The 72,089-nt window shown below is 31.9% G+C and overlaps 1 protein-coding gene and 5 long non-coding RNA genes across 8 annotated transcripts; 5 read left to right on the top strand and 1 right to left on the bottom strand.

The window, feature by feature from the left end:
* Nucleotides 1-1,753: 1,753 nt before the first annotated feature.
* On the bottom strand, nucleotides 1,754-6,348 carry LOC143059042 (uncharacterized). The gene is made up of 2 exons (XR_012973353.1): nucleotides 6,153-6,348; nucleotides 1,754-2,215 (listed from the first exon to the last, which is right to left on the bottom strand). It is a non-coding gene; the product is annotated as an uncharacterized LOC143059042 (long non-coding RNA).
* Nucleotides 6,349-20,575: 14,227 nt separating this feature from the next.
* On the top strand, nucleotides 20,576-23,483 carry LOC143059722 (uncharacterized). Of its 2 annotated transcripts, none has more exons than XR_012973575.1 (4): nucleotides 20,576-20,653; nucleotides 21,395-21,831; nucleotides 22,537-22,609; nucleotides 23,266-23,483. It is a non-coding gene; the product is annotated as an uncharacterized LOC143059722 (long non-coding RNA). The 2 variants fall into 2 exon arrangements; XR_012973576.1 differs by having other exon boundaries at nucleotides 20,588-20,641.
* Nucleotides 23,484-30,973: 7,490 nt separating this feature from the next.
* Nucleotides 30,974-34,006, top strand: LOC143059721 (uncharacterized). 2 transcript variants are annotated; one of them, XR_012973573.1, is made up of 4 exons: nucleotides 30,974-31,070; nucleotides 31,985-32,457; nucleotides 33,058-33,130; nucleotides 33,790-34,006. It is a non-coding gene; the product is annotated as an uncharacterized LOC143059721 (long non-coding RNA). The 2 variants fall into 2 exon arrangements; XR_012973574.1 differs by having other exon boundaries at nucleotides 31,006-31,058.
* Nucleotides 34,007-47,003: 12,997 nt separating this feature from the next.
* On the top strand, nucleotides 47,004-49,666 carry LOC143059723 (uncharacterized). Its single transcript, XR_012973577.1, has 3 exons — nucleotides 47,004-47,062; nucleotides 48,632-49,044; nucleotides 49,612-49,666. It is a non-coding gene; the product is annotated as an uncharacterized LOC143059723 (long non-coding RNA).
* A 12-nt stretch (nucleotides 49,667-49,678) lies between these two features.
* LOC143059724 (uncharacterized) lies at nucleotides 49,679-50,618 on the top strand. The gene is made up of 2 exons (XR_012973578.1): nucleotides 49,679-49,711; nucleotides 50,362-50,618. It is a non-coding gene; the product is annotated as an uncharacterized LOC143059724 (long non-coding RNA).
* Nucleotides 50,619-57,895: 7,277 nt separating this feature from the next.
* LOC143058037 (uncharacterized) lies at nucleotides 57,896-65,333 on the top strand. The gene is made up of 3 exons (XM_076231500.1): nucleotides 57,896-57,974; nucleotides 63,922-64,355; nucleotides 64,920-65,333. Exons 2-3 carry the CDS (start codon nucleotides 63,923-63,925, stop codon nucleotides 64,964-64,966), a joined length of 480 nt encoding a protein of 159 aa, XP_076087615.1. The 5' UTR covers nucleotides 57,896-57,974; nucleotide 63,922; the 3' UTR covers nucleotides 64,967-65,333.
* The last annotated feature ends 6,756 nt before the right edge of the window (nucleotides 65,334-72,089 follow it).

Genomic DNA, 72,089 nt, shown 5'->3' on the forward strand with positions numbered 1-72,089 from the left:
GACCCCGACGTCCCGAAAAAATCCTGCCTCCCTCTAATCTCTACCCTACTTTCAGTTTGGCCAAATCACTACTTTCACTTTCAACAATATATTTTTATTGCCCATTTATGGCCATTATGTTTTCTAGTCTGTCCGTCCGTCTGTCCCGCTTCAGGTTAAAGTTTTTGTCGAGGTAGTTTTTGATGAAGTTGAAGTCCCATCAACTCGAAACTTATAGTAAATATGTTCCCTATTCTATGATCTTTTTAATTTTAATGTTTAATTAGAGATTTTACCCCATTTCACGGTCCACTGGACATAGAAAATGATAGTGCCGATGTTGCATCCGTATACTATGGACACATTCTTGTTTTCACATGTTTTACTTATTTCAATATATTTGCAACTGGTATGACCCCTTATTATATTACAAATTTCAAAGAAAACAGTATGCAGAATACAGAGAAACAATATCCGGACACCTATTTTATCGTTTTTTTTTCCAAAATAACTGAATCTGAATAATCATAAGAATGGATGACAAATGCGACTATGCATGTTACATATAGAACACAAAGGCATGATGATTAATTTATTGTGGAAGGAAGAGAAGCGACACACAAAATGAGGTCTTCTCGTTTAATAGTATAGATATGATCAGAAATTATAAATAAACATGATAATGGCAAAATCCGAATCAGTGGCTAGTTTATCTCTGCTACGCTTCGCTCATATTTGAAAGTTGTTCCTTTCACGGTTGTTTATCGTCATCATGAATGTATGTTGGAATACAAAGCAGTGACAAAACCAGGTTATAAGAAATGAGATATAGATTAAGGGTTTGTGCCTGCTAATAATATGATCCACAATGAACTGTTACAGTACAAACAGAACGCTTTGTACCACTTGCGTTTGCTTTTTTTTTTACATATTATCGTCAAAAATAATAATAGAAAGATAGAAAGTACAATTAATTAACATGAACAGCACGAGAATCTACAAAGAAGTCAAATGGTCCAAATCGTCAGTCTACTCTTTCCAAGAGTAATTGCCCTTTATTGACGTTTTTTGTGCTTAGTATCATGAAACACCAATACTGTGAATTCATTATTATTCGTTGGATATCAATTTTCGTGGATTTCGTGGGAACAGGTAAACCACGAAATTAAATGTTCAACGAATAGCAAATTTTCCATAGGCTGGTATGCAGATTTCAGCAAAACCACGAAATTAAATATTCACGAACATGTAAGATTTCCTTAATCCACGAAAATTGGTACCCACGAAAATAAATGAATCACCAGTAAATAGATAGAGTACAAAGTTAACGTGATCAACAGGACAAGATCAATCAATGAGTCAAAAGGTAAAAAAGAACAGCTATACATGGTTTTTATATAAATAAGAGTTTTCTCGTTTGAATTGTTTTACATTGTCCTATCGGGCCTTTTATAGCTGACTTTGCGGTCTGGGCTTTGCTCATTGTTGAAGACCGTACGGTGACCTATAGTTGTTAATGTCTGTGTCATTTTGGTCTCTTGTGGACAGTTGTCTCATTGGCAATCATACATGTACCACATCTCCTTTTTCATATCAACAATACAGAGATTTTAGTTTGAAATTGATTTTTAGTATTCAATGTTTGAGGGTGTTCATTGCTGAAGATATCTTAGACCTAGGTGAGCGACAAAGGTTCTTTTGTGTCTCTAATTATTGCTGTTTTTAGTTTCAAAGTGGAAGTAGGCTTCCAAAATAGGACAATAAAACAAATAACTACTTTTCAGCATTCTTTAATTAGTAAATAACAGGGCTCCTGCAAATGCTGAATGCCCATAATCTGTCGAAAGTAACAGACCTCTGCTGCTCTTCAAAATTTGGATGTACGCTCTATCCCCTTGGTTCAATGACAGTATAGATGTTCTTGATGAAGAAGCTTTCAAAAGGGATTGACCACTGCCATCTACTTGGATAATGGTCGTTCTTTGGCCATCAACCATCAAAGTTGCAAAAATGTTTCCAGCTGAGGCTGAATGAATTGTATAGGTAAACAAATAGACCCCTGGAACTGGAGCAATAAATGCTCCAAGGTCCTTGGCGTATGCATTGCCGACATTGGTCAGGATACTATCAAATACGATGGTTGTATCCTCAAAGGACGAATGATCAAGGTTGTGGGTCAATATGGCATCAAAAGCTACCTTGACAGATGCTTCGCCTATATTAGGAAGAAGTAGCCCTAAAAAATAAAACAAATGACTTTCAAGACAAATACAAAAGAAGCGTTCAAATGTTCTTTGCTGATGCACATATTTTATATTTTCTGAAGCAATAACACTACAATATTTTCTTTTGGAACTGTTTCATAAATATCGTAAAATATATAGCCGGAACACAAGAACACAATTTCCATTAGGATCTTTTTCAAAGAAGTATAACTCCTGCAAGAATTAAAAATGGTTGATCGACATTTATTATCGAACCCGTTCAAGACCTAAATGACAAAAATCTTTGATATAAATTTCTTATACAAATCAACAATGAATGTTGGCGTTAGACTGCTGCAATATCGATGCAATCCAAAGGCACATAACTCATGTAAAATTTGATGATTTGCACTCATTTTCGAGTTTTTCCGAGTCATAACTGATTTACATAACTATTAAAGTAACTCAAAGTTACTATAATTATACCGATTGCTTAGGATTAGACAAAAATAGTTAAGTGGGGGTAAATATTTCGATGTGACAAATGCGAAAATAAAAATAAAAAATCATCATTTGCAACGTTTCATTTTTTATTTTTTAAAAGGGCCACAGTTGATGGCAATTTCTGTTCAACTTCAATACTCATCCGAGGAAAATTCTAGACGTAAAGTCTTTCTTGAGCAAATGGCAAAATCAAACGCCTATATTTTGTAAGCACATCACACGAATGGCTAACAACTGTGACAGTCATATTCCTGACTTGGTAAAGGCATTTTCTTATGCAGAATAAGGTGGGTTTAACAGTCGCATGAATTAAGATGGACAACACAATATTAAATATGTTTCTGTGCATGTATACATCCCGTACAGTCAAATGGACGATTGGCTGTGTTGTCGCATTCAGGAAGTCCATGTGGCCATATTATACAACATTTAATCCTTAATGTTTAATAAACTCTTTGTTGAAATAGAAATTATGACGAATAGATGGAAGATAGAAAATGAAGAGTTGTGATCTTACACGCGTGCCAATCTTACATTTAGTCAACAACAAAAATAATTATTCAAAAGAATATGGGGTATGATTGCCAATGAGAAAAATTCTTGCAAGAGACCTAATGAGACAACAAAATTACAAACAACGGTCAGCGTACGGCCTTTAACAATGAGCAAAGCCCATACCGCAAAGTCATCTTTAAAAGACCCCGAAATGACAAAATTATTTTTCACACATACAGCAATTCATTTACACTACATGTATGACACTATGTTAGCCTTATCATCTAATACGCTTAATCAATGCTAATTATTGAATAATGTGATATTTTTCCTTTTTAAAAATACATTTTTGTACATTTACTTGAGAACATGTTTCTTTTAGGTGGTATTTTTTTTATGATAGACTGTGTGTTAAATTTGTACTTTGTTATTTTGTGTTTTAACAATTTTAGAACCGCAGGGGTTTTTAATTTCTTTTCTTTTCAAATTGCATTGAGATTTCGGTATTATCTTTTATTTCTGGTATATAAAATATTCCTGATTAAAAACATATTGGGTGATATTTTGTCACAACATTTGATGTATAAACAATCCTCTACTTCTAAAACCTTTAACCAGACACATTAATTTTGTCTAGCAAGAATTAAGTTATTATTATAGTACATGTAAAATTTCAAAAAGAACACATTCTTAAATTTCTTTACAAGCTTATATACAAGAAACCATGGAAAAAGATCGGCAAAAATAGATGTTATTTCTTTTTTTGTACACATATATTAGTTTATATATACTAGTGTCCCAACTCATCATACTAGATAAAATGCACATACATAATATACATGTAGTACGCTTGTGGAACCTTGAAATTGTGTCACTGTTTTATTATCAGAATGTTCAAGTAAAAGATTTATACCTTAATGTGTAGAACGCTCATCCAGGTACACAAAGGTAATACGTTCCAGTGCAATACTGTTATATCATCGCACTTTCATTTAAGTTTCCTATTTTTTTCAAGTAAAAAATGAAGCACTATAAAAATATTGTATCTTCAGATATAAAACTACAAAGAGGAGGTACAAACTCTTACTTCAAAATTGTGGTACAAATTTGGAAATGTAAAACTATCGTAAAAGATTGCAAAGTTCACGAAATCTTTTTTCCTTTGTGGTCCTTGTAAAAAATCATCTTGTCCCTTATTTTTAATACAAAATACCAAAATTGTGTCAATCAAATAAAAATTTGGGTCAAAACCTTCAGACCACCAATTTTCGAGAGCTTTAAAATTAGTACAAAAGTGGTTCGAAAGTACTTCATCTGTACTATAGTACTAAGGTACATTTTCAGTAAAACTGTTATTAAAATAGTACTAAAACAGTACACTTGCAAAAGTAGATGTTAACATAAGGAGTCACTCTCTCTGTATTCCTTACAATTTTAGCTTTTTGAGAAGTAAGCTATCCATTTATTACTATATTTTATGAAAGATTACGATTTATGACTTTACTTTATGAAAGATTACGAAGATCAGAAATTACCTGATTATTTCATCGTGTTAATGATAAATATTCTAAACCATCTTGTAGTAAGACATGTAAGAGGTATTCACATTCAATGGCTTCATGCTTGTCCAACATATGGTTTATATCGTACTTTTTAAGCTAGAAGCAGTGGAAACTTGACAAATAGACTGCTTCCTTGGGTCAAAATATTTTGAATCTACTTGAACATATTCACGTTTCTAATCTCCAGGCGATTCATATGTGGCGTAATCAATTCCATCTAAGATTTGATGGTCAGTTCTTAATCAGTTTAATGATCTTTCATCTTGTTTAATGTGACACTTTATACGATACATTAGTTGCACAGTTGAACTGCAATAGTTTATCCAAATAATGTAAGACCATTAATCAATGCCTTACATAAATTAAGAACATGTTTATAGCTGAATCTTGTGAGAAACTTTATGTATTGGTCATATATATGAGAGTAGTAGCTTGAAGTACCAAGTTGTATGTACGAACGTTAATTGGAAATTATGATTAAGAATATTTATTATACATGTACTGTTATATAAAGATTATATATATATGATTAAACATGTGAACATTAAATGGACTTCGTTATATAGACAGTACTAATTGAGCTTACGGAGAATCTTTACAATAACTAGTTCCCTATGTAACGGGCAACATGGATTACGATCCCGGACACGTAGATCCGAAATAAATGACAAAGTTCTAAGACATACACACAAGAAAGTCCCGTTATACATACATGTAGATTGGTATATAAAAAAGTTGTCTTATGTAACCGTGTGTTGATCTCTGGATATCTTTTTGTTCTTTGTATGTATATAAATAAGAAGGTGCGGTAGGATGTTATTGGGACAACTATCCACCAGAGTCACAACGGGCGATGATTTGAACTGTTACATGTCATCGTATGATTATAACAGTGAGTAAATCCTAAAGCTATGTAATGCTTCGACGAGACAAGCAAACAACTGTTCAAACTAGAATCGACAACACAAACAAACAACACTTCAAACTAGAAAAACTAACAGCCTGATTGATGTACAGAACAACAAACAACAAATAAGATAAAGTATGCAACAACACTACAAACACTGAACTACAAGCTCCTGACTTGGTACAAACGCATACAAAATGAGGGGGGGATTAAACATATTTGGTGGCACCGAACATGATGTTGATTTTTCTTTTCTGTATACCCAACATCTTCCTTCATTCGAGATTTTGATACTGGTCTGATCGATATGAAATACACCTGATAAATTAAATAAGAAAATGGTCTTCCCTCTTTGGCTGAAAATGTGCAACAATATTTTTTTTTATAAAACACATTTGTCAGATCTACTTAAATGGTATGAATAAAAGTCGGTGTTAAGTTCACGTCAATGACACAACAATCAAATTATAAAAATAACCAAAACGTACTTAAACTACTAACTTTTTAGTGAATCTTTCGTGTGATTATTACATCGATTTATCTCCCCTTTTAATTGATGAATTTCCTCTTGCATACGTTCTACAGTCTGGACTAACCTCTCTATCATTTCATCATCCACTGCCACTGCTACAGCAGCTAGAAATAACGGAATAACAATAACACTTACAACACCGAACTTCATGTCTTCTTCAGAACGAACAATCTTCAAAAGTACAGTAAAATCAAACGCTTTTAGCTACTGATTAACCAGCTGCTTTGTATCATGAAAAGGTTGGTTACAAGTATAACGTGTAATTAAGTTACACTACATGTATTTCAGTTACAAAACTTTAATAAATATTAAATGTTTTTTTTAACAATAGGCCTGAAAAGGTTTTTCTATTTTAAAAAAATTATATTGTATGGCTTTCACTGTAGTGTTCTATGTTATCTATACTTTAGAACTAATCTAGAGGTGTAAGCCACGTCACAATATGTGTCTTAATGCATGAATATATAAAGGACACACGGGAAGCAAACAATTTGATTAAAGTTCAGATCTATAGTAACTCGCTTACTCTTTGAAGCACAACAAAATCAGAGATCAATATTTATATAGATTGAGTAGGGAAGGAAAATAACTGCTTAGAAACATTATACATAATTCATTATTTAAAAAAAAATATGGTCATGATTGAAATTGATTTACCGTGATTTAGTCGGTTTAATGGAACCTGGTTACCCAAACTGCTTAAATTCAACATACATTTTCTGTGAAAATTTGTTTTTGGTAGAAAACACCAATTGAAAATATTAAAGAGTAACTTTTGTTTAAAAAAAATTACAAATTTAAAATGAACTCATCGTTATACTAAAAAAAATGAAGAAATAAATGTATTCCTTTGTACTAACTTACAATACCATTTTCCCGAATATTGTTAACTTTGAAGGTTTGCTGTCTATCTGTTTATTTAGGTCTGAGCTATATGAATAGAAGTTCTTATTTGTTGCTTAAGGAGTGAATGTTATTAAAAATATGGTCATCCTTGGACTTATCCCATTTGGCAATGCAAATCTTAAAAAATGGGGCATCCGTTAGTTTAAACATATTTTATTTGTTAAAGTACAAATTGGATAAGACACAAGTCAAATAGACTTATGAAGTCTTCTCCATTTAACATTTATAGCAATATAATACAAAAATATATGTATGAGCATGCATATATAGAATGGTATATCTATTTAGTAAATATATATATATATAAATATGGATCAAAAGACGGAAAATTGAAGAAAAAGAAAACAATAATACAGAAAAAAATAAAAAATAAAAATAATAATAATCCGTTCCTGCGGGATGTATGAATACACAACCACATCAGATCTGAATTGGGATGTTAATCCTATTGCCTCGTGTACGGAGAGTTCTACGATCTATGATAAATGTCAGTTAATGGAAAATGGGTCAAAAAGACAACATAATGCTTGCAACAACTCTCTATCGGTTTACAAATGGCCTCGGCATAACGAAAAAAATATAATATTGCAAATATAACATAAAACCAATAATTCCTAGGGCAGTTGAAATTTCCTAGCTGCATTTCATTCAGGTCGATCTTCATTGCAGATAAAAAAAAATAAGACTCTTGATTTACTTCTAATCACATATTTGCCACTGGACGTTATTTACCTATCAAATGTCAATCAACACTAACAAACATAACGTAAAATAATTTATATCATAACAAGAAAATGTTGGATGATTACTCAAGTGACAAAATTGCTGATTTTGTTTCCTTGATATGTTGTTTTCCTCGATATACATTTGTAAGAGCATTTGAACAAATAATTACATTGTACATTAAATGTATGTTACATTATAATACGTTATTTTGATTGGCTAACTGCACATCACGTGTTATTCCTTACGCAATTACATTACACAATAAAACTTACCATTCATGGTAACACGAGGTCCCATAATAAAGTGCACAGGTGAATTAAATAAAAAATTGATAAAATTCGTGTTTTCATGACCTTACCTAAAAATGTAATTTTAAGTATTGAATGCTTCTTTTTTGTAACTTCATAGGGTGGTAAAAGCGTTGACCGTGCGCACATTTTTAGAATGAAGCGCTTCCACGCATCATACAAAATGTACTTCGGTCAACGCTTTTACACACGGCGACAGCACAACACCTAGGCCTCTTATTGAAAATGCGTGTTTTATCGAACGGGCTTAATCGTGTATGTTATGTAACAATACGCACGAGTTCTGACATTGTTAGAAGTTAAGAGTTTGAACTTAACGGAATGTATTTTTTTGTTTTGTTATGGAGAGGGTAGAGCAACGTGTATATACCAAAGTGATATGTAAATTATTTTAGTCGATAAATAAATGAAAATTCTATGCTAAAATATTGAGAAAAGAAAAAACTAAGAAAAGACAAATACTGCATTGAAATCTAAAGTCTGTGCAACTAGAAAAATAGCAGATTGAAAGCTTGGTGGTAAAAGTTTTAACCATTCATTTACTTTTTGCGAAGTCAATACTTCCAATGTACCCCCTCTCCCACCCTGGATAAGTAAAACACACTAGAAAAGCGGTTCAAATGAAAGTATTGCGGGTTTTATCTCCCAATTTAAGCTCTAAACCAGAAAGAAAAGAAAATGACAAAAAAATCCCCCCCCCCCCCCCAAAAAAAAAAAAAAAAAAATAAAAAAGAATAGTATTTAATACAAATAGTGTTGCAACAAATTGATATACATAATAAAATATCAGCCGCCATCCAACATCCAAAGCTTTACCCCTTTTTTCCGAATGTTAGGTCTATTTCATTTGGTGTGTATTCTTTAGTCACAAGTCTCTTATTTTTAATTTACATTTTTGCAAATTATTCATAAAAAAAATTACACTTTTCGCGTGTTACAGGAAAAGATTAGTAGACGACGTACAAATTGTTCTTATTCATAATTACTACAGATGTTTCATATATTAGATAACGAATGATCATTTTTGTCTTGTTGCCGACATATGCAATAAAACATAATTTCACTAAACCGGAAGACCCGTCTTGTATAAAACAACTTGAGATTTTTATTTGAATTACTTCTAGTGAAGGAATTACAAGCAATCAGGTAATATATCTCGCTTTAGAAAAATGTATGGCACAAGATTTTGGATAATTTGTTCTATATTCTTTTAATATCGATCATCATTATTTCATTATTTCAAAATCATTTTGTTATTTAACAGTATTTTTTAATATTGAAGCCTTTTTTAATTTTGTATTATTATCTTTAAGTTTTTATAATAATTGTACTCTTTTGTTTTTAATTAATATATTCCATTTTACAATATATATGGCAAGTTTTGGACTAATTTATTTTCAATTTTTGACAAAGAATTACATATTGATATCAAGAATTTATATATAGTTACTATAAAAATCCCTTTTAATATTAAAAAACTCGTTTTTTTATATTGAAAGATAAAAAAAAATGTTTAAAAATGTTAGATATATATTATAAACAATCGAAAATTAATTTCTGATATGAAAAATATATATTAAATATTAAAAAAAATATTTTAAATAATTATTTTAAAATATGTGTAATTATCAAAATTAAATATTAATATGCCGGTTTTGAGCTGAAAAAAGTTAATATAAACAATTTAGAATCAATTCATGAAATATATATCGTTTTTGTTTTTTGAGACAAATATACAAAGTAAAAATCATAATCATGGTATTTAAAATAAAATAAAGTTGTCTCTTATTTTCCCTAAGGACATTTGTTTGTATTAATATCAGTTTGTTTTAACATATCTATTTTTTGTAAAACTAAATAATGACTTGTTTGTATATAATCATTTATTATCGTTGTTAAAAGATTATATTAACAGTTTACAAAAATATCAAGTTGAATAATTCAATTTAAAATAGAAAAGGATATATCGAGCAAACTATATACATTTTCAAAACGTCAAATTCATAAGAGAAATATTATATTTTCTCACGAGTATATTCTTATTACACAAGCTTCAAGTGAAATATATATTCTTCGAGCGATAATGCTCACCAATATACGTATGGTAACACTTTTATTATATTATATAGCAAATATTAAAAACCGATGAAAACAAGGTTCACTGATTTCGTCACTAATTTGAACCTTAACTTGCACATAATATTACATGCTAAGCAACTTTAAGTAATGTTCCGTATACAATAACTTTGTTAAGATACAAGATATTCATGGGTAAAGATATGTTTATCCTTTTAAATTCTTTTTAGAATGAAACTTGTTATATCTACTGTCGCAATTTTGGTTTGCCTTTGTGGCATGAAGGGAATTCTTGCCGACGATTATTATGGCGGAAGTTACGGCGGAGTCGGAGGCGGATACAGTCAAGGCTACGGAAATGGTGGATACGGTCAAAGCTACGGAAAGGGTGGATACAGTAGCTACGGAAGTAGTGGATACGGTAGTAGCTACGGAAATGGCGGATACGGTCAAAGCTACGGAAATGTAGGACACTTGGGAGGTTATTCTGGATATGGTGGATCTACAAAGGGATATTCTAGTTATGGAAATGAAGGTCACCACGGATATGGCAAAAAGGGGGGTTACGTCGATGAAACAATCCATTATTTACCTCAACCAATTCCAGTTATCTCCCCTTCAGCTATGCTAGGAGGCGGAATCGGAGGTGGTATTGGTAGCGGTCTCGGAGGTGGTATTGGTGGTGATGGATTATCGTCAATCCGTAAGTTGATGTCTATCTTTTCTTGTCAATAATTAAAACAAAAACAAAAAAAATACATAGATGCATATACCCTTATACACTAATACAGAATTTCAATACATATGTTTTATTGCTAGCAATTTTGATGAGTTTCGAACATTGTTGTTAACTTTTAAGCCATTTGGTATCGGGTCCAGAGTTATCTTTTTGGTAATTTTAGAATGATATCTTTCTTAATTCATATAAAGAAATGAAATTCAAATTGTTTGAAGTTTAAAGAATCACTTTTAATATGCAATGTTTTTTGATATTTTTCTTTGAAGTATTAACATTTAATACAAGGAAACATGGAAAGTTGAACTATAGGAATACAGTTTTGTAATCCAATCAATCAACGTTTAAAAGCTCCTTTGTTTTAGATTTACAGAAAGAAGATTCAATGTATTTGAAAAGTGATATTGACCCTGTGGTTTTATTAATTCTCATTCGACTAAATACCAACGTATTTAATAATTATACTGACCTGTATAAATCTATTTTCCTATTTGCTGTGTTATGGGGATGCTGTCTAATTGACGTATATTGTATTGTCTGTTTTTCATTTCAGTTCCACTCCTTTTATTGGTACCATTCTTGTTCAATAACAACAACAACAATTAAACAGCTATAACATCATTATGGTAAGTATATTCTGCTTTTCAATATATATACATACATCAACATCAACAATGAAAAAAACACAAGACAGATTCCAAATTGAAAATCAAAACTCATAATGAAGCAATTTTATTTGGTTTTTGTATCACAACCTCGAATAATTTTCTTAATTTTGTTTTTGCTTCCCTTGATACTTGGAATGGCCAATGTTCCTGTTGACGATTAATCTAGAAGATTTTTTTTTGCACATACACATACGCATAGATCTTGCAGATGAATGATAAAGACACGTCAATATGTGAACTAAAACAGATTTCATAAATCCCATGGAATGAGATATGTCAAAATTTAAATTTAGTACGATTAACGTGCGTTTTGTCGAGAAATTACCAGTGACGCTCCAATTAAAAAGATGTTGATTATTAAATTATCGAATGAAAGCAAGAATACGGTTGAATATTTTTTTGTAACCATTTAATGACCTTTGAGATCAGATCAATTCAAGAAAGTAATAAATGAGCCAAATAAGCCGCCGATGTCTGCAGCCTGCATTATATTGGAAAATAAAGATTCTACTATGTCTTGTTTGTAACTTTTAAATTTTCATTTCAGAATTTCAAACCATGTTTTAGTGAAGAGAGATACTACCTGAATAATCGTGTGAAAGCAGTGAATGAAACAGTGTAATAAAGTTTACACGACAATACCACAAGGCAGAATAAATGTGAAGAGATTGCATTGTAATCTGTTGATTGTAATGATAAAAAAATTGCATTGCAATCTATTGACTGTTAATTTATATTTGTTATTAAAAACAATACTCTTATTAGGTGTGCATTGTTTATCACAACGATCCCACTTACAATTGAAATATACAAACTGTTTCAATTTCCAAGGTTGATTTCTAAAACTTCTTGTCGTCTCAGAAATAAACAGCGTTGGCGCAAATCTTTGATTGACCTTTTCACATCCGTTTTTAGATTTGAAAACCGGGCGTATGTGAAGGACGAACGCTACCTAATAATTTACAAAAGCCTTTAAAGACGTTATTTACTCTTTGCAATTGCTCCCGCAATCATGTTCTTCATACTTACTTGTTCGTGAAGAGATCCGATTTTTTTTCTTATAAAGTAATATTCACGAAAACATTAAAAGAAAATCCTACATGTATATATACAAGTCAACAAAAGAAACAATACACGACTTTGGAATAAAATTTATCAAAATGTTTCATATATAAAATAAAATGATATACATTATTTTAAAAAGCTCTCATTTGCGATGTATGCACATATGATACTGAAAATCAAAACCTGTCAGAAAGTAACTACATTTCGTGTAAACGATCATGTGGTTAAATTATTTTTGCGGAAAATTGGATAAAAAATCGACACACAATTTTCAAGGTACTAAATGAATTTTCAAATTTTTTTAAAAATATTCAATATGCTAATCAAGTTATGTTCATGTTGTAAATAATCGGTTGAAGTGTTGTTTTTTGCTTGTTGTTTTTTGCTTGTTTTCTTTTTTTTTTTTGGTAAAAAAAGTTTTTTGAAATCTTGAAAAAATGCAAATATAAAAAAAATGTTTACGTCTCAAATCAATGCTTTAGATATGAAAACAACACACTGTAAATTTGGAACCGTTCGGATTAGTTTTGAAATTATTACCGTTTATTGGATTTCAATTTACACGTACTGTCAATGGTAAATCATTTGGTAATGTATACATTTTAACGATTTCTTGTTGGGGCGGTCTTTGCTTTACAAATAAACAAAGAACTTGTATGAATTTAAGAAAACGAATTGATGTCAAGCAATGTCTTTACATTCAAATGAGAGGTTGGCATCATAAGTTGGAACTTCTGTTTTTAAAATTGTTGTTTTATGAATATTTTGTCAAAAAATTCAAATTTCGCCAAATGACGTCATGAAAGCAAAAATTATTTCTTTTGTAAACTGATTTATATTTCCGTCGTCATTAAGTATTACCACCTTCAATATTGGTGATATAATCGGAAAACTTCATCTTAAATTCTGAAAAAAATCGTGTATCGTTTCTTTTGTTGACTAGTACATAGACTGCCACACTATGCTGGTGATGTTTTGGGCTTATCCCATATTGTTAGCTAAGCCGTTGATTTGTGTAGTTATATCTTGGAAGGTACACATCGCACAACCGACCCTTGTCGATTTTAGCTACTGGTACGGTCTTGTACCGGCGTTTTCATATAGCACAAATAATTCCATCTGAATTCTCAAAAACTTTGCAATTGCTTTTTGCTGTTGATCTCATTTTGTGCTTTTACACTAAAGGTTATGAACAGGGTCAACCGCTCAAAAACTAGTTTGACCCCGCAACATGATGTACGTGCCTGTCGCAATTAAGGAGCCTATAATATAGGAGTTGTCGTTGATTGTTATCTGCAAAATTTGTTTTTCGTCAATTGTTTTTACCCCATATCGGTATTAGGCGGTTGATTTATTTCGTTTATATTGGTTCACATTTTATCATGCCATGACCTTTTATAGCTAACTTTAAATTTGGAATTTTCTGCTTGTTGAAGACCGTATGTAAACTTATAATTGCTTATATCCACGTACTTTGACGAAGCGCGCGTCTGGCGTATTAAATTATAATCCTGGTACCTTTGATAACTATTTGAACTCCAGTGAATAGTTGTCTCATTAGCAATTATACCACTTATCATGATTCTCAAATATTCTTTTAAAAAAATTCCATAAACTAAATATATTTTTTGAAAATCTCTTTAAACAATCAAATTTATTCGTTCATAGTGTGTTAATATACGTTTATTGATAGAGTTAAGCCTTCCAATTGATATTTTGTCGTGTTTCTTTCTATGTTGTGATGTTATGCTATTGTTTCAGAAAAAGGGAGAAGGTTTGGTACCGTGAACACGTTTAATCCCGCTGCAAATGTTTGCACCTGTCCTAAGTCAGGAATGTGATGAACAGTAGTTGATGTTTGTTTATGTAATTTATACATGTTTCTCGTTTCTCGTTTTTTTATATAAATTAGACCGTTGGTTTTCCCGTTTGAATGGTATTACACTAGTAATTTTGGGGCCCTTTATAGCTTTTTGTTCGGTGTGAGCTAATGCTCCGTGTTGAAGGCCGTACATTGACCTATAATGGTTTACTTTTATAAATTGTTATTTGGATGGAGAGTTGTCTCACTGGCACTCACACCACATCTTCCTATATCTATTTAAAGAAAAATTGAGATTGGCGGTATGTTTAAGTCTTGACATGATATTCGTCAATTTCTGATGCAATTGTTATAAGTTGACAACGAGTAAAACCTTTAAAAAAAAACGTATACAGTGCATCGATATCGCAGTACGGATAGTAGAAATGGTAGCTCCCTAACTACAATGATCTACGATGTACCTTCAAATAAAAAATAAAAAATGGAAAACAAAATGAATGTTCGTATTCGTGACACCAAATGAAAATGTCTGGATACAAATCAAACATTAACAAACTGTTAAAAATGAAGATTGATATTAACATTTTAAACGTCTAAGCCAAGATGAAGTAATTGAAGACAAGTCGTGAACATTTGATTTTGAAACAGGCGGAAACCTGGTTGAAATAGAACAAAATAATCGAAGCTCTTTGTTAGAGAAGGCGATAAATGCTTACTGTAATGATTATAGTAACAAACAATTTAAAAGTTAATAGAAACAAATAAAATGACAATTTTCTTCTCAATTACGAAGTGTTTAATCTTACAAACACTATTTGCATAAGTTTCAATTTGTCTATTACATAGTTAAGCAGAACCATAGATATCAAGTCGACGACATGGGTATCTATCAAGTTGGATGTAGAAAATGCATTACCTCCGATTTATTTTTTAAATTACCACGGACGGAGAACATATCAATCTATTAATTTAGTAATTTTCGTGTCTGCCCATCCATTATCTGACTCAAGAAAAAATTCTAAAAAATGGGTAACAATATCGAAAAGAAAAAATCGAGTGCACCTTTTTATGTAAGGGTGTGTTTGAGCTTGTTTCCTTGAAAACGTACAAAGCAAGAGTATTTGATACATCATTTCGCTTCAGATTCTATCATTTTTATATATCAAAGCTACAGGATGACTTTATAACATACAAAAATCATAGTACTACAAGATGAAATATATATGTCAAGTAAAATACCTATCTAATGAATCACAAAAACAGAGAAGGTGTGTTCGAATAGCTATTTTTTTTACTAAGAGTACTTGACGATAGTTATTTAAGTTGGATGATGAAAATACATATCTTCGAAAAAAAATGATTTTTTTGTATGTGATAACTAGGGTTTATAGGGTCTTTAACCAATGAATTTTTTTAGTCTGCCCTTCCACGAAATATTTAATTAGATTTGTTTTTAGATATCCCTTTTTTTTATTAAATGAATTTTATGAATTTTCGAAAATTCCACCTGACAATCGATCAGACAATAGTTTTAAATTGAATCAATGCAGACAAGATAATTAACTGATGCTCATTAGCTAGTAGATATCTTCGTCTTTTAAAATACAAATGACATATAAGGATCGTAATGGTGCTATTCGGATAAATTTATCGGTTTTCAAGAGCAAAATTGGCAGCGCGTCATCCCTACAATGGATTCCATTTCTACGATTGTGAAAATGAACTGGCGTAATGGGGAGATAATTTTGACGAAGTAGAATCCTGAAACGATTGAGATCTAAAATGTACTACTTTTATTTAGTCTTTTCTGGATTCACGGAAATAGCTGTATCTTTGTCAAAAGGGTCAAATATTTGGGTAGTTTCGGTGTCAAATGATAGCTTAAGGACTTAGTACAAACGATAATTAACATTTTTTACCTATAACATCATATCAAACGGACATAGAACTATCCAACTGCACGAGGTTGCTACCTATTTATATTATGTGTATGTGTATATCCGGTTATTTAAAAGTCTGCAGTCTGCAAAGGGCTTCTAAATTGTTGTTATTGACTAAAAAAACCCCAACGAAAATCTGTTCAATATTATCGAGTACACGCGTTGTTGGCTGTTTATTTCAGACTCACTGTAATTTTTGAAACGTTTTAGTATGTTTTAAATCAAATTTGAGATTTTGAGTTCAATCGGTGAACATGATTTTGACATTTGGTGCCCCCTTTTATTTTACCTGATGAAACCATCTTAATTAAATTTTATTCAAAATGAAAACAGAGACTTCATTAACATCTTATCCTATCTTTTTTTACTGAGGGTCAAAGGCATATCACACAAGAAGTGGAGCAAAGTGAAACATGCAAAACGACATTCTCTGTGCTATATGACTACCCCGATACATGACCACAACTTACTCAGTGTTATTTACTCTCGGGAATTTACTCATGGTCAACAAACGGCCTTTGTAACAACTAGAGATAAAAAAAAAAACATTTTTTTAAGTACATGCTAGCGAATATAGCCCCTTATAACACATATCAAACAATCTAGAGGTAAAAATCAACAGCTTGACTTCTGCTCGTATACATATAAAATAATGCCACAAACGTAGCCGTCTTAGAAAAACAGGCATGTCAGGTTTGTGGGTTATGAACCATGTTTTTATGAATATTACTTTATAAGAATTATTCGGATTTGTTTACAAACAAATGTAATGAGTATGAACGGGATCAATTGTAAAGAGAATGAATTGTCATTGATATGGTTATATTTATAAATTTACTGTTTACAAATTTTTGAAATACTAAGGCTTTTCTACCTCAGGCATAGATTACCTTAGCTAAGCTCTTCAACTTTGTACTTTATTTGGCCTTTTTAACTTTTTGGATTCGAGCGTCACTGATGAGTCTTTTGTAGACAAAACACGCGTCTGGCGTATATACTAAATTTAGGCCTGGTATCTATGATGAGTTTATTGTAAAGAGAACCTGATGACACTACACTTTAATGCTCATTATTATTCATCTGTTGTCCTTCGCATAAGCTCGGTATTTAGATCCAAAAAAACGGGCGTGAAAAGGGCAATCGAAGTTTTCGCCAATGCTGTTCATTTTGCAATTGTTTTAGGAATCAACCTTCGAAATTAAAACAGTTTGTATAATTCATTGCTACCTAAGTTAAAACAACGGAACTTGGCTAAAAGTAAGCATATAATAATATATCACATTTTTCTTGTGTAGATAAGGGTTAAAATTAGTGACGAAATACAATAATTGCAACTCCGGGGAAATTAAAAAGCGAAAGCCATTAATCAAATGGCAAAATCAAATGCTCAAAAACATTAAATGATAGGATAACAACTGTCATATTCCTGACTTGGTACAGGTATTTTCTTCAGAAGAAAATGGTGGATTAAACCTGGTTTAAATCTAAACAAACCTCTTAGTTGTATGACAGTTGAATCAAATCTGTTGTATTGAGAACGATGTGTGAACACAACAAACAGACAAAATATGTGTATATGTCATGAAAAGGGTAAAGCAGTCAAAATTGTGCTATAATCACAATAAAAACAACCTAATATATATCAAAGAAGCACAAAAATGGCATATAAACCAAGCCTCTTCGCGAAAATTGAAGACAAGAATACACAAATGTTTTACATTTTAACATGAGGTGCCTCAAATGGTTTGAGTACACACCCGTGGTAAAATATGAATATACTGCATGGGCTGTTCCGATCGTACTCCCACGTCAATATGTTTTTTGATGAACGAGTTACCCGACGTCATAAACGATGACGTAAAAATTTAAGAATTTTACGGGAAAATACACGTTTGTGAAACCGAAATCATCACAAGAAAACGTAAACAAACGATTGTGTTTAAACATATAAAACATATAAATAATTTATCATATAAATTCATTCAAAACTATCTAAATACGTTATTGTAAATAGTTTAACCATGTCACTAATTCGGTTAGCTCCGTTTTTTACGATAATTTAATAGTGCGTTATGGGAATGGCAAATATTTGCCTCCACCTAGAGCGGTTCGATCCATAAGAACTGCCTTCTCTGTCCTATAAGAATCGAAATAGTTCATTGGGGCTTGAATATATCTAGATTTTACCACGAGTTGTTCCTTTATGCCGATATTTTACCCCTCACTATTGCTTAAAGTAATATATTTTGCATAAAGGGCCAACCCGTTGTAAAATCACGATATATTCAAGCCCCGATGAATTATTCCTTAAACATAACAATAACAGGACATATAAGTACAGAGCCACGTCATATGTATGAAAGAAAAATCAAAAAGGCATATAGACAAAACATATAAGCCAAAATGAAAGACAAGAATACAATAACTATCAATCAGCTTGTTCAATGTGCATATATACTCTGGAAAACATTATTTCTATGATTAATTGTACGTTTTGAAAATTACATTTAGTATAATTTTCGTTATAAACTATTATATTTTTACATTGAATTGGTCAACCTAGTTTTTGGTAACTCTAGATATATATCTTTTATCAATTATAATAAATGATTATAAACCAATGTTTTAAACAAATATTTATTTTGTTTTACAAGAAATAGATATGTTCAGATAAACTAATGAAAATACAGATGCCCTTAGGGACAAATAAAAGACATGTTTATACCATGTAAAGGTATTATTTAGAAATTTAAAAAAGGCACTGAATAATGATTATGAGTATATATTAAAAAAATGAACAGAAAAATTTGTATTTCATTACATTTTATCTTTGTTTCATGCCATTATTATAATGGATAAAAAAAAAAGAAGGTTGAAATGAAAAAGAACATTCAATGAATATTTGTTCTAACGAATGAATAATTTACCGTTAACTTCCTAGAATCTGTATTATTACTTGTGCAATCAGTAGATTGACATACATACATACCTTTTTAGATAAAACTCTAATTTGAAAAATATATACGATTTACATTTTTATTATTATGTGCAATTCTGACATAAAAGCTCAATGCTTCGACTTTTCATTCATTTCGGAATTAAATTGAATATTTTTGTCAGTGTCATTTAAAGTTTGGTTAATAATTTGTATTAATTCACTAATTACTTTTTTCAAATCATTAACCTAATTTTGAAATGACACTCATATTTTCCTCTAGTAACATAAATAAACTCATTTTTAATTCTGTCTCGAGGGTTTTGTCGCTGAACCAGGCGCATGTACTGGTATTAACATAGATATATTGTTTTTTGTCTGGAAGGTTTTGTCAATGGATATTTGGGCCTGATTAAAACATGTCCAAAACAGGATGAAAACAAAATTTGCTCCCAGCAAAATGAAAAAAAAAAAAATTGTATAAAATTGAAATAATAACCGACATTAGTTCAGAAAAAAATCCAATCATCATCCCCTTTGCTAGAATATCTAAATTTAAATAAAGGAATAAGACACTAAAACAACTTATCGATTTTTGTTTGCCACAACTGGATATCACACAGGTTCCAGTAAAATTTTGACGTCATAAACAAAATATCTGACGCCACAATGGAAAAGTGATTGTTGTATGCGGCCACAATGGAAAAGTGATTGTTGTATGCGGCCACAATGGAAAAGTGATTGTTGTATGCGACAACAGTTCTAGCGGCCAGGCCAGCTGGGATTAGCGATAAGGTGTATAAAGGAGGGATCAAAGATTATAGCATATGAAACAAACTTTATAATTGCAACAAGAAAACTTGATAAATAAATCGGTTAATCAAAAGGAAAAATAAAGTGGAATTAAAACTTAAGAAATCGGCATTAATTTTGTTAAATTAAAATAGACTTTCTAATGAAAATATAACTAATCGTTTTGTCAAATCATTAACCTAACTTTAAAATGACACTGAATAAATGGTTCAATTTTATTCCGGAAATGAATGAAATGACGATGAATTTAGCTTTTCTGTCTGACTAACTCATAATAATTGTAATATATTTACCTATTATATTTTCATATAAGAATATTATCTAATAAGGTATGTATGTAAGTCTGTCTACTGACAGTACAAGTAATAATACAGAATTTCTACAAATAGGAAGTTAATTTTAGTATAAAATGATTGTCAGGCTTACTGAGAACTACTTATCTTTTGAACCATAGAGTAGTCAGGTAAACTTATAAGTATGTTAATTCTTAAGAACGAATATTACAATAATACAATAAACAATTCAAAGATGTTTTTATGTACAATCATTTTAATGTATTCTCATAATAACTATTCGGTATTTTGATATAAAAAATGTCTTTTTTTATTTTAAGTAACACCTTTAAATAATTTAAAACAAATGTACCTTTTCATAATCAAAAATCAATTAAACAATATAAAAAAGGGTTATTGATGTTAGGAAATGAGAAGAATGAATTCATATAATATTTATCTCTTCTTGTGGACAAACATACATAATGTAAAAAAATCAAGTTATCCCCTAAGGACATTTGTCTTTACGTTAGTCTATTTGAACATACCATTTTTTTGTAAAAGTAAATGATTGTTTTTTAAAATAGGTATATAATCAATTATTGTTCTTTATAACATATAGATATCTAGGGCAACCAAAACCTAAGTGGACCAATTCAATGTAGAAACATAAAATGTTATCAGGCAAATTATATTCCTTTTTAAAACAATTCATTAGATGAATAATATATTTTCCATAGTATATTTTTAAGCTTGCAGTTCTGTTCTGTTTGGAGGGTTTTGTCGCTGAATCAGGCGCATGTACCGCACACAATGCAATTGATAACCACACAGTACAATAGTTATTTTTTTAGTTAAGTTCCATATACAGTCCGCTGCTGATTTACATAAGTATTAATGGGTCAACATACATAGTTCAATAATTCTTTTTTAATTCTTAATAGAATGAAAATTGTTATCTCCACTGTCGCCATCTTGGTTTGCCTTTGTGGCATGAAGGGAATTCTTGCCGACGATTATTATGGCGGAAGTTACGGCGGAGTCGGAGGCGGATACGGTCAAGGTTACGGTAATGCTGGATACGGTCAAAGCTACGGCAGCGGTGGATACAGTAGCTACGGCAATAGCGGACACGGAAGTAGCTACGGAAACGGGGGACACTTAGGAGGTTACTCCGGTTATGGAAAGGGCTATTCTGGTTATGGAAATGAAGGTCACCACGGATATGGCAAAAAGGGGGGTTACGTAGACGAAACAATCCATTATTTACCTCAACCAATTCCAGTTATTGCTCCTTCTACTTTGATGGGAGGCGGAATCGGAGGTGGTATCGGTGGCGGTCTCGGAGGTGGTATTGGTGGTGATGGATTATCGTCAATCCGTAAGTTGATTTCTATCTTTTCTTGTCAATCAATAAAACAAACAAAAAAATACATATATGCATATTCCCTTATACGCTAAAACAGAATTTGAATACATGTATCTTATAGCTAACAATTCGGATGAGTTTCGAACATTGTTGTTAACTTTCATGCCATTTGGTATCTGATCCAAAGTTATCTTTTTGGTAATTTTAGAAATGATATTTTCCTCAGTTTATATAGAGAAATGAAATTCAAATTGTTTGAAAATGTAAAGAATCGCTTTAGATATATTTTGAAATTTTTCTTTTAAATATTCATATTTAATTCAAGGAAACCAGGAAAAAAGTAAAATCACAAAAATACTGAACTCAGAGGAAAATCAATTCGGAAAGTCCACAATCACATGGCAAAATCAATTAACAAAACAAATCAAAAACGAATGGACAAGAACTGTCATATTCCTGACTTGGTACAGGCAGTTTCAAATGTAGAAACTATTTGTATAAGAATACAAATGTTTACCCAATCCGTCAAATTTCGCCCTGTTTTAAATTGAGACAGAGAAGCGCCAATGTACTTAAAAAGTAATATACCTTCTCATTCTACAAAATACCAACGTATACAATAATTATGTTGACCTGTATAAATCTATTTACCGATTCGCTGTGTTATGGGGTTGTTGTCTCATTGACGTATATTGTATTGTATGTTATTCATTTCAGTTCCACTTCTTTTATTGGTACCTATCTTGTTCAATAACAACAACAACAATTAAACAGCTTTAACATCATTATGGTAAGTGTATTCTACTTTTCAATATATATTTACATCAATAGTAAAAAAAAAAAATACAAGACAAATTCGAATTTGAAAATCAAAACTCATAATGAAGCAATAATTTTCGTTTTTTTATATCACAACCTCAGATATTTTCCTTAACTTTGTTTTTGTTTTCCCTTCATACCTGGAATGGCCCATGTGCCTGTTGACGATCAATCAAGAAGACTTTTTCTTACACATACACATACGGATAGATCTAGAGGATGAATGATTAAGACACTTTAAAATGTGAACTAAAAAAGATTTCATAAATTCCATGGAATCGTATATGCCAAAGTTTAATTTTAGTACGATTGATGCGCGTTTTATCGACACAAATTACCCGTGACGCTCCAATAAAAAAGAAGAAAAGTAATATTAATAGAGGGCAATACACGTATGTCTTTTAAAGTTCGATCCAATCGAAGCTTAATATTTTTACTGTTTAAATATTTAAGACAGCAATAAAACGGTTGATTCGATTTTGGTACCATTTCATGATCTTTGAGATCAGATTCATTCAAGAAAGTAAAACGTGTGCCAAATAAGCCACCGATGTCTGAAGCCTGCATTATATTGGAAAAAAGAAAGTCTTCTATATCTTGTCTGTAACTTTTAAATTTTCATTTCAGAATTTCAAACCATATTTTAGAGAGAAGAAAGATAATACCTGAATCATCGTGTGAATACAGTGAATGGAACAGTGTGATAAAGTTTACACGACAGTACCACAATGCAGAATGAATGTGAAGAGATTGCATTGTAATATGTTGATTGTAATAAGAATAGATTGCATTGTAATCTATTGATTGTTAATTTATATTTGTTATTAAAAACAATACTTGTATTATGTTGACATTGTTTATCATAATGATCCAACATACAAATGAAATATACAAACTGTTTCAATTTCTAAAACTTCTTGTCGTCTGAAAAAAAAAACAAGCGGGACGCAAAACTTTGATTGGCCTTTTCACACCAGTTTTTAGATTTATGTGAGCTAACTTATAATTTACAAAAGCCTGAAGAAACGTTATTAACTCTTTGCACTTGTTACTGCGATCATGCTCTATATTTGTTGGTGAAGAGTTCCGATTTTTTTTCTATAAAGTTATATTCATGAAAACATTATAAGAACCCTCATACATGTATAGTCTGTCATATTATGCTGATGACGTGTTTTGCCTAATTTTATATTATTAGCTAAGCCGTTGATTTGTGTCCTAAGATCTTGGAAGCTACACATATTACATCTGACCCTTGTAGATTGTGCTTAATAAGCGACTGGTATGGCCATGTATCAGCGTTTTCATACAGCACAAATACTGTAATTTTGCATTTTTATTTTTACTCAACTTCTCGACGTGTGATATGCCTTTGATCGTCAGTAAAACAAATCAGGATTTGATGGTTCATAAGTCTATGTATTCATTTTAAATGAAATTGTTAGCAATTTTAAAATTCAGATGATTCCAGCACGTAAAATTAAAAGCGGATAAGCTGTGAATATCATGTTCTCCGAATTGACTCTAATTCTCATATTAGATTCATAACATATTAAAACGTTTATCCAAATTACAATAAATCTGAAATAAAAGCTAACAATGCATGTACTTGATAATATTCATCAGATTTTCTTGTGCATTTAAATCTATCTGCCATCTAATAAACAATTGAGAAGATTTCCGACGACTGCTGACGGTAACCTATTCCGACATAAACATAAACATCAATATAGATCGATAGCAACCTCTAGCAATTGGACAGACTTCTATGTCCGATTGATTTCAGGTTCAAACATTAAGTTTATTATCGTTTATACCTGTAAAAGAATGATTTTTTTGTAGAATGAATCAGTCAATAAAAAAATGGGTCACCATTCTTTCACTTTAAATGTTGACAATCATTTCCTTTTAATGGCTGAACACGACTTAAAGTGGCTAGGGCGTCTTCATTAAAATTGATAGAATTTTTTGATAACTTGTCAAAATGAAGTTTTTATCATGCTTTTTTCAAAAATGTATTAAAAAGTATGGTTCACCAGACTTTTTTTTCACGCTACAGGTTGTGCAAAATTGTCAGATTTTGTATAGATTATGCATGGAAAATTAAATTTTGTGTGATAAAAAGAAAACGTTCTATCAGAGCTTTAAGATAAAATGTGAAAATATTGCTCTTATAACATGCTTTCAGATAACTTATTTTCTTGCTACATATCAAAAGAGGTAAATTCATAACACTTTCTATAATAAATATTACTTTATCTGAGTTATCTCCCCTTATTTGGCAAAGTTGAAAAAAATCTAATCAAACACAAACAAGGTGTTTTTGAGAAATTACAGCTGTAACTATGATAATACACACAATTTTCTATATCTATATCAAAAGTATTTACAAAAATTACATACAACTCTCAAAATTTGCACATTTTAACAAATATCTAGACCAAAGTTAGCTGCTTCTTCAAAATCCAAGATGGAGGAAGACACCCAAGCCACCTCAAACGTGTTAACCAATCTCTAGCTAATTGTATAGATAAAAGGTCACATGAATATGGATTCAATGAGGTCGAATTAGTCACTTGTAAGTGAATAATTGATCAGCGATGTTTCTTTGCTAACTTTGAGAAACAGGAATCAAATTGTCTGCTAAAAGCGAATTATTATTTCATTATTTCATTTTTATTATTGATTCAACAAAACCAAATCATATCTATGTAAGCAAACGGTTGTGGATTTTTTTTAAATTGTAGAATACATCTAAAATACACACAGTCTCTCCTCAGACGCTCTTCAAACATACAGTTGTGTGGGAACGTTTCTATCGATTAAGAAAATGTACATATGTAGGTTAGTTGTACGGTATTTGAATCGTTGTCTCATTTAAAATATCCTCATTTGCAATTTAAAAGTATTTTCCTAAGGAACAAATTATTGGAATGAACAAAATAAAAAGTAACAGATTTGTTTTTCTGAATTATCAAGCATTTTGCAATTGATAGTTGCTGTTTGTTCCCATGTTGTGCTTTTACACTAAATGTTATTGACGGGGTTAACCGTTCAAAAACTAGTTTGACCCCGCAACATAATGTTTGTGTCTGTCTCATTTAAGGAGCCTATAATATAGAAGTTGTCTGCAAAATTTGTTTTTCGTCAATTGTTTTACCCCATACCGGTATTAGCCGGTTGATTTCTTTCGTTTTTATTGGTTCACATTTAATCATGCCATAAACTTATATAGCTTACTATGCAGTATGGAATTTGCTGCTTGTTGAAGACCGTATGAAAACTAACAGTTGCTTACATCCACGTACTTTGAAATTTAGTGAATAATTGTCTCATATCGATTTTCAAATGTTCTATAAAAACATAAACTAAATATAGTTTAATCATTTCTATGACTTGAATATCCCTTTCAATATCCTGTGTAAACTCCCAAGTGACCCCTGTTTCCATAGCTACTACCGCAACCACTATTTCCATAGCAACTGTATCCACCGTGTCCATAGCTTTGACCCTATCCACCATTACCGTAACCTTGACCGTATCCGCCTCCGACTCCGCTGTAACATCCGCCATAATAATCGTCGCAAGAATTCCATTCATGCCACAATGGCAAAACAAGATGGCGACGGTATATACAACAAATTATATTCTAAAAAGAATTAAAACAAATGACTAAATACTTATTCGGACCCATTTCTACCTAAGATAAAACAACAACGAATTGTATACGGAACTTGACTAAAAGTTAGCATGTAATAATAATTCATATTTCACTTGTGTAAATAAAGGTTAAAATTAGTGCCAAAATCGGTGAACAATGTTTTAAATAGTTTTTCAATCTTAACTATACAATATCATCAAAGTGTTATTACATGCATATTGATTAGAATTATATCTTTTTATATTACACTCGCAAAAAGTATAATCACAAAAAATACTTTAACTCCGAGGAAAATTAAAAAGGGAAAGTCATAAATCAAATGGAAAAATCAAATGCTCAAACACATTAAATGAATGGATAACTGTCATATTCCTGACTTGGTACCTGCATTTTCTTCATAAGAAAATGGTGGATTAAACTTGGTTTAAACACGGTAGGAATAGTGTCCGATTAGGATCGTGGTTTTTCGAGTGATTTGATCGGGCTTTTTCGAGTGTGACCACTTTTTTCGAGTGAATATGAATAAAAATGTGAAGAAACAAACTTTCTTTCTAAGAGGACGTGATATAGGTGCTTGAGTTTAATATACAAAGTTATTTTTATGTATGATAGTATTTGATATAGAAAGATATTACTAATCCGACATTATTTTTCATTAAAAAAAAATTAAAATAAGCCTCAAAATGCTTTAATTTAAAAATACGGAATAAAGCCATTTTTGTACACATAACACTGATAATGTTTAAGGAAATACAAACATGGAATCTATATATCCTGAGAAATACAGACACTTTACTGAAATTCTTGTCCTTGCAATGAAAACGACATTTGAAGGCTAAATTCATTTCTTCGGGTGATTATACACACCTCCTATAGCTTAAAATGTCAGTGTATTTACGTTTAAAAACAATATACAAAGGTTCAAATTAAATACTTTTCAAGGCATGAGCCAATGCATTTGTCATTTTGATAATGATGCTGTAGCACTTGCATGTTAAAAAAATGCTTCCATTTATATGTCACGATATCTCAGTTGCATAGGTTCGAATACCGGCGAGGGAAGAATTTTATATACAGGATGTACACAGCCATGTATCACCATCACTGCTGGTGATCCGATGGACAAATCTGGTATAGAGTTGTCAATGGTTCAGAAGTACTTTTAAATATAATTATTTCTGTGAATGTATCTTACATTAATTTGTAGGATCCTTAACTATAGATAATTTAGCTAATCTGTAAAAATAACATCTGCATGCCTTATATATCATGTACTGTAGTACGACGCTAGATTAAAATTGACGTGGAAAGGGAACATCCGGCCTCCGAAAGCTTCATTTTTATAAAGCCCAGGTGGTCGAGTGGTCTAGCGCGCCGTCTACAGTGCAGGCGATTTGGTGTCACGATATTTCAGTAGAATGAATTCGAATCCCGGCGAGGAAAGAAAAAAAATATTTGCAAAAGCAAATTTACAGATCTAACATTGTTGGGTTAATGTTTAGACGAGTTATATATATTGCATTGTCATATCTTATAACTCACATGTGTAGTATATATTCGTGATGTCAACAATATCATGTAAGCATAGAAAATTTGGATTGAGACGTACATACAGATAATTTTAGCTATTTATTTCATTGTTGATTATGTATGAATTTTTATTCAAATGTTTTTGTCAATAAGAATAGAAAAGGGCGGATTGAGTGTGTCTGTGTTTTTTTTTTTTTTCATTTTTTCTTCATGGATTTTTGTCTTGGGGCGGGGGCAGGCCTCTATCAGTAGAATGTGTTTAATTACATAGTTTTTTTTCTTATTAGATCACTAGCACACTATGTAAATAATAATGCATTTAGATCAACTGGCTCAAAAGGGTCAAGTGAGATTTTCTCATCACTTGGTGTTCACAAATATCTTCCCCTCTGAAAATTCTTGACCAAGTTCATTATAGATAGAGATAAACAGAAAGAATTTTCAGCCAAGTAAGATCTACAAACAAGTCCCAATCATCAAAAACAAAGACTATGTCATGAATTTTATTTTTACCTTAAATGTTGATGAGTTTCCTTTGTTTAAAATGCACTGCAGCAAATAGACCAAGGCGAGTGACACAGGCTCTATATCTATTCTAGTTTGTTTAATAAAATCCCATAACTCGGTCCGTAAAATTCATTGTTTAAATTCTAGAATACCTTATTTCTTATTCCAATTTTCTGTAAAATAAAACAGGACCATTTGTCTAAAAAAAACCGGTCAATTTCACAGTTTCTCTCGAAAAAGCCCAGACAATAATAAACACTGAATATCTTGGTTAAATACATTGTGCTTCTTTGTTGATGTAAATATGTATAGTATTCAATATAAGATGGGTAGTAATGTAAAAAAACTATTTCAAATTTCAATACGAAATAGCATTTAATTGAACTGATCCTATGTTTTATAAAGCCCGAACTACACTACAAAAAAATGACCAAATCACTCGAAAAACTACGATCCTAGACGGACACTATCCTACCGTGTTAAAACCTAGACAACATCTTAGTTGTATGACAGTTGAATCCAATATGTTGTATTGACAACGATACGTGAACAAAACAAACAGACATAATATGTAAATATGTAAAACCAAAAGGGCACAGCAGTCAAAATTGTGTTATAATCACAATACAAACAATAAATAATATGTACCAAAGAAGCACACAATGGCATATAGACCAAGCCTATTAGCGAAAATTAAAGACAATAATACACAAATGTTCTACAATATAACAATAACAGAAGTACAGAGCCACGTCATATGTATGAAATAAAAAACAAAAGGCATACAGACAAACCACATAAACCAAAATGAAAGACAAGAATACGATAACCATCATTAAGCTTGTGCAATATAAATATAATCTCCGGGGAACATTATTTCTATGATAAATTTTACGTTTTGAATATGAGTATAATTTTCTTTATAAAGTATTATATTTTTACATTGAATTGGACCACCAAGTTTTTGGTTACTAGATATATATCTTTTATAAATCATAATAAATGATTATATATCTATGTTATGGTTATAAACAAATACTTATTTATTTTTACAAGAAATAGATATGTTCAGATAAACTGATGAATATACAGATGCCCTTAGGGACAAACAAAAGACATGTTTTATACAATATAAATGTATTATTTAGAATTAGAAAAAAATAAAAAGGCTGTTTTTTAATATCAAATACCGAATAATAATTATGAGTATACATTAAAAAAATTGAACATAAAAAAACTTCTGAACTGTTAATTGTATTTCATTACCCATATCTTTGTTTCGTGCCATTATTATAATGGATCAAAATAAGGTTGAAATCAAAAAGAACATTCAATAAAAATTCGTTCTAACAAGTTAGCATACGAATAATTTACCTTCCTATTTGTAGGAACTCTGTATCATTTCTTGTGCAGTCAGTAGAGAGACATACATACATACCTTATTAGATAACATACTAATTTGAAAAATATATAAGATTTACATTTCAATTATTATGCGCAAGTCTTATATAAAAGCTCAATGCTTCGACTAAACACTCATTTCCGGAATTAAATTTTATTAAGTGTCATTTTAAAGTTTGGTTAATAATTTGTATTAATTCAATTAAAGTTAAGCTTTCTAATAAAAATATCCCTAATTACTTTTTTCAAATCATTAACCTAATTTTGAAATGACACTCATATTTCCTGCCAGTAACATAAATACACTGATGTTTAGTTCTGTCTGGAGGATTTTGTCGCTGAACCAGGCGCATGAACCGCACACACAATGCAATTGATAACCACACATAAAATAGTATAGTTACTTTTATGAAACCATGTTTCTGGTAGTAACATAAACAGATTTTTTTATTTTGTCTGGAGGGTTTTGTCAATGGATATCTGGGACTGATTAGAACAAGTCCAAAACAGGATGAAAACAAACATTTCTCACAACAAAATGCAAAAAAAATAAATTGTATAAAAGTGAAATAATAACCGACACTTGCAAACATTTGTTCAGAAACAAAAATAATCATCCCCTTCACTAGAATATCAAATTGTCGCCCCCTAAATCTAGATTTAAATAAAGGAATGAGAGACTAATACACCTTATCGCTATTTGTCCATCATGACTGGATATCACACATGTTGAAGTAAAAGTTTGACGTCATAAAACAAAATATCTGACGCCACAATGGAAAAGTGTTCTTGTATGCGACAAAAGTTCAAGCAGCTAGGCCAACTGGGATTAGCGATAAGGTGTATAACTGAGGGATAAAAGATTTTAATATATGAAACAAACTTGATAATAGCAGCAAGCAAACTTAAAAAATAAATCGATTAATCAAAAGGAAAAATAAAGTGGAATTAAAACATAAGAAATCGGCATTAATTTTGTTAAAATAAAATAGACTTTATAATGAAAATATAACTAATCGTTTTGTCAAATCATTAACCGAACTTTAAAATGACACTGAATAAATTATTCAATTTAATTCCGGAAATGAATGAAATGACGATGAATTAAGCTTTTCTGTCTGACTAACACATAATAATTGCAATACATTTGCCTATAATATTAATATATAAGAATATTATCTAATAAGGTATGTATGTAAGTCTGTCTACTGACAGTACAAGTAATAATACAGAATTTCTACAAATAGGAAGTTAATTTTAGTATAAAATGATTGTCAGGCTTACTGAGAACTACTTATCTTTTGAACCATAGAGTAGTCAGGTAAACTTATAAGTATGTTAATTCTTAAGAAGGAATATTTGTTGAATATTCATTTTTCATTTCAAAATTTGTTAGTTTATTATAATAATGGCAAGAAACAAATATAAAACGTAATGAAATACAATTAACAATTCAAAGATTTTTATGTACAATCATTTTAATATATACTCATAATTATTCTTCGGTATTTTAAAATAAAAAAATGACCTTTTTTATTTTAAGGTACACCTTTAATAATTCAAAATAAATGTACCTTTTCATAATCAAAAATCAATTAAACAATATAAAAAAAGGGTTATTGATGTTACGAAATAAGTAGAATAAATTCATGTAATATTTATCTCTTCTTGTGGACAAAAATACATGGTGTAATAAAAATCAAGTTATCTCTTATTCTCCCCTAAACATTTGTCTTTACGCCAGTTTATTTGAACATATCATTTTTTTGTAAAACTAAATTTTTTTTAACATAGGTATATTATCAATTATTATTGTTGATAACATATATATATCTTGGGCTACCAAAAACTAAGTGGACCAATTCAATGTAGAAACATAAAATGTTATCAAGCAAATTATATTCCTTTTCAAAACAATTCATTAGATAAATACTATATTTTCCATAGTATATTTTTATATTACAGACGCTTGCAAATGTAATATATGTTCTACGGGAGATAATGCTCATCTATATTCGTGCAATTACACTTTTATAATATTGTATAGCAAAGATTAAAAAACTGTTGAAAACGTAGTTCACTGTCTGATTTCGTTACTAATTGGAACCTTTATTTGCACAAGTAAAAAATGATATATTGTTAAATGCGAACTTTTAGTTAAGTTCCATATACATTGCGCTGCTGATTTACATACGTATGGATGGGTCAAAATACATAGTTCAATAATTCTTTTTTAATTCATAATAGAATGAAAATTGTTATCTCCACTGTCGCCATCTTGGTTTGCCTTTGTGGCATGAAGGGAATTCTTGCCGACGATTATTATAGCGGAAGTTCCGGTGGAATCGGAGGAGGATATGGCCAAAGTTACGGAAATGGTGGACACGGTCAAAGCTATGGAAATGGCGGATACAGTAGTTATGGAGGTAGTGGATACGACAGTAGCTACGGAAATGGCGGTTACGGTCAAAGCTACGGAAATGTAGGACACTTGGGAGGTTACTCCGGTTATGGTGGATCTGCAAAGGGATATTCTAGTTATGGAAATGAAGGTCACCATGGATATGGCAAAAAGGGGGGATACGTCGACGAAACAATCCATTATTTACCTCAACCAATTCCAGTTATCTCCCCTTCAGCTATGCTAGGAGGCGGAATCGGGGGTGGTATTGGTAGCGGTCTCGGAGGTGGTATTGGTGGTGATGGATTATCGTCAATCCGTAAGTTGATGTCTATCTTTTCTTGTCAATCAATAAAACAAACAAAAAAATACATATATGCCTATACCCTTATACGCTAAAACAGAATTTGAATACATATATATTTCATAGCTAACAATTTTGATGAGTTTCGAACATTGTTGTTAACTTTTATGCCATTTGGTATCTGATCCAGATTTGTTTCTTAGGTAATTTTAGAATGATATCTTCATTAATTTATATAAAGAAATAAAATTCAAATTATTTGAAAATTAAAGAATCGCTTTTCATACATTTGGAAATTTTTCTTATAGATATTCATATTTAATACAAGAAAACCTAAAAAGAACGTCTATTATAGGAATACACATTTTTAACCAATCAGTAAAATTTCCCCTTATATTCTGCAACATATAAGTATTTTATAGTTTGTAAGCTCCCCTGTTTTAAATTGAGACAAAGAAGCGTCAATGTACTTGAAAAGTAATATACCTTCTTATTCTACAAAATATCAACGTATACAATAATTATGCTGACCTATATAAATTTATTTACCAATTTGATGTGTTATGGGGTTGCTGTCTTTTTGACGTATATTGTATTGTCTGTTATTCATTTCAGTTCCACTCCTTTTATTGGTACCATTCTTGTTCAATAATAACAACAACAATTAAACAGCTTTAACATCATTATGGTAAGTGTATTCTACTTTTCAATATATACATACATCAATAATAAAAAAAAAATACAATACAAGACAGATTCCAAATTGAAAATCAAAACTCATAATGAAGCAATTATTTTCGTTTTTTTATATCACAACCTCGGATATTTTCCTTGATTTTATTTTGGCTTTCCCTTGATACCTAGAATGGCCCATGTGCCTGTTGACGATTAATCAAGAGGAGTTTTTCTTACACATACACATACGCACAGATCTAGAGGATGAATTATAAAGACACTTTAAAATGTGAACTAAAAAAGATTTCATAAATTCCATGGAATCGGATATGCCAAAGTTTAAATTTAGTACGATTGATGCGCGTTTTCTCGACACAAATTACCCGTGATGCTCCAATAAAAAGGAAGAAAATTAATATTAATAGAGGGCAATACACGTATGTCTTTTAAAGTTCGATCCAATCGAATCTTAATATTTTTACTGTTAAAACATTTAAGAGAGCAATAACACGGTTGATTCGATTTTGGTACCATTTCATAATCTTTGAGATCAGATTTATTCAAGAAAGTAAAACGTGTGCCAAATAAGCCGCCGATGTCTGCAGCCTGCATTATATTGGAAAATAGAAAGTCTTCTATATCTTGTCTGTAACTTTTAAATTTTCATTTCAGAATTTCAAACCATATTTTAGAGAGAAGAGAGATAATACCTGAATCATCGTGTGAATGCAGTGAATTGAACAGTGTGATAAAGTTTACACGACAGTACCACAATGCAGAATGAATGTGAAGAGATTGCATTGTAATATGTTGATTGTATTAGAATGGATTGCATTGTAATCTATTGATTGTTAATTTATATTTGTTATTAAAAACAATACTTGTATTATGTGGACATTGTTTATCATAATGATCCAATATACAAATGAAATATACAAACTGTTTCAATTTCTTAAACATTTTGTCGTCTGAAAAAAAAACCAGCGTGGACGCAAAACTTTGATTGGCCTTTTCACACCAGTTTTTAGATTTATGTGAGCTAACTTATAATTTACAAAAGCCTGAAGAAACGTTATTAACTCTTTGCAATTGTTCCTGCGATCATGCTCTCTATATTTGTTGGTGAAGAGTTTTTTTCAATAAAGTTATATTCATGAAAACATTATAAGAACCCTCATACATGTATAGTCTGTCATATTATGCTGATGACGTGTTTTGTCTAATTTTATATTATTAGCTAAGCCGTTGATTTGTGTCCTAAGATCTTGCATTTGGAAGCAACACATATTACATCTGACCCTTGTAGATTTTGCTTGATAAGCGGCTGGCATGGCCATGTATCAGCGTTTTCATACAGCAAAAATACTTATAATTTTGCATTTTTATTTTTAGTCAACTTCTCGACGTGTGATATGCCTTTGATCGTTAGTAAAATAAATCAAGATTTGATGGTTCATAAGTCTATGTATTCATTTTAAATGAAATTGTTAGCAATTTTAAAATTCAGATGATTCTAGCACGTAAAATTTAATGCGGAAAAGCTGTGAATATCATGTTCACCGAATTGACTCTAATTCTCATAATAGATTAATAACATATTAAAACGTTTATCGAAATTACAATAAGTCTGAAATAAAAGCTAACAATGCATGTACTCGATAATATTCATCAGATTTTCTTGTGTATTTAAATCTATCTGCCATCTGTTTGCTCCCATATTGTGCTTTTACACTAAATGTTATTGACGGGGTTAACCGTTCAAAAACTAGTTTGACCCCGCAACATAATGTATGTGTCTGTCTCATTTAAGGAGCCTGTAAAATAGAAGTTGTCGTTGCTTGTTGTCTGCAAAATTTGTTTTTCGTCAATTGTTTTACCCCATACCGGTATTAGCCGGTTGATTTCTTAAGTTCACATTTTATCATGCCATGAACTTTTATAGCTTACTATACAGTATGGAATTTGCTGCTTGTTGAAGACCGTTTGAAAACTAACAGTTGCTAACATCCACGTATTTTGAACTCTAGTGATTTTCAAATATTCTATAAAAAAAAACCCATAAACTAAGTATATTTTGGCAAAATCTCTTAAAACAGTCTTAAAAGAAAAATTGAGATTGACTGTATGTTTAAGTCTTGACTTGGTATTCGTCAATTTTTAATACAATTGTTATTAGTTGAAAACAAGTTAAACCTTTTAAAAAAACAACGTATACAGTGCATCGATATCGCAGTACCGATTATAGAAATGGTAGCTCCCTAACTACAATGATCTTCGATGTACCTTCAAAGCCTAAATTATCTGTAAAAAAATAGGAAACAAAATGAAAGCTCGTATTCTTGACACCATTTAAAAATGTCTGGATCAAACATTAAAAAAAAAATTAGAAATAATATCCCAATCGGCATCTGTTAAACAGTAAATGTAAAGAACCACTCATTCGTGCCTGGTCGGAAAGAACATACAAGAACGTTGTACATATTTTAGACTAAATATTTCCTACGCATAATAATAAATAATGAATAATACATGTTATTTTATAATTGTGCCACACATTGACTGATTGTATATATAGTGCGGTGACGGAATATGAAAAAGTCGATTATTAAAAGAGTTTAATTTCACATCAGGGTATACGGCTAAAAATTGGCACAGTCCTAGAAAAATGATTTTACTTGAATTTAAGACTGGTCGTCAAAAAGTCGTATGGTGCAGTTTTTTTTATTTGAGCTTTTAGCCAGCAAATTTGACTTCAAATGCAGATCATTAGTAACATGTAGTTTGGCTTTTTATTCAAACGCTGCCTTCACATATCTTTCTTTTTTGTTTTATTCAATCATCACATAATATTCTATGCATTAGGCGAAAAGGGTAGTTGTAAAAGCCCTTTGATGACATATTATGAAGGTAAACATTTCTGTAAACGAGAAAAAAATTTGTTTCACCTGATTCCAATATCATATAATAAAGCGATGATGAATGGATTACATCGTAAAGACTATAAGGTAATAAAACTGCAATGTTTCTATTCATGTACACAAATATTTATGAGCTACGATTGTAAAAAACGATATTTTTTAAACTTTCAAAAATCTCTTCTTTTCAAACATTAACTTACAACAATTTCGGAAAGTTGTGTCCTGTCCATGATTGGGCTGAATACATAGGTTTCATTAAATATTTTGGACTTGATATTACTTGTTTTTGTAGATGCTTTATTGTTTTGTTGAATCATTTGGGTGTCCGTTATTCCTTTTTGAGGTTGTGTTGATATAGTTTTATTTATATAAGAGGCAAAATGAGTTTTTCAGTTATTTATTTAAGAAATAGGGATCCGACAAAATCCCCAAAAGATGACAAAACTAGAAAGTCCGTTGAAACTTGGTTTTAACATTTCAAAGGAGCAAACAATAAGTTTTACCCCTTAAATTCTGTCATTTTTTTAAATGCAGAAGTGGAAATATTGTTCATCACGTACAGTAAACTGATGTGTTTTGAGACACTTGATAGGTGTAATGATGAAATTTACCTGAAAGTGCGCGAAAGATTGTGACTTTAGGTCGACCGATCATTATATATTTGCTTGGATATTGTTTATTTTAAAAGTGGATACCAATGATGCATAAGTCTAAATAATAAAACAGTGTTTACAGTTTGCACTGCAATTAGAAATGCTGAACCTTTTCACAGACCTATAGAAAACCATTTTGCTTAGTTCTAGATTTCAAATTCAGATGTATACTGGTCCTGAAGATTTCCTGTCTCTTACCAACATATCAGTCGGTCTGCAAATACATTAATGATTTCATATCACCGGATAAAGGATACTACAGAAATTAAAATGTTTGCTTCATATCTTGACATAAATTACTTTGATAATGACACAGATTAACTACAAACAATAACCTTTTGTAAAGGACGATTTTAATTACTAATGATCCAATTGTCAATCTCCCCATATCTCAATAATACTTTATCTTCTGCGTCATCTTATTTCAATTGATACTTTATGCTCGTGCATGACCAGTCAGTACAGACTTCATGAAAAGGGGTGTTCACCTGACTACTTAAAACAGGCCCAGTTTTCAAATGGATACTCAAACTTATTAGTCGGCAACAATACCAAAACGTCATGGCAAAAGTCGAAGAACGACGTAATGACAAACACAATTTTACAAAACTAAAGATCAATACCAATTGAAAACCGGCAGGGATTATTTCATATACCCCCGGAAGGAAGGTTTAGCAGATTCTGTTCCAGTTCTGACACCTGAGTGTCGAACGTAGAAATGTGGCGACATGTACTGAATTATGAGGAAGAAGTGACGATACCCCTGAAAAACAGTAGTTTGCACAAAAGGGCTGCTGCCATTGATATAGACACAAAATAAGTTTTTAAATCACCATATCACGAATAATAAATCTGTTAAGCTCTGGCGTTATCCAACTCACCAACAACATCTTTTCACGGTGTAAGATGTTTTAATACTAAGTACTAGATCAGATCTGAAAAGTTGCCATTTATTTGTCTTTGATTCCTGTTTGTAACATATTGATATTTTTGATTCGCATGGTACATGTTACATATTGTTGATTTTGTTTAAAACATGAACATCGGTAACTACTGTTGCGTCTAATGTTTCTTAGAAACAAAAACATATAATAGCAGCAGGCTCAAGTCTGTAGCTCTGTCGGCTTATGACATTGAATTCCGCTCTGGTATCTTTCGACTCTCTTTCATATGCTCGCATCTATTGTAATAAAATAAAACTGCAACCAAGACAAGGAATAACATTCTCTAGAACAGCATATCCAAGTAAATGCTTTACTTGAATTCAAAATGTATTCATTAATTACAAGGACATTTACAGAAGCAAGTTTTTCAACATCAGCAGTGCGAAATAACTGATAACCTAAGTTCAGATATCAAATCAATCATACAGACCTGACTGTAGGGCAGAATGATCACGACAATGACAACATTCCACAGACTAGTCATGTGATCATGGCAATATGCATACTGTCGATTGGAGATTGCTCTTTTACCTTTGTTTAGAGATATCTAGAGTTGCAATCATCAGAGCAAAAAAACTTTTCTTTCCGGACAGGTATCATTTGACACTTGTCCTATAGGTGCACTTATAGGTGCACTGATCTAGCAGTTGTTATATATTCCCCCATTTATAGATTGATATGGCCAAAGTGCATTTTTGCATTGACAAAATGTTTTGAATTTAATATCTAATGATGCTGGATAAAAATGATGTGCTACACCACAATTTTACCACCACTCTACTCTAAGGCACATAGGTTTACTGTAAGCATTCATATTCGCAATATTATCATAGGATTTGTTGCTTGAGAATACTGTCGGTTTCTTTAAACATTTGGAACCAATACTGACTCGAGATTTGATAAACCTTTCATGTAGGAACATAAGTATTACAACCAAGGGTCAGAACATAACAATAACGTTCCCACATTACAAAAGTAATTAGAGGTACATGTATGAACTACTGATTAAAGCTACGTATATTTAGTGGTATGTTAAACTGTCCTTGATATAAAAAAAAATATTATTTTGCGTCACAAATTTTGGATTGAACTACCAAAACGTTCTCCATTTTTTAAACGAATAAAAGGCGGTTCTGTCATTTAACATGTCTTTTCAAAGTTGTTAGTCTATTTTACAATGATTTATATTCCTATAAATACATTTCATTTCATAGAAATCGTCATGACATTGGTGAAACTCAATTATAACGTTGTTTTGACATAATTGTTGTTGCCAGTTATGCATGTACCGAATTCAATGTATATGGCCAAAACTTAAGTTTCCCCTTTCATTGAGGCATACTAGATGGTTATATTAACAAATACATATTTGTTCATAATTTTCTATAACTTTTGTACAGTTTTGACGGTCGTTGTTCTTATAACTTGAACAAAATACATCGTTTTAAACTGAAAACTATCCCCCTTTTTTATAAAGTCGCATACGTTTAATAACAAATCTCACTTACACCTTTTTGATAAAAAAATGATAAAATGAATTCAAGTTTTCAATCATTCTACTGTAAAAAATGTATTTAAATTAAAATTAAATATTCATTTTTTTCCTAGAAAACGACATGTGACCTTTGATCTTGATTTCTGAAAAAGTGCACCAAATTTTCTTTTGAGGACCAAAATAATCCCAAAGTACACATCTTTTCGAATCGAATGATATATGATACAGCCGTACACCAGTTTTGACGATTAAAATTTCAAAATACCGACGTTGGTCACCGGCCTATATAAGACAATGACATAATAAAAATATACTTTAAAACAATCAATACCCAGTCATTGAGATGGCTTATAAGACACATATTTACTAAACGATTCACATTAATTATATACATACTATAAAAAATTTCAAGGGCCAGCTGAAGGACGTCTACGGTTGCGGGAGTTTCTCGCTACATTGAAGACCCATTGGTGGTCTTCAGCTGTTGTCTGCTCTATGGTCAGGTTGTTGTCCCTTTGACACATTCCCCATTTCCTTTCTCAATTTTATGTACATTAAATTTCCCCCCAAAAAATATTTCTCTACAATTCTTGAAAGATTTATCTTGTCAATAAGTACAAAAGAGGGACGAAAGATACCAGAGGGACAGTCAAACTCATTAATCAAAATTAACTGACAACGCCATGGCTAAAAATGAAAAAGTCAAACAGACAAACAATAGTTCACATAACACAACATAAAAAATTAAAGAATAAGCAATACGAACCCAACCAAAAACTAGGGGTGATCACAGGTGCTTCGGAAGGGTAAGCAGATCCTGCACCACATGTGGCACCCGTCGTGTAAATAACGGATGCACATGACTTTAAAATTATTAAAGTTACTAAAACTATAAAAATAAGTATCTCAAACTAAAAAAAATACTTTTGCTTTGATAAGTTTGAATTTCATGACAATTCATAAGTTCAACTTATTTCTGATCATCGTCTAAAAGGGCAAAATTTTAAATCTAACTTGAACATTCCGAAAATAAAAGCCATCTGAAGTCATAAAAAAGATAACAATTTATAAGAAAATATTTTTCTTCTGATTCAGCACAATTGTTTTTACAAAGCTCACAAAGTCTGTTATGAACTGGATAGGCGGCCTGGCATACCTTACAGTTTCGATGGCTTGCGGTAGTGGTCCGTTGCGAAACATAGCCATAACACGTTTATGTTGTCTAAATATCAACAGTGCGACTAAAGTTTAATATTTCGTTCCTGTTTAAATTGTCTATAAGTGCGTATAAAAAAGAAGATGTGGTAGGATTACCATTGAGACAACTGTCCACAAGAGAACAAAATGACACATAAATTAACAACTATAGGTCACCGTACGGCCTTCAACAATGAGCAAGGCCCATACCGCTTTGTCAGCTATAAAAGGCCCCGAAATGACAATGAAAAACAATTCATACGAGAAAACTAACGGCTTTATTTATATATAAAAAAATGAACGGAAAACTAATATGTAACAAATAAACAACCACTGAATTACATGCTCCTGACTTGGGACAGACACATACATACATATTGTGGCTGGGTTAAACATGTTAGCGGGATCCATACCCTCCCCTAAACTGGGACAGTGGTATAACAGTACAACATAAGAACTAACTATAAAAATCAGTTGAAAATGCCTTAATTCATCAGATGGACAAAAATGCAAGTGGACGTGGCCGGCTACATCCCGACAACAAAAATACACTAGGAACAGATCTGAGAGTACTAGCAGTTATCTGACAGCTAGTGCAAAGCCATTAACAACTAATTATAATAAATACATCATGCATTTAAGCCTTAATTATCAATCCGTACACATCTAACATGCAATGGATTTAGCGTAAAGACGTCATAAACAGTCAGAGAAAAACAGGACCTTGTGTAGTTTATTTCCGTGATGGTGTTCACGGTCATTAAAAGGTTAGGTATATCATTCATGATTGTCAAGAAAATTGATCATCGCAGTCACAGTTTTCATAACGTGTTTAGTATTCAAAGTAACATTATTCATATCTTCATTTACATTTAACATGTTTAATAAATTAACTGTTTTATTCACCTCAAAATTCCATCCTTTTCCCATGTTGATGCCTAACGCCAAACCTTAAATATTTTCCTGTTTTGGTCTATCCGTGTTAACTTACATTAAAGTCTTAAACAAGAAATACTTTGCTTACTGCAACAAGAAAGCCTCTCCATATCACCACGTGTCGAAATGTTTAACGTATTTTTATCAACAGACAAAAATTATTTACACACCTTATTTTGGACAGTGTTAATAACGCTATATGATTTTCCCCCTATATGGCACTCCTGTACACCAATACTGGCTCCACCATGTAATTATATAGTTTTGTAAATACTTGTTAGACATACCGCCTGACGAAGTAAATCTTCCGTTTGGTTTTATCAAATGTTAAGTGATTGTCTAACCATATTTCTAAATATTTATACGAATCCGTCATAAGAATGTCGTTGTTTTTAACATTTGAATTGAAAAGACGTCATGTTAAACAATTGAGATCTAAAATGTACCAGTTAAGTCTTTTCTAGAGTGGAACTGAAATAAATAACAGACAATACAATGTACTTCAATGAGACGGCAACCCCAAAACACAGCGAATCTGTTAATAGATTTATATTAGTCAGTATAGTTATGGTATACGTTGTTTTTAAGTAAGAAAAGAGAAAGAATAAAACTAAATGGTATATATCACTTTTCAAATACATTGGATTTTCTTTGTCTCAATCTAAAGTAGGCGAGCCTTCAAACTATATAATACTAAATAAATGGTGCAGTATTTAAGGCGAAATTTGACGTATTGGTTAAAAACCGTATTTCTATAATTCAACATTCCTGGTTTTCCTGTATTAAATATGAATATTCATATAAAAATTCAAAATATATTAGAATTGAATCTCAAACATGTCTAAGTTTTCCAAGAATTTGAATTTCGTTTCTTTATATAAATCAAGGAAGATATTATTCTAAAATTGCCAGAGAGAAAACTCTCCACTAGAGACCAAATGACAAGTTCGAAACGCATATCGCATAGTAAGCTATAAAATATATGTATTCAAATAAGTTTTTATCGGATAATTGTTTATGCATATGTATTTTTTTTGTGTGTTCTATTAATAGACAAGAAAAGATAGAAATCATCTTACGGAGTCACAATAATCCATCACCACCAGTACCACTTCCTAGACCGCCTCTCATCATAGCGGAGGTTGAGGTAAATAATGGATTGTTTCATCGACGTAACCACCCCCCCCCCCCCTTTTGCCATATCCGTGGTGACCTTCATCTCCATAACTAGAATATCCTCTTCCAGATCCACCATATCATGAGTAACTTCCCAAGTGTCTTACATTTCCTTAGCTTTGACCGTATCCACCATTCTCGTAGCTTTTACCTTATCTTCCATTTTCGTAGCTTTGACCGTATCAACCATTTCCGTAGCTTTGACTGTATCTAACATTTCCATAGCTTTGACTGTATCTAACATTTCCGTAGCTTTGACTGTATCCAACAGTTCCGTAGATTTGACTGTATCCTCCTCCGAATCCGCCATAACTTCCGCCATAATAATCGACGGCAAGAATTCCCTTCATGCCACAAAGGCAAACAAAGATGGCGACGGAAAAAGGTTCATTCTAAAAAGGATATAAAAAAAGCATATTTTGACCCATAAATATCTCATGTAAATCAACAACAGAACATAACTAAAAGTTAGTATGTACAGATTATAACATGCCCTTTTCCATATTGGCCCTGGTATCATCCCGAGACTCCCATATCGGCCTCTAGGCTTTAGCCGTTATCGTTAAGGACGCAATGACGTCACGTCATTTTGAATCAGGGCACAATATCAATATACTCTTGTTTGCCCCAGGAAATTTTGAGGTTATTGCATATGCAAAACCTAAGGTATTCATAACAAATATGTGATAAGTACAGATTATAACATGCCCTTTTCCATATTGGCCCTGGTATCATCCCGAGACTCCCATATCGGCCTCGAGGCTTTACCCGAGGGCCGATATGGGTCGAGGGATAATACCAGGGCCAATATGGAACAGACATGTCATAATCTATTTATCACATATTTAAGTTTTGCAGAGAGGAGAAAAAAGTTCAATTACAACACCGTCATTGTTCGCCGTTGTCGTTAAGGACGCAATGACGTCACGACATTTTGAATCAGGGCACAATATCAATATACTCTCGGTTTTAGTTTGTTATCCCGATTTTGTGTTTTGTCCATGGATTTATGAGTTTTGAACAGCGGTATACTACTGTTGCCTTTATTTGCCCCGGGAAATTTTGAGGTTATTGCATATGCAAAACCTAAGGTATTCATAACAAATATGTGATAAGTAGTATTATATCATCTTTTACTTTTTCAAATTAAGGGTCATATTAGTGACGAAATCAGTGAACTATGTTTTCAACAGATGAGACAACTCGTAGATTTTGAAAACTCTTTATATATTTCTATATCTTTTATCAACAATAATAAATGATTATATACCTATGTTATAGACAAATCATTATTTAGATATACATAAACTCATTTAAATACCGATGCCCTTAGGGACAAATAAAAGACATTTTTTTATACCATGTAAAGGTATTATTTAGAATCAGAAAAAATAAAAGGCTGTTTTTAATATCAAATACCAAATAATAATTATGAATATATATTAAAAACAATTGAACATAAAAACAATTCGGAACTGTTCATTGTATTTCATTACCCATATCTTTGTTTACTGCCATTATTATAATGGATCAAAATAAGGTTGACATGAAAAAGAACATTCAATAAAAATTCGTTCTAACATATTAGCATACGAATAATTTAACTTCCTATTTGTAGAAATTACTTGACTGTGCAGTCAGTAAAGACATACATACCTTATTAGATACTAATTTGAAAAATATATAAGATTTACATTTCAATTATTATCTGCAAGTCTTACATAAATGCTCATTGCTTCGACTAAACACTCATTTCCGGAATTAAATTGAACGTTTTATTCAGTGTCATTTTAAAGTTTGGTTAATAATTTGAATTAATTTATCTACATTGACATCAATTATGTCAAATTAAAGTTAAGCTTTCTAAAAAAATATCACTTATTATTATTTTTCAAATCATTAATCTAATTTTGAAATGACACTCATATTTTATGCCAGTGACATAAATAAACTGATTTGTAATTCTGTTTTGTCGCCGAACCAGGCGCGTGTACCACACATACAATGCAATTAATAACCACGCATAAAGTACTATTATAGTTATTTTTGTGAAACGATGTTTTTGATATTTTTCTGTTATTAACATAAATAGATTGATTTTTTATTTTGTCTGGAGAGTTTTGTCAATGGATATTTGGGCCTCATTAGAACTAGTCCAAAACAGAATGAAATAAAATTGAGAATGGAAATGGGGAATGTGTCAAAGAGACAACAACCCGACCATAGAACAGACAACAGCAACAAACATTTCGCATAACAAAATGCAAAAAATAACCGACACTTGCAACCATTTGCTCAGAAAGGCGATCATCCATCTCTTCCATAGAATAACAAATTTTCGCCCCCTAAATCTAAATTTTGATAAAGGAATAATAAACTTACAATAGACGGATCAAAAATTTTAGCAAATTAAACAAACTTTAGAATTTGCAACAAGTAAACTTGATAAATAAATTGATTAATCAAAAGGAAAATAAAGTAGATTAAAGCCCCAGTCCCACTAGACCACGATCGCACCACGCTCACCGCGATCTAAAATAAATTTAGATCGTGGTGAGGTCGCGGTATGAGCGGCATGCAAATGTTAATTTTCGTTGCTTTCACGATGCTACTACGTCCTTATTACGCTTCTACAACGATCCCGCTACGATTAAACCACGTTCTCATCGCGCTTATTCTGCGACCTCACTACGCTTATAAAGATCTTTCTACGCTCTTCACGTTCTCACTACGACCATACAACGAGTTATCCGATTGCAACACGATCTTACTGCGATTATAGCACGTTCTTACCACGATTATACTACGTTCATACCGCGATCTTACTACGTTCTCAGCAATACCGTCAATATCGTGTTTCATATCAATATAGTTCCATTCCTTCTATTTCTGATTAAAACGGAGATTTCTTGGAAACAATACAGTCATGCCTCCGAAATCTAATAGAACACGTGGGCGTGGTGGTAGGGGTTGATGTAGGGGCAGAGGGAGCAAAGTATGAACGCCATACTAAACTCCAAATAGTACACAAGAAACTAAAATTAAAAATAGTACAAGACTAACAAAGGCCAGGGGCTCCTGACTTGGGACAGGCGCAAAAATAGTGGGGTTTAACATGTTTCTCAACCCTCCTCCTATACCTCTGGCCAATGAAGAAAAGTAAACGCATATCATTAAAATTCAGTTCAAGAGAAGTCCGAGTATGTGACTAAAGAAAATAAATAAAATGACAATAATACATAAATAACAACAGACTACTAGCAGTTAACTGACATGCCAGCTCCAGACTTCAATTAAACTGACACTATACACATAAGTAGTATAATAATACTTGTCATCAAGAGATATCGGAACGACCAATCAAACCTAAATTACAACCTATTGCTGGTCCATAAAGCTCAAATGACGATATTTTAGTGAACGATAGCAGAGATGACACAGATGTGTCAATATATAGGAAGATGTGGTATGGGTGCCAATGAGACAACTCTCCATCAACGTAAAAATCTATAAAAGTAAACCATTATAGGCCAAGGTACGGCCTTCAATACGGAGCCTTGGCTCACACCGAACAGCACGCTATAAAGGGCCCAAAAAATACTAATGTTAAACCATTTAAACGAGAAAAACCAACGGTCTAATCTATATAAAAACGAAAAGCATGGTTGGGCCGTTAGAGCAGATGGATAAATACATTCAGACAAACAAAATCTAGGGATTTTTTTTATATATTTTATGTGAAAATGACAATAACAATGATGGTCGTAGTGTGAACGTAGTAAGGTCGTGAGAAGAGCGTGATGAGAACGGCAAGGGCGTGCTAGAATCGTACTATGATCGTGAACAGCGTGGTAAAGTCGTAGTGGAAGCGTTGTTTAGTCGCGGTGAGAACGTGATGGTCGTAGTAAGGTCGTGATAACGTCGCTGTGAGATCGTAGCGCAATCTCTCCGAATAGAATCACGCTTTCGCTACGCTCTCGCTACGCTCTCGCTACGATTGTACAGCGACCTTTGGGATCTTACTACGATCTTAGTGCGCTCTCACTACGCTTCTACTACGACTTAATTTCGCCACGACCGCACCACGATTGTTTTGAACATGTTCAAAGTTGGCCACGCTCTTCACGATCTTGAAGACCTCACCACGACCGTGGTACGACCTTACTGCGATCTACACGATCGTACCACGATCATCAAAATTTGCATTTTTTTCACAGATCGTAGTGCGATCGTGGCCTAGTGGGACTGGGGTATTAAAACATGAGAAATCGGCATTAATTTAGCCAAATAAAGTAAGGTTTTCTAATAAAAGATATAACTGATCATTTCGTCAAATCATTAAACAACTTTAAAATAACACTAAATAAAAAGTTCAATTTAATTCCAGAAATGAATGAAAAGACGATGAATTCAGCTTTTATGTCTGATTAGCATAAAACAAATGCAATATATATACCTATTTGTTTTTCAAATAAGAATATTATCTAAAAAGTTATGTATGCATGTATGTCTACTGACAGTACAAGTAATAATACAGAATATCTACAAAAAGGAAGTTAATCCTAGTATAAAATGATTGTCAGGCTTACTTGGAATTACTTATCTTTTGAAACACAGAGTAGTCAGGTAAAGTTATTTGTATACTTTCGTGAGAACGAATTTTTATTGAATATCTATTTTTATTTCAACGTTTTATGGTTCATTATACATCTTATATTAATGGTAAGAAACAAAGATAAAACCTTATGAAATACTATTATACTAGTTCCGAATATTTTTTTTTTATGTTCAATCTTTTTAATATAAAACAGATATACTCATAATTATTATTCGGTATTTTAATATTATACAAATATAGCCTTTGTATGAGGTCGATACAAGGATATATTTACCTGAAAGAAGTATATTGACTGAGGACGAAGTCCGAGGTCGATATACTTCTTTGGGTCAAGATATCCTGTATTGACATCATACAAAGGCTAAATTTGTTATATCATCAATTTCCGACCATATTTGTATACAAATCGTAATTTGATTTTGTTGAAATTTTATAGATATTGTATTTTCTCCTTGACAATAACAAAATATTAGATGTTATTTCATTTACTTTTTTTGTTTGTTTGACATCTTATGTATCTAAAGATTTTTTTTTCGTCAAATAATCGATCACAAATATCATTTGTTTTAAAAGGTTAACACTGAGTATCCTTTCATTCATTCCATGTCGTCACAAAGTATATCGGTTATTAGATATTCTAAAAATAACCCTACAATATGCTTTTTGCTATACGCCGTTTTCTCTCTTTCTTCGAAAATTTTGTTTAACATGTGACTATCCCTGAACGAATCAAATTAGTTAAAATATACAAAATAATAATATTTTTAAAATACTAAATAATATCGTTTATCAGTTAAAATAAATGTACTTTTTGAATTATCAAAACCAATTTAGATTATTACAAAAGTATTATTTAAGTTAAAATATAATTAGAATAAAATCATGTTATTTTCATCTTTTCTTGTGGACAAACTACATATATAAAAAATAAAATTGTCTATTATTTTCCCGAAGGGCATTTAATTTGTATTTACAACAGATTATTTGAACATATCTATTTTTTTAACTAAATAATGATTTGTTTATTTAAAGAATGGCTATTATTTATTTCGAATTTATTGAACCATAAAATTAATTTTTGACCCTTTACATTGAATAATCCTCGAAATAGGTTTATTTTTTATAATCAGTTTTTATTGTTGATGAAATATATATATCTAGAGTTACAAAATTCTAGGTGGACCAATTCAATGTAGAAATATAAAATGTTATCAGGCAAATTATTTTCATTATCAACACGTCATTCATTAGCTAAATAGTAAATTTTCCATAGTATATTTTTATATTGCAGAAGCTTGCAGTTGTAATATATATATTTTCTACGGAAGACAATACTCACCTACATTCATGCAATAACACTTTTATTATGTTGTATAGCAAAGATTGAAAAACTGTTGAAAACATAGTTCACTGTCTGATTTCATTACTAATTTGAACCTTGTTTGCACAAGTAAAAGATGATATATTATCAAATGCTATTTTCTAGTTAATTTCCATATACTTTCCACTGCTGATTAAAATAGAATTAAATATCCAAAATACGTAGTTAAGTATTTTTTTTTTTTAATTCTTAATAGAATGAAAATTGTCATCTCCACTGTCGCCATCTTGGTTTGCCTTTGTGGCATGAAGGGAATTCTTGCCGACGATTATTATAGCGGAAGTTACGGTGGAATCGGAGGAGGATACGGCCAAAGCTACGGAAATGGTGGATACGGTCAAAGCTACGGCAGCGGTGGATACAGTAGCTACGGAAATAGCGGATACGGAAGTAGCTACGGAAATGGTGGACACTTAGGAGGTTACTCCGGCTATGGAAAGGGCTATTCTGGTTATGGAAATGAAGGTCACCACGGATATGGCAAAAAGGGGGGTTACGTAGATGAAACAATTCATTATTTACCCCAACCAATTCCAGTTATTGCTCCTTCTACTTTAATGGGAGGTGGAATCGGAGGTGGTATTAATGGTGATGGATTATCGTCAATCCGTAAGTTGATTTCTATCTTTTCTTGTCAATCAATAAAACAAAACAAAAATACATATGCATATACCCGTATACGCTAATGCAGTTGAGTTTCAAAATTGTTGTTAAATTTTATGCAAGTTGGTCTCTGATCCAGAGTTATCTCTTTGGCAATTTTAGAATAATATCTTCCTTTATTTATATAAAGAAATGAAATTCAAATTGTTTGAAAATTTAAAGAATCACTTATAATATATTTTGAAATTTTTCATTTAAATATTTGTATTGAATACTAGGCAAACAGAAAAGTTGAACTATGGGAATACAGTTTTTAACCAACCAATCAAATTTCGCTATATAATTTGCAGCATATAAGTATTATATAAAAAGCTTCCCTGTTTTATATTGAGACAAAGAAGCGCAAATGTATTTGAAAAGTAATATTAACCATGTAGGTTATTCCTTCTGATTGTACTTAATATCAACGTATACAATAATTATGCTGACCTGTATAAATTTATTTACCAATTATCTGTGTTATGGGTTTGCTGTCTTATTAACGTATATTGTATTGTCCATTATTCATTTCAGTTCCACTCCTTTTGTTGGTACCATTCTTGTTCAATAACAACAACAACAACAACAATAACAACAACAACAACATCAATTAAACAGCTTTAAGATCATTATGGTAAGTGTATTCTACTTTTCAATATATATACACATACACCAATAATGAAAAAAAAATGCAAGACAGATTCCAAATTGAAAATCAAAACTCATAATGAAGTAATTATTTTAGTTTTTTGTTTACAACCTCGGATATTTTCCGAAATTTTTTTATATTTTTGTTTTGCTATCCCCTGATACCTGGAATGCCCTATGCACCTGTTGACGAATAATCAAGAAGAATTTTTTTTACACATACACATAAGCATAGATCTAGAAGATAAAAGACAAAGCCACTTTTAAATGTGAACAAAAACAGATTTCATAAATTCCATGGAATGAGATATGCCAAAATTTAAACTTAGTATGATTGACGCGCGCTTTTCGACACAAATTACCAGTGACGCTCATAAAAAAGAAAGAAAAGTAATATTAATAAAGAGAAATACACGTATGTCTTTTAAAGTTAGATCCATTCGATGCTTCATAGTTTTACTGTTATATTATTAATTAATGAAAGCGATAACGAGGGCGATTAGTGTTTGGTCTTTGAGATCAGATTCATTCAAGAAAGTAATGTGCCAAATAAGCCGCCGATGTCTGCAGTCTGCATTGTATTAGAAAAAAGAAATCTTCAATATCTTGTTTGTAACTTTTAAATTTTCATTTCAGAATTTCAAACCATATTTTAGAGAAGAGAGATAATGCCTGAATCATCGTGTGAATGGAGTGAATGGAACAGTGTGATTAAATTTACACGACAGTACTACAATGCAGCATTGATATGAAAAGTTTGCATCGAAATATGTCGATTGTAATAAGAAGAGATGGCATTGCAATCTTTTGGTTTTGATTAGAAAAGATTGCATTGTAATCTATTGATTGTTAATTTATATTTTTTATTAAAACAATACCGTGAGTCTTAAAAAGTGTACATTGTTTATTATAATGATCCCACATATAAATGAAATGCATGAGCTGTTTCAGTTTCGAAGGTTGATTTCTAAAACTTCTTGTCGTCTAAGAAATAAACAGCGTGGGCGCAAAACTTTAATTGGCCTTTGCACACACATTTTTAGATATGAATAGGTACCAGGATTATAATTTAGTACGCCAGACGCGCGTTTCGTCTACATAAGACTCATCAGTGACGCTCATATCAAAATATTTATAAAGCCAAACAAGTACAAAGTTGAAGAGCATTGAGGATCCTGTGAAACCGTGCTTATGTGTAGAACGAAAGCTAACTAATAATTTACAAAAGCCTGTAGTAACGTTATTGACGTTTTTGCAATTGATCCCGCGATCATGCTCGATATTTTTCTATAAAGTAATATTCATGAAAACATTACAATAACCCTCATACATGTATAGCCTGTCACATGTATTTTAGTCATTAGTATGCTGGTGACGTATTGTGCCTTATTTCATATTACATGCTAAGCCGTTGATTTGTGTCCTTATATCTTGGAAGCGAAACATAGTACAACTAACCCTTATCGGGTTTGCTTGATAAGCGACTGGTACGGGCATGTACTAGCGTTTTCATATTGCACAAAGAATAATATAATTTTGCATTTTCATTTTGCTCCACTTCTTGTTAGATATGCCTTTAATCGTCAGCCAAAAAAAAGAGGATTTGATGGTTCATAAGTCTATGTATGCATTTTTAATGAAATCGTTAGCAATTTTAAAATTCAGATGATTCCATCACGTTAAACTAAAGGGGCATTAACTGTCAAACTCATGTTCACCGATTTGACTCAAATTCTCGTGTTAGATTCGTAACATACTAAACGTTTATCCAAATTACAATAAGTCTGAAATAAACAGCTAACAATGCATGTACTCGATAATATTCATCAGAATTTCTTGTGCATTTAAATCACTCTGCCATCTAATAAACAATTGAGAAGTTTTTTACGAAGACTTCTGACGATAACCTATTCCGACATAAACATAAACATCAATATAGATAGATAGCAACATCTAGCAGTTGGACAGATTTCTATGTCTGATTGATTTCACGTTATAGGTTTAAAAATTAAGTTAATTATTGTTTGTTCCTGTATAAGAATGATTTCTTGTAGAATGAATCAGTCAACAAAATGGTTCACCTTTCTTTCACTTTAAACGTTGACAATCCTTTCCTTTTAACATGTTTAATGGCTGAATGCGACTTAAACATGTGTAAGTAATCTCTAGCTAATTGTATAGATTAAAGGTCACACGAATACGGATTCAATAAGGTCGAGTTAGTCACTTGCAAGTGAATCATTTATCAGCGATGTTTTTTTGCTAATTTTTAGAAACATGACATAAATTTGCTGCTAAATTGTTATTTCATTATTTCATTTTTATTATTGATTACAACAAACTAAATCATATTTATGTAAGCATATGATGTAAAAGATAAAGGATTTTGTTTAATGGTAGAATAAATCTAAAATACATGCAGGCTAGAGGTATAGGGGAGGGTTGAGATCTCATAAACATGTACTAGTATACATTTTTTTAGGGGCCAGCTGAAGGACGCCTCCGGGTGCGGGAGTTTCTCGCTATATTGAAGACCAATTAGTGGCCTTCGGCTGTTGTCTGCTCTATGGTCGGGTTGTTGTCGCTTTGACACATTCCCAATTTCCTTTCTCAATTTTATCTCCTCATACTCTCCTCAAACATAAAGTTGTGTGTGATCGTTTCCATCGGTTTTGAAATTGTACATATGTAATTTTTCCTTCTATATTCCCAAGCACTTTGCAATTGTTGCTGTTTGCTCTCATGTTGTGCTTTTACACTAAAGGTTTTGGAACGGGTTAACCGTTCATAAACTAGTTGGACCCTGCAATAAATGTTTATATTGGTTCACATTTTATCATGCCATAAACTTTTATAGCTTATTATACGGTATGGAATTTGCAACTTGTTGAAGACCGTATGAAAACTAATAGTTGCTTATATCCATGTACTTTGGTTTCTAGTGGATATTTGTTTCATTGGTAATATTACCGCACTTCTTAATTTTTAAATATCTATGGAAAAAAAAGACGAAGGAGGTTATATAAGCCTCTCCAACGCGATACTGTTAATTCTAGTAAATTGTTATACTCTCTATAATTAATTTAATCATTTTCGTCAAGTACACTTAAATTTATATCCTCGACTCCAGTATCACCTCAACAACCCAGCGAAAGTAATCCATACTTAACCAATTATACTGTAAAATTGTACAATTAAATGATACTTACCTTAAGTCGAAATTTGTTTGTAATTTTGTTGAATCTATTTATGCTGAGAGTTAACATGAGAGTGCGCATGCCAGTCGTAGAGGTCACTTTTCAGAGAATGTAACAGAGCACATAGTACACAAGATACACCAGAAAAACAAATAAAATTGGGCGGGAATACGAGTTATCAGGTGGGCATGTTTCAGAGATATGTGATCTGTTACACATAACCAGTCTGTTTTATGTCGATATCATCAGGCATAAATAATTACAAAGTAGTAATTAAGTTAAACTTGTATTCTATCAAAGAATAACTAAACAATATATATGTTCCAGACCGTATGAGTATTTGGACCGTACGCGTACGGTCTGGACCGTATGCGTACTTTTTCAAAATACGCATACGGTCATTTTGAATTCTCAAAATTTTGACACTAAAATTATCATTATAATTTTGTTTTGAAACTTGTCTGTAATAAGATTTTCTAAATATTGTATCGTTTGACCATCCTGCAGCTTTTAATATTGTATCAATAGAAGTAGCACATTGAAAAGTTGCTGAGGTACTAACTGATCTAGTACTATGTGATTTATACATTGTAATATCTATACCAACCAGCTGCAGAACAGTTTTCACCCAACGTGCAATAGTGGCTTTCTAAAGGAAGACGTTCTAAGTAAATATTCCTTAACAACAGTAACTAGTCATGTGTGTTTATGTTATGTTATAACTCAGCCTCCTCCTTTTAAAACAGCTTTTTTCCTTGAAATTTATTTAAAGTCATATGAAACGAATTTCATTTAGCTTTAATGTTATCGAAATTATTAAACCAATACATGCATAAAAATTAAACGACAAAGTAATAGAACTCATCAAGAGAAAAATACTCACGGCTTTAAAGACACACAAGACAGCTATGGAGTTCCATAGCTTTCAAGAGGGACGAAAGATACCAGAGGGACAGTCATACTCATAAATCGACAATAAACTGACAACGCCATGGATAAAAATGAAAAGGACAAACAGACAAACAATAGTACACATGACACAACTTAGAAAACTAAAGAATAAACAACACGAACCCCACTAAAACTAGGGGTGATCTCAGGTGCTCCGGAAGGGTAAGCAGATCCTGCTCCACATGTGGCACCCGTTGTGTTTCTTATGATATAACAAATCCGGTAAATAGTTTAATTCGGTAGGTCACATTTATGAAAGGGAAGGAGATTGTAGTTACGATGTGATGAACATATCCGATATTATTTGTGAAATGGAGAAAATCATGATAGGAAATGCAAGCACAGGAATATCGTATCAATTGGGAGATATATACACCGTATGCAGGTGCTGCTGGAAAGTACACAATTGGAAAGTTGAAATCATCTCTTTTGTCGTAAAGTTTTGTTTTCAATCGACCCTCATTGTCAATGTCTACATGTAAGTCAAGATATGAGGCTGACTGTATCTGTTGTATCCTTTATCTCTAGTGCAATGGGATAGATCCGTTCGACATAGTCACCAAATTTTGAATTATTTAGTGAAAGAACGTCATCTGTATAGCGGAAAGTAGAGTTAAAGGATATTGCTAACTTCTAATCTTTCTTCCTAAGAAATTCCTGTATGAAGTCAGCCTTATTATAATAAAGAAACAAGTCGGCAAAAAAGAGGGGCACAATTCGTTCCAATTGGAATGCCGATAGTCTGTTGAAAAACAAGTCCTCCGAACGTAACAAATATGTTGTAAATCTCCGCATAGCGCTGTTTTCCTTTCCATACATTTCGTGTAGGGAAAACGGTACTATTACATTTTCCCAACTTTATGTTGGCCTTTTGTGTACTCAAGGTAGGTGAAGGAAGTCAAATTAGGAGCGCTGTGATTGGATGTAAGGGTACAATATATATTTTTTTTATTTTCTGCAAAATGACGGTGGGCATGGATAACATTAACAAGCTCCATTGGAAATTGGTCATGATACTATTTGACTTCAATTTTTAAGTAGAAGAATAAAGTACTAAAACCACACATAATTGTTTTATCCAGGTTTTTATTATAAAAAGTAACATGTTTAACCCCGCCACATTATTTAAGTATGTGCCTGTCCCAAGTCAGGAGCCTGTAATTCAGTGGTTGTCGTTTGTTTATGTGTTACATATTTGTTTTTCGTTCATTTTTTTTTATATATAAATAGTTAGTTTTCTCGTTTGAATTGTTTTACATTGTCTTATCGGGGCCTTTTATAGCTGACAATGCGGTATGGGCTTTGCTAATTGTTGAAGGCCGTACGGTGACCTATAGTTGTTAATGTCTGTGTCATTTTGGTCTCTTGTGGACAGTTGTCTCATTGGTAATCATACCACATCTTCTCTTTTTATAAATTCAGAAAATGCTGGTAATGTCGCCTATGGCAAAATAAATAGTACCGTTTTCACTGTAGTGATTCGCAGTAAGTACGTAACGAATGTGAGCTCTGCGCCGGAGATTGGTGTGAACATATTATTTATAAGATTGTTAAGATCCAAACAAGCTATTCTGTTGACATCAATTTATTAGATGTAGATTTTTTTATTATCATAAATATTCAATCTTCATTCTAATAGCTACAGTGTAACCAGGAATCTTAACTAGCTACCTTACTAGATTGAAATTTTAAACCCCTTGATTTCTTATCAAATTAAGAATCTTCACCTTTTTTTTATTTCAACAAACGATCATTTCTTGAATATAAATTAAAATTTTAAAATTTTCATTTATAGATATTTATTTTTATTTGACTTTATTGTTAAAAAAAATTTTCTCTTCTCTACTTTGTCACTTTCTGCAAATCCAAATTTTAAAGCTTAGATTTTCAATAAAATTTCCCATACAGTGTATCTATATCTACATGTATTTTCACGTTAAATTTATGTATTTGTTTATACAAAAATCGTTATTAATTTGTGTATAATTGTAATACAAAATGTACAAGTATTAGCTCCATAGGCTTACATGCAAAACAGCTGATCTTTGAAAATAAAAAATAAAAAATTGGTACATAAACATGTTTCATGTTCAAATCATGTATGTACTAATGTGAAATTGTGATTAAATCGAAAAAAAAGTGGGTCATGCCACGAAGAATAAACCCTGAAGTCATAACATTTTTTTCTACTTTCTGTTTGCTGTTTTATTAGACCGCACCACTTCCAGGAAACATGATATCCTTCCACTTTCCTTAATTGATATCTCCCTAAAGTTGCAAGATTTTTTTTAGGCAGTTGCTATTTGTCCGGCTAGCCGGACGAATAGTACCAGGACTATTTGTCCGGCCAATACAATGCGCATGTCACTATAATATTTGTGTGTGCGTGTAATATTATCTTCAGCATCACCAGGGGGTAGCACATCTTTGAAATCTTTAGTGTTAGGGCCTAATCTTGTTACTGGTAATTGAAATTGTTGTTTTCTTCATACTAGTATATAGTCCAATGTGGATAACGAATAATTAGAATAAAATCATATATATCCCATATTTTTTATATAAGAAGAGAGAAGAATTTACTTGTAAAACAAACTTGGGTAGTGTTTGACTCGTGCATTTTAAGTTAACGTAAAGGATTTTGTCTAGCTGAAAAAGGTACAAAATTATTATGTCTGTAGCTGTCAAAGAGAATTATAGACCTCTTGACAGAAAGTTATCCATATTTTGAGTGAAAGGTGAGAGATTTTTCTATAATGCCCCAAAGAGTAAAAACACTGTTTTTTTATTTTATTTACGCGAGGGGATCGGGTGTCATAGTGTGCTCCTTTTCCCAAATTTCTCTTTTCTTTTCTTGTCTTGCAAGACTCATTTTTGGATTATAACTAAGCTAAATTTCATTCAGTTAGACCTGCAATTGTAAAGGCCTTTTTCAACTACACTTGCTTTGAACATCTTTTCCACCTGTACACAGCTGTAACGAATCGAATAATTTTGTAAAACTAATTCTTCAATCAATTATATATAATTATCTTTTACATCCCATTTTCCTTGTGATTTCAATTTTTTATAGTCCTTTTCTTAAAATTAAACCATTCTTGGAAGTTCATAATATCGTGTTCCATTGTCAAATTCCGAAAACTGCAAAATTTATCACAAATATTTCAGCCATTATCTTAAAATTGAAAATCAGTGATCAGATTACACGCGCCCCCCCCCCCCCCCCCCCCCCTGGGTGCTACTGAAGATAATGTTACACGCACTTCCGAACGCACATTATATGACATGCGCATTACAATGGCCGGACAAATAGCCCTGACACTATTCGTCCGGCTAGCCGGACAAATAGCCACTCCGTTTTTTTTAATCTCTAAATATGTTTCAATTCAGCATAAACTTTTAATCAAACAGAAAAAAATTGTTTCCAGAAAAAAAAATCAGAAAAAAGGAACATTTTATTTCCCTCCGTGTTTTGATAGTTAAAATCAAAAAGTTTGTGTTATTTCGCAAAGATTTTTGTTATTTCGAAAAGGTTTGTGTTAATTCGCAAAGGTTTGTGTTGTTAAAGTTTGCTTTATTTATATTTAGCAAAGGCTTGCATTATAACGCAAACATAGAAAAAAATGAAAAAAACAAAAGATCTACATCATAATAACTATTGTTTCGATCTTCGATGTTCTGGATGATAAACTAGCCCCAACATATTCTTATCTTTTAAATTTGAGAAGAATAACAGGACTTTCTAAAACATTCATTTTTCGCATGCACAATCATTATCTTATTGTAAAACTTATTTGGATATTTTAAAATTTAAAGAAATGAAATATTTCAATCCCTTTGATGATTTAAAGTGTTCTTTTAGATATTTCAAAATAAGTAATTAGTGACAAAATATCAATAATAAAACTATTTCTGTTATTTTATCAAAATACTACATGATAATTATCTGCAATAACTAATAAGAGGAGTTAACCGAAAGACAAAGTCTGTAATATAAGTCTACATAATTATACATAATCCCACAAAAAGGAAGTTATTTGTATAGAAAAAGGTGTTGCTCGTGTCCGGAAATCATTTCTTGAACAAAATCAGAGATCATATCAGGTAGGCAAATCGTTTAAGATTTTTGACATTTTTTTACATTTCTACCTATTATTCTGTTTGTTTTGTTCACACATCGTTGTCAATATAATGTAATTTTATACGACTGTCATGAAAGTGAGCGGTTTAGCCAGGCTGAGTTATTAAACCAGGTTTAATCCAACATTTTCTACATAAGAAAATGCCTGTACCAAGTCCAGAATATTACAGTTGTTATCCTTTCGTTTGGTGTGTTTGGACTTTTGATTTTGTCATGTGATTAGGGACTTTCCGTTTTGAATTTTCTTTGGAGTTTAATATTTTTGTGTGTTTTTTTTTCAAGGTTTTTTTTTTAAAGATTTGACCCTTTTTTAAGATACAGTTTGTCAATAATTGTAAACACAGGATAACTAAACATTTCCGAAATCTTAGTAAAAATTATATAGGAAGGTTATTATAATTATTAATAATTTGTATGCAATACAAAAAAAGCAGCTTGTGACTTGTATGGAGAGTTGTCTCAGTGACACTAATACCACATCTTCTTATATCTATTGACCCTTTTGTATTTTATAGATACACTTTGTCAATAACTATGAACGCTAGATAACAAAAAGTTTTCTAGATATTTATGCAATCCAAAAAAATCAGGAAATGTAATATGATTGCAACCTTTCCTACCATGGAAAAGAACATCTTTTACCTGTTTTTCAAGTTCCGTTTTACACTAGTATTTTTGGGGCCCTTTATAGCTTGCTGTTCGGTGTGAGTCAAAGCTCCGTGTTAAAGACCGTACTTTGACCTTTAATGGTTTACTTTTACAAATTGTGACTTGGATGTAGAGTTGTCTCATTGACACTCATACCACATCTTCTTATTTTTATTGACCCTTTTTTTTATTTCATAGATACACTTTGTCAAATAACTATGAAGCAGGATAACGAAAAGGTCCGAGATCTTAGTACAAATTATGTAGAAATGTTGATATTTATGCAATACAAACAAGTTAGGAAAATGTGAAATGGTTGCAACCTTTCCTACTGAAGAAAATACATCTATATTGTTAAGAGATAAATGAGTTCTCAATTAATACTTTTAGGGGCTTCTCTGAAAAAATTTTGCTATTGCTACAAATTTATAAATCCAGTGATATTTTTTTTGACGTGCCATTTCACAGGGATTTAGCAAGTAGCATAACATATGACCTCGGGGCATTGATTTCTATGTTTGTTTAATATTTTTATCTTCAATTTAATAATTTTGATTTCCTTTTTGTTATTTTTACATTCAATATGCCAACAGCATAAATAAAATGTAATAAGAATAAAAAATGAAAATGAAAATTTCTACAGAGAAAACGTTCATGCGTCGCAAATGAAACATAGCGAAGTCATATGTTATAGGATTAGAGATAATATTGATATTGCAAATATAAAGTAGTAATTAGTTATCAAAGGTACCAGGATTCTTTTTTTATACGCCAGACGCGCGTTTCGTCTTCATAAGACTCATCAGTGACGCTCAGTTCAAAATAGTAAATCAATATATGCCAAATTAAAAGACCAAAAAAAACTCGAACAAGGTTAGTTTCTAGAAACATGTAATGGTACATATCATACTATATCATTCGTCTAAACTCGGCCGATTCCGTACCCTCATCTAACGAGAGAAGCGGATTCTACCGAGGATTGCCGAGTGCATACTATAGATCTAGTGACATCAACCACGTCGATTAAGGATTTTCGGTTCCTTTTTTTACTTGTCAGATATTCGGAATCCTTTAGTTTTATTCATGTATTGCCCTTATAAATTTTGCCCGCTAACCCTTATTTACTTTTCATGATTGTATCATATATAGTTTCAAAAGCCTTCTTTTTTTAAATTTTGGAAAATCCTTGTTATTTTTTCAGTTTTTGAAAAAAAATAATTGCTAATGTTATATGTATGAAAAATCTAGAGAGAATGATTTCCTGTCAAATTTTCAGTTGATTATATTCCGAAAAAATGAACTCGGACCTTTCAGTCTTTGTCTGCTTTTTAAGTTCCGTTTTTATATTTTTTAACTTGTTTATCACGTTCTGTGCTGGTGATTTGGTCCTGTCAGGTGCTGTTGGGCCCTGATTCTGTGCTGTTGGGTTTGTTTACATTGTATCAGAACGGCAATAAAACGACTGTGTTGTTGCTTAATTTTTCTCTGATGCGTCATAAATACCATGCAAAGTATATTACAACAATAATATATTGCAAAAGTCGTGCAAGTTGGTTAAACGGAAATGTCCTGACGCTGTGCTGGTGATAAGAAAAACGGTCCTGGTTCTGTGCTCCTATGTCCTGGTTCTGTGCCTTTATATTTTAGTTAAAAGTGGCATATATTCAAGATCATTGATGCTGTACTGTTATTGACTAATTAACTGTTGTCAGCTTTCTTGAAATTGACATTGTTGTGAATCTGTTTACTGTTATTATGAGAGAAAAAAATACCCCTATTTTTTATTTTTTTTAAATTAACTATAATCTTATTTATTGGCCTATTAATGGAACCCTTCTTGCCCCCTTTTGAGATAAGAAAATATGTTTACGATTTTCGGGATATCGATCATTTTGCAAGATCACCAAAATACGTTGTAATTTATACAATACTTATATGAAGTAGATGATGTGGTATGTTTGTTGTCAATGGACAAATTTCCATAAGAAACCAAAGGAAGTATTGTGTTAACAACCATACGTCATCGTACGACCTTCAACAATAACCCATAAAATAAAAATGTAAAAGGTTTTGCATAAAAATGGAGAGCAAAAATATAGAACAAAGGACTTTTTGAGCGTTTGAATCATATGTCTTTAGCAGCTTAAAACACATTTGTTTGTGAACAGTTAAGTGCTGTCTATAAGAATGACAATAGTATCGCGGGTTTGTTTGTTTGGGGTTTTTTTTTGGGGGGGGGGGATGGGGGATAAGTTAGAGCGAGGTTACAGTGAAAGTTTTAAGCTTGGAATAGTTTCCCGTAAGATTTAAAAGTTGTATTTTAAAAGAAAAATGTATCTTATAGCTACTAAGAATCACTTGCTGTATCTGTAAGATTTTTACAACATAATTTTTTTGTCTGAACGGTTATCAGGTATTTTTTTCGAAAGTTCGATAGAACACTAAAAAAAATTTCACTATTTTATGAAAGGGCAGACTAGAATATGTCAATTTCAAAAATTAAAATATCTCGTAGCTTCATACTACTAATTGAGTATAAAACAAGTATATAAGTTTAAAAAATAAATTCTAAGATTAAATACCTAAATTTAACTTTAAAAGGTCATAACAGTTTAAAACAATACAAATCTACACACACAAAAAAACTGGCCTAGTTTCAACTGGTTATCAACCCGAATCGCTATAGGATCATATCTAAGCTCACCTGTGTCGATGGGTCGTGTGAGGTTCATGTATTGTCTTGGCGTCCGCAGTTACTAAAAGATCTTTTCTAAAATTACTTGACCAAATGTTACCAAATGATTTTTCAAGAGTGAATCTATGAAAAACAATATTCATCAACAAATCACTGTCTGTTAAAATATATTAGAGTTTTTAGTGACAGCCGATTCCATTGAGTATGTAGGCAAAGGTACTATTTTTGGATAGCTTGCTTGTTAGCTAAACTGTGAAGTCATTGTTAGGTAAGGTATACTACCCTCCTTTCGAAGTAGCCTGGTCCTACAGACAGAAAGATGTGTCATTTATCGGACTAGTCTACTCTTAAAGTAGGGTAGTTTACAATGACTTTTCTGTTCAGCAAGCAAGATAACCAAAGATATTCCCTTTGTCTACACACTCATTGAAATCGGCTTTAATATTGCAAAAGTTCAAGCAATTAGGGCAAAACTTACCGAGTAAAAAAATCAAAAGGCCAATGTCTATCTACCTTGCACATTTCAAAAAATTCAGATCAGATAACGAAACTGGGTCCAGCAACATTTATAAGCAATTTAAGATTTTTACCCTCACAGTTTCCATTCACCACATCAAAGTTTTTTTTTTACATGCTTTTATAGAAGAGCTGTACAATATAATGCAAAGAAGCGTTTAAGTCTTTCGCCAAAAAACACTATCAATTTCTTTTTGTCCTATGTAAACTTCCGTACCATTTCCTTCCATTCATGATCATTAAATTGAACTGTAAAATATTTCTTGGTACCTTCTTAATTCCTTTATAAGTCTTATGTAAACAGTATCTGCGAGCATTTGTTGTTCAATAATGTGTGTCTTTGTGTTTTTTTATGTGATAAATTGTTGTGTTGGTACACCACTGTAACAATGAAGGAGGAAATGAGGAGGATTGGTTGGGTGGAAGTGGGGAGGGGTATGCGGAGCGCTAACAAACATGTCTATGCGGTATGGCCTTTGATCATTGTTGAAGCATCAATGTAAGGGGCATTTAATATCTTAATAAAACTATTCTTATTTTAGATACTATATATTGTTATCTGATATTGGACGACAGATGTTGCCCTTTTATGTAATTATGTAATACAAGTTACGATCATTTGAAAACACACATTAAACAGCCAAATGGATGCACAAGAGCTAAAATAGGAGTCATAGATCCTATTGACAACAACTATCTGCCCAATTTTATTGATTTTGTAACATTTGTTTCAAATATGACCAACTTCTTATCCGAAATCACCAGCACCGTATCAGGACCCACCAGCACAATGACAGGACCCACCAGCACAGTATCAGGACATGAATAAATTGAGAAAATGCTAAATTTTAATAAATTGCAATGTTTTTTCACAAAATAGTTTTGTCGTGTGGATTGCGGTGTAGAAAGCGGACGCTATGAGCATTTTTGTTTTATTTTTTCAGTTCTAGATTTTCTGAAAATGAGCATTTTTGTGTTACGCTTACTGAAACAGTTTAGAGAGTCAACTTTTTAATGGTTTACATATGAACCCATAAGAAACAAAATTGAAAAATCTCAACTGTTTTCTTCAATTTTTTATGAGTGAAAACGTCAAAAATCAACATTTTCGTCTTTGTTTACATTTTTTCATTGATCACCAGCACCCGTCAGGACCGAATCACCAGCACAGATCGTTCTCTCGCAGGACAACCATACCCACCGTGGTTTATGAGACGAACGTTATTTTTAGTTTGAGATACTAATTTTTATAGTTTTAGTAACCTTTAAACTTTACTATTTTTAAAATCATGTGATATTTGAATGAAATGAATAATAATTTTTATGTATGTATTTTTTTATTTTAATTTATTGAATGATTTTTTAATTGAATTTGTAATTATTTAAACGATAAATCTTTTTGAAATTGAACAAAAACCAAATTTTAGGAAATGTTATATTTACAAATATTTAAATGTAAAATGTTTTTTAGATGTGTGTCTCATAAGCCAATATTATGACTGGGTACTGATTGTTTTAATGTATATTTTTATTATGTCATTGTATAATGTTCAATCAGAATGCCACACAATAATAAAATTTATTTATTATTATATTTATTATTTATTCATACTGTTAATTTATAGAACTTGCCAGTCTTTTAAAACGGTTGTTATTCAGGAACGAACATCCTTAAATGTCATTGAAATAAATAAAATTTAACACTTTTACAGCTGATTTCCTAATGCTTGCAAAGTAAACATTTGGTTGGCTTGCTAGCTTTGTTTGTGTACTTGTTTATACAAGCTTTGTAAATAAGATTGACATCTTTATAAACAATTTATATAGACAGGCATAGTTTAACCTGTATATATCATATTTGAATTTAATTTGGCTTTATCCTAATATCCTAATGATTATACAATATACAAACAATGCAAGCAAGCTAACCAAGGTTTTGTTCTACATGCATTAGAAAATTGGCTGTAAATCTATTTTAAACTTGAAGTGTGAAATTCTAGCTTTAAGCGATGTTTACTACTTGTGAATTGGATTTCAATCTTATATTGTAGCATGAAACTTGCAATCAGCACACTTGCAATTACAATATGTCTTTGTGGCATTACTGGCATTCTCGCTGATAACTATTATGGCGGTGCAGGAAATTATGGACATCCCGGAACATATGGCGGAAGTTATGGAGGGAGTTATCATGGTGGAAATGGAGGATATGGCAAAACAGGATATGGCGGAGGTCATAGTAGCTATGGTGGTTACTCTGGATATGGCAAGAAGGGATACGGTGGCATTAGTGGTTACTCGGGTTATGGCAACAAGGGATATTCTGGATATGGCAAAAAGGGAGGTTACATTGATGAAACTACTATTTACATGCCCCAACCCATTCCATATGGTGTTCCTTCATATGGATATGCTTCCGCTGCTCAGTACAATCCAGCTGGTTCCACTGGTATCTTTGGAGGAGAAGCTACTTCTGTTGCACTCGGTAAGTAATACTACAGAGTGTCGTAAAAAGGGATGTTTGTGTCATAGAAGAACTGGTAATTAAATAGCAATTTCTTGTTTAATCAATAATACAAAATAGCTTAAGCTACGTTTGAATCTATTCGCACGAAACACAATAAATAAAAGCTTCAAGCAAAAAAACACCTACATGTACATGTAAACTATAAATTGCAAAGACGTTTCACGATGATAAACCTTTACCACTACTGCAAATATTTAGTTAATCAATATAGTCAAGACAAGAAAAATACGACAAAATATAAGAAGAATCTCACAGTATACACATATAGCTGCGATATTGTGAATTCTAGTTGATAATACAGTTTTCCTATTAAAACATTTTTTTCAAACTTGTGTTATATTACATGAGCTTAACTACATTGTATGTTGCTGACAAAGCAGGAAGTGTGACCCGAAACAGACGGAAGCCAACTACAAGCGAGGTTTACATTGTTGATAAGGTTTTAAGAAACAAATGCACAATGTTTAACTGACAAGAACATATGATAATAATTAAAACTCTTTCTTCACTTTCTATTTTTAGTTGGAGGTTTGTTCGTTGCCATTGCATTGCTTAACAGAAACAACTAATCAGGCATCTTATGATAGTTAGTATTGAACTTTGCTGAATACACATTTGAACAAGCAACACGAGTGTTGAAAGAAGGTTACACTCTAAGACTTATAGTTTCCATATTTCATTTCATTTTAGATCATTGAAACAAATACAATTTTGGGTTTGAGAATATTTTACATTGATGAAACACATCGTTGTCAATATAATGTAATTTTATACGATCAACGATATAAGGATGAGGCTTAGAAACGGGGAAATGCGAGGCTGTGCCGAGCTATTTCCCCGCTTAGGGCCGAATCCTTATATCGTTGATATGTCAAGTCAATGCACTATTATTGTCTTTATACTGCAATCTAAAAAAAAAAAACATTTTCAATTGTTGTTTAATGCGTTAAGGTTATTCATTTGATTTAAATATTGCGGGAAATACCCTTTAAAAAGGCCTCACATCATGCTCGCGGAGAAATATACAACAATGAAATTTACATTTACCTGTTGAAACCAACACTCGATGGTGAACGAAATCGTTTGAGTATGGACTTAAATATCAACCATAAGCATAAAACATAATGATTTATAGGTTGCAATTATTGGAAAAAATATTAACAAATTAAATATGTTTTTCCAATAATTGCAAAAGAAACAATGTCGAGTCGTTCCACGCATCGTTGTATGCATTTGAAACAAGAACAGGTTGAAGAGGTCGTATGAATAATTCAATATTATTTCGGCAATTTCTATTTAAATATTCATGAGAAAAAGTGATATCGGGTCAGTGACTGTATATGACATAGAAATATACAGTCAACGCATTTTGACTGCTCGAATAGCAAGGGGTACAATCAAAATCACGTGATGGATATACACACACCGGAAGTTACAGTTGAACTCGCCGCTTGAAAGGTAAGTAGTTGCATTTTCTTGATTATATCAATTAAATTTTGATTAATAAGTTGGCACACCGAATGTCGGATAGTTTGTAGTTTTAAAATACACAATTGTTTTTGCTAGAAAGCGTGCAGTTATTGCAAACACTTCGACACAGTTATCTGGTGAAATATCGGTACTGTGTCGAAGTGTTTGCATTAACTGCACGCTTTCCAGAAAGGATAATTGTGTATTTCAAAACAAGATAGTATCCGACATTCGGTGCACTTTCTTATTTATTAAATTTTATTGATATAAACAAGTAAATACGACTACTTACCTTTCAAGCGGTCTGCTCGACTGTTACATCCGGTGTGTGTATATCCATCACGTGATTTTGATTGTACCCCTTGAATAGAACGAGTGCAGTATAATGTAAAATATATAACGTAATCTTCAATTTGCATGCTCAGATTAAAAAAATATTGTTTATTGGCTTCACGATTCGACTTTCTTTTTCGCCTTGCAAAAGTAGTTGAACCGGTTTTGTGTATTGTTATGAATTGAACCTGCATTAATTTTATTGATATAAACAAGTAAATACGACTACTTACCTTTCAAGCGGTCTGCTCGACTGTTACATCCGGTGTGTGTATATCCATCACGTGATTTTGATTGTACCCCTTGAATAGAACGAGTGCAGTATAAATAGACAATAACTGTTCAGTGTCTTTAAATATCAGCTGTATTTGTACGAGGCTAGGAAACAAGGTGTATGCGAGCTTTTAGCGAGCTACTACACCTGTTTCGAGCCGAGTACAAATACAGCTGATATTTAAAGACACTAAACAGTTATTGTTTTTATCCTGCAATTAATTATGTATATTGTTTGTGTTTTGAAAGACACAAAAAGTAACATATTTAGCATTTATTTTCGATTGGTAATCCCTTGAGGCCCGCGTAGTAATATCAAAATCACTTATCACGCTGGAGACGGGTTCGCAAAAAAAGAATCTCGAATGGTCAACAATAATACATCGCTAAGGGGGAATAATTGTCTATTTTAACATAACAAATAATTTCAACAGTAAAAAAAAATAACAAAACATTGTCAAATTTGAAACAGAAGTGTACGAGTTGTCCTACGCTTCAGACTTGACATTCACTAAACTTGCATGCTGAAATTGACATGGTTAATTTTGTAACACAATCATACACATTCAAGTTTTGAAATCGACAATTGTCATCGTCATTGGAATGCAACTGGAATACACATTCTGAGGTCACGTAGGTTCAAACAATACTCAGTCCGGCAGTGGGCGGCGCTTTAAAGCGATATCTGTATAGTATACAGATACAGCATAGCGATATCTGTAGGGCTGTATCTGTATAGTAGAACACCCAATTGCAGGATAATGTAAAATATATAACGTAATCTTCAATTTGCATGCTCAGATTAAAAAAATATTGTTTATTGGCTTCACGATTCGACTTTCTTTTTCGCCTTGCAAAAGTAGTTGAACCGGTTTTGTGTATTGTTATGAATTGAACCTGCATTAATTTCACGACATGACACAGTGAAATATCCAATGAAGCGACCACTGTCCAGTAAGAAAATCATTTGAGCTCTTTTAAACCTGTATAATGTCATTGCAAAATCATTTCTGCCTAGAAAAACACGAAACTTTCATTGAAACACTTCTTTCTGTACTGAATGTGTATTTTTTTTTTATCAGGACCTGAACTAATAGTAAGGCAGCAACCATATGATTTTCTGGGGGGGGGGGGGGGGGGGGGGCTATGGTTTTTTTTTCTTGACAAATTTTTTTTTCGCCTGCGGCGAAAAACAATCTATTTTTTTCACGATAAGTCGAAAACAATTTTTTTCTTTCAATTTTAGCATAACATATAGTGGCAGCTGAGGGTGAAACAAACATATTTTTTTTTCTCAGAATCAAAAACAAATTATTTTTTTCTCCAAAAACTGGAAACAAACTTTTTTTTCCAAAAAAAACCATAGCCCCCCCCAGAAAATCAAATGGTTGCTGCCTAATAACATCATAATATTCAGTATGTTAAAAAAGAAGTGTTATGAAAGCGGCAGGGGCGGGTCCATCCATTTAAAAAAGGGGGGTCCTAACCCTGGACAAAAGGAGCGGGGGTTCCAACTACATGTTCCCATCCAAATGCACTGATCGTCCAAAAAAGGGGGGTCCATCCCCCGGAACCCCCTCCCCCTGGATCCGCCACTGAGTGGGTACGGTATATAGCTCAATACATTTTTTATAGTTTCATCCATCGATAATATCCGTTTGTTGCTAATTTTATCACAAAATATACCCCAGAGGTTTTTTTATCGTTCGGCTGCTGTCCTGTTGACATATGTAAAATATCTCCAATATTAAAAGTCTCTGGATCACAGTGGGTGCCATATTACCTATTTTTTTTTCTTCTAAAACGTGCTTTGTATATAGAAATAAGAAGATGAGGTATGAGTGCCAAATGAGACATCTTTCCAGCAAAGACATAATTTAGTAAAGTAAGCAGTCATAGGTCCAATGCTGAAAAGTAAGCTATTAATGACCCAAAAATTACTTGTGTAAAACAATCCAAACAACAAAAAAACGACACAATTAAATATATAAAAGGACAAGAAATCTATCCCATTAAAAAAAATTATATTGTATAGGAGCCTGTATTTCAGTGGTTGTCGTTTGTTTATGTGTTACATATTTGTTTTTCGTTCATTTTTTTTTTTTATATAATTAAGGCCGTTAGTTTTCTCGTTTGAATTGTTTTACATTGTCATATCGGGGACTTTTATAGCTGACTATGCGGTATGGGCTTTGCTCATTGTTGAAGGCCGTACGGTGATCTATAAATGTTAATTTCTGTGTCATTTTGGTCTCTTGTGGACAGCTGTCTCATTAGAAATCATACCACATCTTCTTTTTTGTTATAGATCCAACGCTGCAATTTTCACAAAACATATCACATTTTCCACCTTGTCGCACATACATATGGATAATCATTACAGCTTATTTCCTAATGCATGTGGAGCAAAACTTTGGTTAGCTTACTTGCTTTGTTTGTATATTGTACAAAATATAAAATATACAAGTTAAACTATGCCTATATATATATATATTGTTTAAAGATGTCAATCTTATTTTCAAAGCTTGTATAAACAACTATACAAACAAAGCAAGCAAGCCAACCAAAGTTTTACTTTGCAGAGTTAAGAAATCAGCTGTAATGATTTTATTCAGTTTGGTAAATGTCCGAGCCCATTAAAAAAAGAACAAACTGAAACTACAAATGTACAGTTGCTGACTTCACTACCTTAAAAAAAACAGTTTGGAAGTCCCATATACTGAAATGTGACCAACAAAAATACTTATAGATTTTGTTAACACTGCCATGTATGTAAATATTTCTTCATCTTTTTTACGAACACAAAATTCAAGGATCCCACATTTGCCTTTAATTATCTATACGAACATTGCTGTGCTCTTGAATATCAGCACCGGCTGTTATCGACGGCTTACTTTACACCAGTAAGTTTGTCTCATGGATAATTGTGTTTTTTCGCTGTTGTTTCGTTGCTTCTGGTGGACAAATACATGAAATCTCTTTGCCATCATCAAACATGTTAATGGCTATATATCGGGTAATTCAAACCCTTTTTTCTTCGCATAGAAACAACTCTTCGTTAATCTGAGCATGGAAGTAATACTTTATATCACGAACTATAAATGAGGATACACAAAATGAAAAACTAAGCGAAATTGTGAATCCCGCATTGCACGAAAAATGTGTTGTATTTCAGTAAATAACACGTGTTCTTGGTTGATTGTAAATACGTATTAGTCCATCATGCATTGTGACTCATTTAGTGGATTGGTCAAAAACCTAGGTAAAAATAAATTGCGTCACATGTAAATAAACAATTACATGTGCGAGAACATAAGTATGCTAATTTATGCATTTCCATATAAGGTAGTGGTCCCGACCTGATACAGGTAGTTCTATAACATATGACTTCGCATTCTTATTCAATTTTTAACGTTTTTATACTGATGTTTTTTTTTATTTTTTTTTAATGCTCGGTTGGGACATTGATAGTAAAAAAAATATCAGAACAGTAAATAGAAATAGTAAATAATGCCCCCGAGGTCATATGTTATAGAACTATAAATACAGGTAGCCTTTGTGAGAAATAAATAAAGATAAAAAACATACTTTATTCAAAAAATTATATATATATGGTGAGAGGTAAAGATATATAGATCGATAATGATTGCAGGTACAATCAAACAGTCATGTACATATGTACAAGGATAGATCATATTTATAAAGGTTGATGTTAATAATTCATAGTGGGAGTTTTTTTTTCTCATTTGCTTTTTCCCCGACAAATGAGACTGTAAAAATTGGGGCCCCCTTAGTTGCTCCCCTGGGCAACTGAGGGTTGATGTAACAGGTGATTGTCAATAAAATATGTTTAATATTAAAAAAAAAAAAAGACAGTTAACTTACGTTCAAAGAAAAATATTACTTCAGGTAACAATGATAACTCGGGTTTTTAAAAAGAAGTAATGAGCAAATATTTTCACTTGAACAAACAATTAATTTTCGTTGATATACTAGTAGTTAGAATATATTTTAAATATCACTGATCATAATGATAATAATAGTTGTATTCTTCTTCTTCTTCTTGTCGTCGCTGTTCTTCTTGTTGTCGTCGCCGCTGTTCCTCTTCTTGTCGTCGTCGTCGTTGTTCTTCTTCCTGTTCGTCTTCATATTCTTGTCGTCGTCGCTGTTCCTCTTCTTCTTGTCGTCGTCGTTGTTCTTCTTCTTGTTGTCGCTGTTCTTCTTCTTCTTGTCGTCTTTGTTGTTCTTCGTCGTCTTCTTGTCGTCATCGTTTTTGTTGTTCTTGTAGTTGTCGTTGTATTTCTTCTTCTTCTTCTTCTTCTTCTTCTTCTTCTTCTTCTTCTTCTTCTTCTTCTTCTTCTTCTTCTTCTTCTTCATCATCTTTTAAATTTGAAGGAATATCATTTGTAAGATACATGTATTGTCTATCTAATTAGTGTGTACTCTTATTTGAATTGTATGTATTAAATAAAAGTATTTTTACTTTTGAAAGTAAATTCTAATATCCCAATCCAATCTCTCTTACGAAATAACAAACCTTTTAAAAGACTGTTATGAATTTATAGTATGAAAAATAAAAGAACTAAAAAAACAAAAGCAAACTAAGGCTCCGTGTGCTTATTTTCAAGATGTTAGCCATTGAAAATTTTGCGGATAATAAATCTCTCTATAGACATTTCTTACACACACAGGTAATGTCTCAGAGAGACAACAACCCGACTGAACAGCAAAAAACAAACGTCTGGTTGACTCGTCACATATCAAATGGCTCTGTACCTATAGTCCTGTCATTGTGTTATAGTAATATGATTTTTGTTGTATTTTTGTCTTTCATTTTTGCTTATGTGCTTTGTCTATATGCCCTTTTGTGCCTCTGTGTTGAATATTTGATTATAACACAATGTTGACTGTTGTGTCACTATTTCACGGCCGACACTCGGCTAACCGAGAGTTTGGTCGGTTAATCTATATTGAGTATGCGGCTATATCGGCGGTTGGTCTGTTATTTGGGTTGGCTAAAGTCTGTTAATCAGGTGTTATCGAGAAAATCATTGCAAGGTCAGTATGTTTCATTGTATAACTTTTTAATTATATTTATATCATAAAAACTATTCATGTCTGACAAAACGATTTGGAGTACTGAATCCAGTGGTGTAATTATTTTTTTTCTAGCTTCAATAAACGATCTATAAATTGAAAAGGCGAGTTACTCATCAGTAAATTTATACACATTTTACACACACAAAATGTACACAAAAATGACAAGTTGGTTGAGTTTACTTGCATGCAATATTTTGAACATCGAAAAAAGACAGTCATTATGTTTGTTTACCATATTAACATCAATATGTAAAAAATCTACACGAAAAACTGTATTTTGGTGACATAAATCAATTTTTAATAAAAATGTGGTCTGTTAATGGGTCGGATGTATAAAACTCGGTCTGTTAATTGGTCTGTTAAGAGTTATGAATGACATTACAAGCATAATTTAATTGCTATATGGGGTGTTATCTGAATAAAGGGATAGACTCAAGATTAGTGGCTAGAATATATGGAAACAACACATGAAAAATGAAACATAAGTTTAGACAATGGAATCTGAAAATTGATAGA

This window comes from Mytilus galloprovincialis, chromosome 14 (genome assembly GCF_965363235.1).
Source record: "Mytilus galloprovincialis chromosome 14, xbMytGall1.hap1.1, whole genome shotgun sequence".
Taxonomy (NCBI): Eukaryota; Metazoa; Mollusca; class Bivalvia; order Mytilida; family Mytilidae; genus Mytilus; species Mytilus galloprovincialis.

Bases quoted from the DNA above. Each gene is read 5' to 3' on its own strand.
- LOC143058037 (XM_076231500.1), top strand. From the start codon at position 63,923: ATGAAACTTGCAATCAGCACACTTGCAATTACAATATGTCTTTGTGGC. The intron at 64,356-64,919 runs GTAAGTAATACT...TTCTATTTTTAG, and splicing joins AGCTACTTCTGTTGCACTCG to TTGGAGGTTTGTTCGTTGCC.